Source organism: Procambarus clarkii, chromosome 72 (assembly GCF_040958095.1).
Source record: "Procambarus clarkii isolate CNS0578487 chromosome 72, FALCON_Pclarkii_2.0, whole genome shotgun sequence".
Lineage (NCBI taxonomy): Eukaryota > Metazoa > Arthropoda > Malacostraca > Decapoda > Cambaridae > Procambarus > Procambarus clarkii.
This window is the reverse complement of record NC_091221.1, coordinates 14,247,622-14,319,710: the sequence shown is the minus strand read 5'-3', so window position 1 is coordinate 14,319,710 and position 72,089 is coordinate 14,247,622.

Genomic DNA, 72,089 nt, shown 5'->3' with positions numbered 1-72,089 from the left:
GGCTACCTCGACCCTCCCTCCCTCCCTCCCTCCCTCCCTCCCTCCGCCGCCTCGAGTTAAACACCTTCACACCTACCTCTCTCACCACCATTCTCGCTCTTATTACGCTCCCCACGCCTGCTCAAGGTAAGGTGCACGTGTGTAGGTAGGTGTGTGTCACACGTGGAGAAGGTAAAGAGCCTCGGTTGAGGTAGCAGCAACGAGATAAGGAGTCAGGAAGAGGAGCGAGGCGGCGGGCAGCGATCAGCTGTTGATGTTGTTGCCACGTTGCTGGCCAGTGGGAGGTGTTGCGGGTGTTGGCAGGTGTTTTATGGCCACAGTGTGTCGGGACAAAGTGTCGCTAGTGGCACAGTGTTGTTGCATCTAGTGTCACTGAGGGTTAAGAAAGGGTTGGCAGTGGACATGGACGACGATGAGCCGTCCACTGTGGCACCACCGCACACACACACACACACACGAGGGCCGCCTCCCTCCAACAAACCTTCTTACACCTCTACCGTCCATTCACGCTCTTATTACCGCCTCCCACACCTGCTAATCGTAAGGTGCAGGTGTGTAGGTAGATGTGTGTCACACTTGGAGAAGGCAAAGAGGCTCTGTCGAGGTAGCAGTAACGAGATAAGAAGTCATGAGAGCCAAGAGATTGAGGTCCATCTAGCCAGCCAGCCACAATGTGGGAAGACTCACCAACAACAGAAAACGAGAATATTCAAACCCCCCCTCCACCCCCACCCAGACCCCACTCCACCACCAGACATTTTTCGCCACCTTACCCACACATTTCTCCCAACACCCGCCCACATTCCCCACAACCACGCCCTACCATCAAATGCACAATCAAAAACCCCACCCACTGCCACCACCAACCGCCGCCCACTCCCTACACACTGCCCACCACCACATAACAACCCACACATTGTGCATAAACCCCTCCCTCCCCTCTACTATAAAACAAAAATAACCCGCCATATACACCCTATCTCCAAAAATTCAACACCAATTCTTCCACCCAGCGACACCCGACAACCCCCCCCCCCCCCCCCCCACCCCACCCCACCACGCCATGCCATGCCATGCCGCCTCCATCCCACAACAGTTACCTCACCGCATTCATACATATGCCCATATAAGTATCATACATATACCCTTAATTATAACTACCATACATATGCCCTTATAAGTACCCATTCATATGCCAATATAGGTGGTATATGTGTGTGTGTGTTAGAGAGAAATAGATGTAGTAGATATAAAAAAAGGAAAAATACATATATTTGATAGGCGGGGTCCAAGAGCTAATAACTCGATTCTGCAGATACATATAGTAAATACAAGGAGAAAATAAATACACATACACACACACACACACACACACACACACACACATATTAATTGATAATGGACTGTTTTGTGTGCGTATCCATGTGTACTATTGTCAAGACCGACAGACACGTGAAGCTATGTGTGTGTATGTGTACCTGTAATTGAACTGACATGTGTACGGTAATTATCTGTATGTGTGTGTCCATTTTAAAGGTACACATTAGTGAATGTGTATTTATGTAAATTGATTGACATATGTACGTGTGCGTGCGTGCGTGCGTGCGTGCGTGCGTGCGTGCGTGCGTGCGCGCGATTAGTGTTACTGTAATTTATATGGTTAACATTTATACGTTTGAATGACATAGTTTCCCATTATAGTCACATTTTTTGTTACTATTTCGCTGTTCACTCTCACTCTCTCTGAATCCTGTGGACTAATTGTGCTGCTCACGTGTGTTTGTGTAGGGAAGGGGAACCATAAGCTTTTCAAACCATAATTTGCAACTGTTTGCTAAGAAACGTTTCAAATATCATTTTAGTTTCTAATAAGTACTCTTTTTCCTAACATACAAGTCAATCACACAGTACCTAACCTCAGTCAGAAACATTTTTTTACTATATCTCGCAACGTCTTTTGCATATATATCCTCTCTTAAATAATTAACAATTTTAATTCATAACTGCCAACCCCCCTCCCATCCAAAGCTTTCAAAGCCACCAAACACCATTCCTTTCCCTTAACCTCTCCCAAATTATCTTTTGCACCAATTCACAAACTAGGGGGCTTTATAGCTGAGTGGACGTCGCCCTCGACTCGTAATCGTAGCTCATTCGATCCCCCGGTGATGGAACAAACGGAAATCAGCAGAGTTTCTATCATTCTGATGCCCCTGTTACCTAGCAGTAAATATGTACCTGGACGTTAGACAGCTGTTACGGGCTGCTTCCTGTGTGTGTGTGTGTGTGTGGAATGTTTTTTATTAGTTAGTAATAATTGATTGATTGATTCATTGACAGTTGAGAGGCGGGCCGAAAGAGTAGAGCTCAACCCTCGCAAGCACAACTAGGTGAACACAACTAGATAAATACTAACCAACCACGATCTCGACAATCCATTACACACGCAACACCCCCCCCCCTCCCCCCCCCCCCAACTCCCCAAATCGTTCTACCTAAGTCAATAAAAAATTAAAACAAGTCAATTAATTCACCAAAAATACTAACTATAAATAAAGGAACCAAATTTGAGACATACAGCGACTCCAGCGTGGTCTAGTCGGAAGAGAACGTGTTCTCATCTGGATAGATTGCGATCGAGTCTGTCGGAACGGGTGTGTAACTGCAGGGCACAAATATTTGTGTGTCCCCTCCTGTAGCTGCCTCTGTTTCGACAGGTTCCCTGGATAGCTGGAATTGACCTGACCCTTGGAAAGTGGGGAAGGGTGAAATCCGTTGGGCCCACGGATGGATACCTTGGACCCATGGACCTAGAGCAGGTCTAATCACCTGGGATTCGAACCCACGGTGGGAATAAGGGAGGAGATATGGGAAGGGGGGGGGAAGGATGTTTCCCTGGAACCAAACCTCACATAAACCCGGACACTCACACACACACACAACCTCACCCGAACACTCACAGGGGCACTCACACTCACACACACTCATAGACTGTGATAAGGGAGACCATCTGAGGGGACACAGATGGCCTCCTGGACCCACAGGTATAACCGGACACACACGCACCCGGACACTCACAGAGACACTCACACTCACACACACTCGCCCGGACACTCACAGGGATATACACACTCACACACATCCATAGACACAAACTGTGATAAGGGAGACCATCTGAGGGGACACAGATGGCCTCCTGGACCCACAGGTATAACCGGACACACACGCACCCGGACACTCACAGAGACACTCACACTCACACACACTCGCCCGGACACTCACAGGGATATACACACTCACACTCACACACACTCGCCCGGACACTCACAGGGATATACACACTCACACACATCCATAGACACAAACTGTGATAAGGGAGACCATCTGAGGGACACAGATGGCCTCCTGGACCCACAGGTATAACCGGACACACACGCACCCGGACACTCACAGAGACACTCACACACACTCGCCCGGACACTCACAGGGATATACACACTCACACACATCCATAGACACAAACTGTGATAAGGGAGACCATCTGAGGGGACACAGATGGCCTCCTGGACCCACAGGTATATATCAATATTTAATTTATTATTTATTATTTAATTTTATTAAATAAGTAATCAAATTAATGTTTTTATAAATTATTATTTTATTAAATTATTAAATAATTATATTAATAAAACAAATTAATTAAATTTAATAATTAAATATTTATATATTTATTATTTAATTTACAAATATGACAGATTTTTTAAATGTATATATATATATATATATATATATATATATATAATATATATATATTATATATATTATATATATATATATATATATATATATACATGCGAACAAGCCTTAATGGTCCCCAGGACTATGTGCAACTGAAAACTCACATGCCAGAAGTGACTCGAATCCATACTGCCAGGAGCAATGCAACTGGTATGTACAGGACGCCTTAATCCGCTTGTGTCAATTTTAAAGGAATATATTAGTGAATATTTATTTATGTAAATTGATATATATATATATATATATATATATATATATATATAATATATATATATATATATATATATATATAAAGAGAATGTCTGTCTATGTAATGAGGCCACATGCTGGAGGCTGCAGCCATACACAGATTTATTTTAAAATTTATTTATTAATATATTATTAAGTCTTATTATTACTAAATTAATGTATTTGTAGAGGGAATAGTCTGGGGTAGGGAACGGGCATAGGTTGGTCAGTGTTGACTTTAGCTAAAGGATTTAGGAATAATTATTAATTATTCTTATCACTCCCCCCCCCCCCTACCAATTTAATTAAAGTTAATTGTAAAATAATGCTTGAGATGGCTGAAGACTTTTTCGTACTTAGAAAAAACCTAAATTAAACACATAAAGAAGTTTATTGGTCCTGATTTAAGTTAAAGGAAAAGGTGCAACGGTGGTGGTGGGGGGGGGGAGGATACGGGATTTAGAGGTGGAATGAAGAGAGGGAACAGGGGGAGTGGTGCAGGTGAAACAGGGAGGAAGAGGGGGGAACAGGGGGTGCTGTACAGGTGAAACAGGGATGGGGATGGGGGAACAGGGGGAGTGGTGCAGGTGAAACAGGGATGGGGGTGGGGGAACAGGGGGAGTGGTGCAGGTGAAACAGGGATGGGGATGGGGGAACAGGGGGAGTGGTGCAGGTGAAACAGGGATTAAAGGAAAATTTATATAAGTAGATAGATGGATGTTTACATTGATTGCTAAATATATACATTGACGGATAGACGGATGCATAGATGCATGCGTCTATCTGATGGATGGAAAGACATATGAGTAGATGGATGGATAGACAGAAGAGTTGATGGACGGATAAATGGAATATAAATGTATATAATGATAAATGGTTGGTTTATGGGAAGATAGATTGATGGATTGACAGATATAAGTAGATAGATAGATAGATAGATGGATCCATTTGTGCTTATCTCTTGAGGTTCTTCTTGAGATGATTTCGGGGCTTTAGTGTCCCGGCGGTCCGGTCCTCGACCAGGCCTCCACCCCCAGGAAGCAGCCCGTGACAGCTGACTAACACCCAGGTACCTGTTTTACTGCAAGGTAACAGGGGCACAGGGTGAAAGAAACTCTGCCCATTGTTTCTCGGCGGCGCCCGGAATCGAACTCGGGACCACAGGATCACAATTCCAGTGTCCAGTGTGCTGTCCGCTCGGCCGACTGACTCCCCGATCGGAGGGGAGCCGGTGAACAGGCGAATCAGGTTAAAGAATATCTGTCGATTTGCTATTGCATCAACTGAGATTCGATATGGGACCATTAGGATTATAACCAACGAACTCTCTCCGTTTAGACGGTAGGCCTCCAGTTTGTGTGTGTGTGTGTGTGTGTGTGTGTGTGTGTGTGTGTGTGTGTGTGTGTGTGTGTGTGTGTGTGTGTGTGTGTGTGTGTGTGTGTGTACTCACCTAGTTGTGGCTGGCTGGCTGGCTGGCTGGCTACCTCGACCCTCCCTCCCTCCCTCCCTCCCTCCCTCCCTCCGCCGCCTCGAGTTAAACACCTTCACACCTACCTCTCTCACCACCATTCTCGCTCTTATTACGCTCCCCACGCCTGCTCAAGGTAAGGTGCACGTGTGTAGGTAGGTGTGTGTCACACGTGGAGAAGGTAAAGAGCCTCGGTTGAGGTAGCAGCAACGAGATAAGGAGTCAGAAGAGCGAGGCGGTGGGCAGCGATCAGCTGTTGATGTTGTTGCCACGTTGCTGTCCAGTGGGAGGTGTTGCGGGTGTTGGCAGGTGTTTTATGGCCACAGTGTGTCGGGGAAAAGTGTCGCTAGTGGCACAGTGTTGTTGCATCTAGTGTCACTGAGGGTTAATAAAGGGTTGGCAGTGGACATGGACGACGATGAGCCGTCCACTGTGGCACCACCGCACACACACACACGAGGGCCGCCTCCCTCCACAAACCTTCTTACACCTCTACCGTCCATTCACGCTCCCCACACCTGCTAATCGTAAGGTGCAGGTGTGTAGGTAGGTGTGTGTCACACTTGGAGAAGGCAAAGAGGCTCTGTCGAGGTAGCAGTAACGAGATAAGAAGTCATGAGAGCCAAGAGATTGAGGGTCCATCTAGCCAGCCACAATGTGGGAAGACTCACCAACAACAGAAAACGAGAATATTCAACCAACCCCCCCCCCCCCTCCCAGACCCCACTCCACAACCAGACATTTTTCGCCACCTTTACCCACACATTTCTCCCACACCCGCCCACCTTCCCCACAACCACGCCTACCATCAAATGCACAATCAAAAACCCCACCCACTCCCACCCACCAACCGCCGCCCACTCCCTACACACTGCCCCACCACCACATAACAACCCACACATTGTGCATAAACCCCTCCCTCCCCTCTACTATAAAACAAAAATAACCCGCCTTATGTACCCTATCTCCACAAATTCAACACCAATTCTTCCAGCCAGCGACACCCGACAACCCCCCCCCCACCCCCCCACCACGCCATGCCGCCTCCATCCCACAACAGTTACCTCACCGCATACATATGCCCATATAACTATCATACATATACCCTTAATTATAACTACCATACATATGCCCTTATAAGTACCATAAATGCCCATATAAGTACCCTTTCATATGCCAATATAGGTGGTATATGTGTGTGTGTGTGTGTTAGAGAGAAATAGATGTAGTAGATATAAAAAAAGGAAAAATACATATATTTGATAGGCGGGGTCCAAGAGCTAATAACTCGATTCTGCAGATACATATAGTAAATACAAGGAGAAAATAAATACACACACACACACACACACACACACACACACACACATATTAATTGATAATGGACTGTTTTGTGTGCGTATCCATGTGTACTATTGTCAAGACCGACAGACACGTGAAGCTATGTGTGTGTGTGTGTGTGTGTGTGTGTATGTGTACCTGTAATTGAACTGACATGTGTACGGTAATTATCTGTATGTGTCCATTTTAAAGGTACACATTAGTGAATGTGTATTTATGTAAATTGATTGACATATGTACGTGTGCGTGCGCGCGATTAGTGTTACTCTAATTTATATGGTTAACATTTATACGTTTGAATGACATAGTAGTTTCCCCTCATTGTCACATTTTTTGTTACTATTTCGCTGTTCACTCTCACTCTCTCTGAATCCTGTGGACTAATTGTGCTGCTCACGTGTGTTTGTGTAGGGAAGGGGAACCATAAGCTTTTCAAACCATAATTTGCAACTGTTTGCTAAGAAACGTTTCAAAATATCATTTTAGTTTCTAATAAGTACTCTTTTTCCTAACATACAAGTCAATCACACAGTACCTAACCTCAGTCAGAAACATTTTTTTTACTATATCTCGCAACGTCTTTTGCATATATATCCTCTCTTAAATAATTAACAATTTTAATTCATAACTGCCAACCCCCCTCCCATCCAAAGCTTTTCAAAGCCACCAAACACCATTCCTTTCCCTTAACCTCTCCCAAATTATCTTTTGCACCAATTCACAAACTAGGGGGCTTTATAGCTGAGTGGACGTCGCCCTCGACTCGTAATCGTAGCTCATTCGATCCCCCGGTGATGGAACAAACGGAAATCAGCAGAGTTTCTATCATTCTGATGCCCCTGGTTACCTAGGCAGTAAATATGTACCTGGACGTTAGACAGCTGTTACGGGCTGCTTCCTGGTGTGTGTGTGTGTGTGTGGAATGTTTTTATTAGTTAGTAATAATTGATTGATTGATTCATTGACAGTTGAGAGGCGGCCGAAAGAGTAGAGCTCAACCCTCGCAAGCACAACTAGGTGAACACAACTAGATAAATACTAACCACCACGATCTCGACAATCCATTACACACGCAACCCCCCCCCCCCCTCCCCCCCCCCCCAACTCCCCAAATCGTTCTACCTAAGTCAATAAAAAATTAAAACAAGTCAATTAATTCACCAAAAATACTAACTATAAATAAAGGAACCAAATTTGAGACATACAGCGACTCCAGCGTGGTCTAGTCGGAAGAGAACGTGTTCTCATCTGGATAGATTGCGATCGAGTCTGTCGAACGTGGTGTGTAACTGCAGGGCACAAATATTTGTGTGTCCCCTCCTGTAGCTGCCTCTGTTTCGACAGGTTCCCTGGATAGCTGGAATTGACCTGACCCTTGGAAAGTGGGGAAGGGTGAAATCCGTTGGGCCCACGGATGGATACCTTGGACCCATGGACCTAGAGCAGGTCTAATCACCTGGGATTCGAACCCACGGTGGGAATAAGGGAGGAGATATGGGAAGGGGGGGGGGAAGGATGTTTCCCTGGAACCAAACCTCACATAAACCCGGACACTCACACACACACACAACCTCACCCGAACACTCCAGGGGCACTCACACTCACACACACTCATAGACTGTGATAAGGGAGACCATCTGAGGGGACACAGATGGCCTCCTGGACCCACAGGTATAACCGGACACACACGCACCCGGACACTCACAGAGACACTCACACTCACACACACTCGCCCGGACACTCACAGGGATATACACACTCACACACATCCATAGACACAAACTGTGATAAGGGAGACCATCTGAGGGGACACAGATGGCCTCCTGGACCCACAGGTATAACCGGACACACACGCACCCGGACACTCACAGAGACACTCACACTCACACACCTCACACACACTCGCCCGGACACTCACAGGGATATACACACTCACACACATCCATAGACACAAACTGTGATAAGGTAGACCATCTGAGGGGACACAGATGGCCTCCTGGACCCACAGGTATAACCGGACACCACAGCACCCGGACACTCACAGAGACACTCACACACACTCGCCCGGGACACTCACAGTGATATACACACTCACCACACATCCATAGACACAACTGTGATAAGGGAGACCATCTGAGGGGACACAGATGGCCTCCTGGACCCACAGGTATATATCAATATTTAATTTATTATTTATTATTTAATTTTATTAAATAAGTAATCAAATTAATGTTTTATAATAAATTATTATTTATTAAAATTATTAAATAATTATATTAATAAAACAAATTAAATTAAATTTAATAATTAAATATTTATATATTTATTATTTAATTTACAAATATGACAGATTTTTTAAATGTATATATATATATATATATATATAATATATATATATATATATAATATATATATATTATATATATATATATATATATATATATATATATATATACATGCGACACAAGCCTTAATGGTCCCCAGGACTATGTGCAACTGAAAACTCCACATGCCAGAAGTGACTCGAATCCATACTGCCAGGAGCAATGCAACTGTATGTACAGGACGCCTTAATCCGCTTGTGTCAATTTTAAAGGAATTATATAGTGAATATTTATTTATGTAAATTGATATATATATATATATATTATATATATATATATATAATATATATATATATATATATATATATATATATATATATATAATAAAGAGAATGTCTGTCTATGGTAATGAGGCCACATGCTGGAGGCTGCAGCCATACACAGATTTATTTTAAATTTATTTATTAAGTATATTATTAAGTCTTATTATTACTAAATTAATGTATTTGTAGAGGGAATAGTCTGGGGTAGGGAACGGGCATAGGTTGGTCAGTGTTGACTTTAGCTAAAGGATTTAGGAATAATTATTAATTATTCTTATCACTCCCCCCCCCCCCCTACCAATTTAATTAAAGTTAATTGTAAAATAATGCTTGAGATGGCTGAAGACTTTTTCGTACTTAGAAAAACCTAAATTAAACACATAAAGAAGTTTATTGGTCCTGATTTAAGTTAAAGGAAAAGGTGCAACGGTGGTGGTGGGGGGGGGGAGGATACGGGATTTAGAGGTGGAATGAAGAGAGGGAACAGGGGGAGTGGTGCAGGTGAAACAGGGAGGAAGAGGGGGGAACAGGGGGTGCTGTACAGGTGAAACAGGGATGGGGATGGGGGAACAGGGGAGTGGTGCAGGTGAAACAGGGATGGGGGTGGGGGAACAGGGGGAGTGGTGCAGGTGAAACAGGGATGGGGATGGGGGAACAGGGGGAGTGGTGCAGGTGAAACAGGGATTAAAGGAAAATTTATATAAGTAGATAGATGGATGTTTACATTGATTGCTAAATATATACATTGACGGATAGACGGATGCATAGATGCATGCGTCTATCTGATGGATGGAAAGACATATGAGTAGATGGATGGATAGACAGAAGAGTTGATGGACGGATAAATGGAATATAAATGTATATAATGATAAATGGTTGGTTTATGGGAATAGATTGATGGATTGACAGATATAAGTAGATAGATAGATAGATAGATGGATCCATTTGTGCTTATCTCTTGAGGTTCTTCTTGAGATGATTTCGGGGCTTTAGTGTCCCGGCGGTCCGGTCCTCGACCAGGCCTCCACCCCCAGGAAGCAGCCCGTGACAGCTGACTAACACCCAGGTACCTGTTTTACTGCAAGGTAACAGGGGCACAGGGTGAAAGAAACTCTGCCATTGTTTCTCGGCGGCGCCCGGAATCGAACTCGGGACCACAGGATCACAATTCCAGTGTCCAGTGTGCTGTCCGCTCGGCCGACTGACTCCCCGATCGGAGGGGAGCCGGTGAACAGGCGAATCAGGTTAAAGAATATCTGTCGATTTGCTATTGCATCAACTGAGATTCGATATGGGACCATTAGGATTATAACCAACGAACTCTCTCCGTTTAGACGGTAGGCCTCCAGTTTGTGTGTGTGTGTGTGTGTTGTGTTGTGTGTGTGTGTGTGTGTGTTGTGGTGTGTGTGTGTGTGTGTGTGTGTGTGTGTTTGTGTGTACTCACCTAGTTGTGGCTGGCTGGCTGGCTGGCTGGCTACCTCGACCCTCCCTCCCTCCCTCCCTCCCTCCCTCCCTCCGCCGCCTCGAGTTAAACACCTTCACACCTACCTCTCTCACCACCATTCTCGCTCTTATTACGCTCCCCACGCCTGCTCAAGGTAAGGTGCACGTGTGTAGGTAGGTGTGTGTCACACGTGGAGAAGGTAAAGAGCCTCGGTTGAGGTAGCAGCAACGAGATAAGGAGTCAGGAAGAGAGCGAGGCGGTGGCAGCGATCAGCTGTTGATGTTGTTGCCACGTTGCTGTCCAGTGGGAGGTGTTGCGGGTGTTGGCAGGTGTTTTATGGCCACAGTGTGTCGGGGAAAAGTGTCGCTAGTGGCACAGTGTTGTTGCATCTAGTGTCACTGAGGGTTAATAAAGGGTTGGCAGTGGACATGGACGACGATGAGCCGTCCACTGTGGCACCACCGCACACACACACACGAGGGCCGCCTCCCTCCACAAACCTTCTTACACCTCTACCGTCCATTCACGCTCCCCACACCTGCTAATCGTAAGGTGCAGGTGTGTAGGTAGGTGTGTGTCACACTTGGAGAAGGCAAAGAGGCTCTGTCGAGGTAGCAGTAACGAGATAAGAAGTCATGAGAGCCAAGAGATTGAGGGTCCATCTAGCCAGCCACAATGTGGGAAGACTCACCAACAACAGAAAACGAGAATATTCAACCAACCCCCCCCCCCCCCTCCCAGACCCCACTCCACAACCAGACATTTTTCGCCACCTTTACCCACACATTTCTCCCACACCCGCCCCCTTCCCCACAACCACGCCTACCATCAAATGCACAATCAAAAACCCCACCCACTCCCACCCACCAACCGCCGCCCACTCCCTACACACTGCCCCACCACCACATAACAACCCACACATTGTGCATAAACCCCTCCCTCCCCTCTACTATAAAACAAAAATAACCCGCCTTATGTACCCTATCTCCACAAATTCAACACCAATTCTTCCAGCCAGCGACACCCGACAACCCCCCCCCACCCCCCCACCACGCCATGCCGCCTCCATCCCACAACAGTTACCTCACCGCATACATATGCCCATATAACTATCATACATATACCCTTAATTATAACTACCATACATATGCCCTTATAAGTACCATAAATGCCCATATAAGTACCCTTTCATATGCCAATATAGGTGGTATATGTGTGTGTGTGTGTGTTAGAGAGAAATAGATGTAGTAGATATAAAAAAAGGAAAAATACATATATTTGATAGGCGGGGTCCAAGAGCTAATAACTCGATTCTGCAGATACATATAGTAAATACAAGGAGAAAATAAATACACACACACACACACACACACACACACACACACACACATATTAATTGATAATGGACTGTTTTGTGTGCGTATCCATGTGTACTATTGTCAAGACCGACAGACACGTGAAGCTATGTGTGTGTGTGTGTGTGTGTGTGTGTATGTGTACCTGTAATTGAACTGACATGTGTACGGTAATTATCTGTATGTGTCCATTTTAAAGGTACACATTAGTGAATGTGTATTTATGTAAATTGATTGACATATGTACGTGTGCGTGCGCGCGATTAGTGTTACTCTAATTTATATGGTTAACATTTATACGTTTGAATGACATAGTAGTTTCCCCTCATTGTCACATTTTTTGTTACTATTTCGCTGTTCACTCTCACTCTCTCTGAATCCTGTGGACTAATTGTGCTGCTCACGTGTGTTTGTGTAGGGAAGGGGAACCATAAGCTTTTCAAACCATAATTTGCAACTGTTTGCTAAGAAACGTTTCAAAATATCATTTTAGTTTCTAATAAGTACTCTTTTTCCTAACATACAAGTCAATCACACAGTACCTAACCTCAGTCAGAAACATTTTTTTTACTATATCTCGCAACGTCTTTTGCTATATATCCTCTCTTAAATAATTAGACAATTTTATTCATAACTGCCAACCCCCCTCCCATCCAAAGCTTTCAAAGCCACCAAACACCATTCCTTTCCCTTAACCTCTCCCAAATTATCTTTTGCACCAATTCACAAACTAGGGGGCTTTATAGCTGAGTGGACGTCGCCCTCGACTCGTAATCGTAGCTCATTCGATCCCCCGGTGATGGAACAAACGGAAATCAGCAGAGTTTCTATCATTCTGATGCCCCTGTTACCTAGCAGTAAATATGTACCTGGACGTTAGACAGCTGTTACGGGCTGCTTCCTGTGTGTGTGTGTGTGTGTGTGGAATGTTTTTTATTAGTTAGTAATAATTGATTGATTGATTCATTGACAGTTGAGAGGCGGGCCGAAAGAGTAGAGCTCAACCCTCGCAAGCACAACTAGGTGAACACAACTAGATAAATACTAACCAACCACGATCTCGACAATCCATTACACACGCAACACCCCCCCCCCTCCCCCCCCCCCCAACTCCCCAAATCGTTCTACCTAAGTCAATAAAAAATTAAAACAAGTCATTAATTCACCAAAAATACTAACTATAAATAAAGGAACCAAATTTGAGACATACAGCGACTCCAGCGTGGTCTAGTCGGAAGAGAACGTGTTCTCATCTGGATAGATTGCGATCGAGTCTGTCGGAACGGGTGTGTAACTGCAGGGCACAAATATTTGTGTGTCCCCTCCTGTAGCTGCCTCTGTTTCGACAGGTTCCCTGGATAGCTGGAATTGACCTGACCCTTGGAAAGTGGGGAAGGGTGAAATCCGTTGGGCCCACGGATGGATACCTTGGACCCATGGACCTAGAGCAGGTCTAATCACCTGGATTCGAACCCACGGTGGGAATAAGGAGGAGATATGGGAAGGGGGGGGGAAGGATGTTTCCCTGGAACCAAACCTCACATAAACCCGGACACTCACACACACACACAACCTCACCCGAACACTCACAGGGGCACTCACACTCACACACACTCATAGACTGTGATAAGGGAGACCATCTGAGGGGACACAGATGGCCTCCTGGACCCACAGGTATAACCGGACACACACGCACCCGGACACTCACAGAGACACTCACACTCACACACACTCGCCCGGACACTCACAGGGATATACACACTCACACACATCCATAGACACAAACTGTGATAAGGGAGACCATCTGAGGGGACACAGATGGCCTCCTGGACCCACAGGTATAACCGGACACACACGCACCCGGACACTCACAGAGACACTCACACTCACACAACACTCGCCCGGACACTCACAGGGATATACACACTCACACTCACACACACTCGCCCGGACACTCACAGGGATATACACACTCACACACATCATAGACACAAACTGTGATAAGGGAGACCATCTGAGGGGACACAGATGGCCTCCTGGACCCACAGGTATAACCGGACACACACGCACCCGGACACTCACAGAGACACTCACACACACTCGCCCGGACACTCACAGGGATATACACACTCACACACATCCATAGACACAAACTGTGATAAGGGAGACCATCTGAGGGGACACAGATGGCCTCCTGGACCCACAGGTATATATCAATATTTAATTTATTATTTATTATTTAATTTTATTAAATAAGTAATCAAATTAATGTTTTATAATAAATTATTATTTTATTAAATTATTAAATAATTATATTAATAAAACAAATTAAATTAAATTTAATAATTAAATATTTATATATTTATTATTTAATTTACAAATATGACAGATTTTTTAAATGTATATATATATATATATATATATATATATATATATATATATATATATATATATATATATATATATATATATATATATATATATATATATATATATACATGCGAACAAGCCTTAATGGTCCCCAGGACTATGTGCAACTGAAAACTCACATGCCAGAAGTGACTCGAATCCATACTGCCAGGAGCAATGCAACTGGTATGTACAGGACGCCTTAATCCGCTTGTGTCAATTTTAAAGGAATATATTAGTGAATATTTATTTATGTAAATTGATATATATATATATATATTATATATATATATATATATATATATATATATATATATATATATATATATATATATAAAGAGAATGTCTGTCTATGTAATGAGGCCACATGCTGGAGGCTGCAGCCATACACAGATTTATTTTAAAATTTATTTATTAATATATTATTAAGTCTTATTATTACTAAATTAATGTATTTGTAGAGGGAATAGTCTGGGGTAGGGAACGGGCATAGGTTGGTCAGTGTTGACTTTAGCTAAAGGATTTAGGAATAATTATTAATTATTCTTATCAACTCCCCCCCCCCCCCCTACCAATTTAATTAAAGTTAATTGTAAAATAATGCTTGAGATGGCTGAAGACTTTTTCGTACTTAGAAAAAAACCTAAATTAAACACATAAAGAAGTTTATTGGTCCTGATTTAAGTTAAAGGAAAAGGTGCAACGGTGGTGGTGGGGGGGGGGGGAGGATACGGGATTTAGAGGTGGAATGAAGAGAGGGAACAGGGGGAGTGGTGCAGGTGAAACAGGGAGGAAGAGGGGGGAACAGGGGGTGCTGTACAGGTGAAACAGGGATGGGGATGGGGGAACAGGGGGAGTGGTGCAGGTGAAACAGGGATGGGGGTGGGGGAACAGGGGGAGTGGTGCAGGTGAAACAGGGATGGGGATGGGGGAACAGGGGGAGTGGTGCAGGTGAAACAGGGATTAAAGGAAAATTTATATAAGTAGATAGATGGATGTTTACATTGATTGCTAAATATATACATTGACGGATAGACGGATGCATAGATGCATGCGTCTATCTGATGGATGGAAAGACATATGAGTAGATGGATGGATAGACAGAAGAGTTGATGGACGGATAAATGGAATATAAATGTATATAATGATAAATGGTTGGTTTATGGGAAGATAGATTGATGGATTGACAGATATAAGTAGATAGATAGATAGATAGATGGATCCATTTGTGCTTATCTCTTGAGGTTCTTCTTGAGATGATTTCGGGGCTTTAGTGTCCCGGCGGTCCGGTCCTCGACCAGGCCTCCACCCCCAGGAAGCAGCCCGTGACAGCTGACTAACACCCAGGTACCTGTTTTACTGCAAGGTAACAGGGGCACAGGGTGAAAGAAACTCTGCCCATTGTTTCTCGGCGGCGCCCGGAATCGAACTCGGGACCACAGGATCACAATTCCAGTGTCCAGTGTGCTGTCCGCTCGGCCGACTGACTCCCCGATCGGAGGGGAGCCGGTGAACAGGCGAATCAGGTTAAAGAATATCTGTCGATTTGCTATTGCATCAACTGAGATTCGATATGGGACCATTAGGATTATAACCAACGAACTCTCTCCGTTTAGACGGTAGGCCTCCAGTTTGTGTGTGTGTGTGTGTGTGTGTGTGTGTGTGTGTGTGTGTGTGTGTGTGTGTGTGTGTGTGTGTGTGTGTGTGTGTGTGTGTGTGTGTGTGTACTCACCTAGTTGTGGCTGGCTGGCTGGCTGGCTGGCTACCTCGACCCTCCCTCCCTCCCTCCCTCCCTCCCTCCTCCGCCGCCTCGAGTTAAACACCTTCACACCTACCTCTCTCACCACCATTCTCGCTCTTATTACGCTCCCCACGCCTGCTCAAGGTAAGGTGCAACGTGTGTAGGTAGGTGTGTGTCACACGTGGAGAAGGTAAAGAGCCTCGGTTGAGGTAGCAGCAACGAGATAAGGAGTCAGGAAGAGAGCGAGGCGGTGGGCAGCGATCAGCTGTTGATGTTGTTGCCACGTTGCTGTCCAGTGGGAGGTGTTGCGGGTGTTGGCAGGTGTTTTATGGCCACAGTGTGTCGGGGAAAAGTGTCGCTAGTGGCACAGTGTTGTTGCATCTAGTGTCACTGAGGGTTAATAAAGGGTTGGCAGTGGACATGGACGACGATGAGCCGTCCACTGTGGCACCACCGCACACACACACACGAGGGCCGCCTCCCTCCACAAACCTTCTTACACCTCTACCGTCCATTCACGCTCCCCACACCTGCTAATCGTAAGGTGCAGGTGTGTAGGTAGGTGTGTGTCACACTTGGAGAAGGCAAAGAGGCTCTGTCGAGGTAGCAGTAACGAGATAAGAAGTCATGAGAGCCAAGAGATTGAGGGTCCATCTAGCCAGCCACAATGTGGGAAGACTCACCAACAACAGAAAACGAGAATATTCAACCAACCCCCCCCCCCCCCTCCCAGACCCCACTCCACAACCAGACATTTTTCGCCACCTTTACCCACACATTTCTCCCACACCCGCCCACCTTCCCCACAACCACGCCTACCATCAAATGCACAATCAAAAACCCCACCCACTCCCACCCACCAACCGCCGCCCACTCCCTACACACTGCCCCACCACCACATAACAACCCACACATTGTGCATAAACCCCTCCCTCCCCTCTACTATAAAACAAAAATAACCCGCCTTATGTACCCTATCTCCACAAATTCAACACCAATTCTTCCAGCCAGCGACACCCGACAACCCCCCCCCCACCCCCCCACCACGCCATGCCGCCTCCATCCCACAACAGTTACCTCACCGCATACATATGCCCATATAACTATCATACATATACCCTTAATTATAACTACCATACATATGCCCTTATAAGTACCATAAATGCCCATATAAGTACCCTTTCATATGCCAATATAGGTGGTATATGTGTGTGTGTGTGTGTTAGAGAGAAATAGATGTAGTAGATATAAAAAAAGGAAAAATACATATATTTGATAGGCGGGGTCCAAGAGCTAATAACTCGATTCTGCAGATACATATAGTAAATACAAGGAGAAAATAAATACACACACACACACACACACACACACACACACACACACATATTAATTGATAATGGACTGTTTTGTGTGCGTATCCATGTGTACTATTGTCAAGACCGACAGACACGTGAAGCTATGTGTGTGTGTGTGTGTGTGTGTGTGTATGTGTACCTGTAATTGAACTGACATGTGTACGGTAATTATCTGTATGTGTCCATTTTAAAGGTACACATTAGTGAATGTGTATTTATGTAAATTGATTGACATATGTACGTGTGCGTGCGCGCGATTAGTGTTACTCTAATTTATATGGTTAACATTTATACGTTTGAATGACATAGTAGTTTCCCCTCATTGTCACATTTTTTGTTACTATTTCGCTGTTCACTCTCACTCTCTCTGAATCCTGTGGACTAATTGTGCTGCTCACGTGTGTTTGTGTAGGGAAGGGGAACCATAAGCTTTTCAAACCATAATTTGCAACTGTTTGCTAAGAAACGTTTCAAAATATCATTTTAGTTTCTAATAAGTACTCTTTTTCCTAACATACAAGTCAATCACACAGTACCTAACCTCAGTCAGAAACATTTTTTTTACTATATCTCGCAACGTCTTTTGCATATATATCCTCTCTTAAATAATTAACAATTTTAATTCATAACTGCCAACCCCCCTCCCATCCAAAGCTTTCAAAGCCACCAAACACCATTCCTTTCCCTTAACCTCTCCCAAATTATCTTTGCACCAATTCACAAACTAGGGGGCTTTATAGCTGAGTGGACGTCGCCCTCGACTCGTAATCGTAGCTCATTCGATCCCCCGGTGATGGAACAAACGGAAATCAGCAGAGTTTCTATCATTCTGATGCCCCTGTTACCTAGCAGTAAATATGTACCTGGACGTTAGACAGCTGTTACGGGCTGCTTCCTGTGTGTGTGTGTGTGTGTGTGGAATGTTTTTTATTAGTTAGTAATAATTGATTGATTGATTCATTGACAGTTGAGAGGCGGGCCGAAAGAGTAGAGCTCAACCCTCGCAAGCACAACTAGGTGAACACAACTAGATAAATACTAACCAACCACGATCTCGACAATCCATTACACACGCAACACCCCCCCCCCCTCCCCCCCCCCCCCCAACTCCCCAAATCGTTCTACCTAAGTCAATAAAAAATTAAAACAAGTCAATTAATTCACCAAAAATACTAACTATAAATAAAGGAACCAAATTTGAGACATACAGCGACTCCAGCGTGGTCTAGTCGGAAGAGAACGTGTTCTCATCTGGATAGATTGCGATCGAGTCTGTCGGAACGGGTGTGTAACTGCAGGGCACAAATATTTGTGTGTCCCCTCCTGTAGCTGCCTCTGTTTCGACAGGTTCCCTGGATAGCTGGAATTGACCTGACCCTTGGAAAGTGGGGAAGGGTGAAATCCGTTGGGCCCACGGATGGATACCTTGGACCCATGGACCTAGAGCAGGTCTAATCACCTGGGATTCGAACCCACGGTGGGAATAAGGGAGGAGATATGGGAAGGGGGGGGGAAGGATGTTTCCCTGGAACCAAACCTCACATAAACCCGGACACTCACACACACACACAACCTCACCCGAACACTCACAGGGGCACTCACACTCACACACACTCATAGACTGTGATAAGGGAGACCATCTGAGGGGACACAGATGGCCTCCTGGACCCACAGGTATAACCGGACACACACGCACCCGGACACTCACAGAGACACTCACACTCACACACACTCGCCCGGACACTCACAGGGATATACACACTCACACACATCCATAGACACAAACTGTGATAAGGGAGACCATCTGAGGGGACACAGATGGCCTCCTGGACCCACAGGTATAACCGGACACACACGCACCCGGACACTCACAGAGACACTCACACTCACACACACTCGCCCGGACACTCACAGGGATATACACACTCACACTCACACACACTCGCCCGGACACTCACAGGGATATACACACTCACACACATCCATAGACACAAACTGTGATAAGGGAGACCATCTGAGGGGACACAGATGGCCTCCTGGACCCACAGGTATAACCGGACACACACGCACCCGGACACTCACAGAGACACTCACACACACTCGCCCGGACACTCACAGGGATATACACACTCACACACATCCATAGACACAAACTGTGATAAGGGAGACCATCTGAGGGGACACAGATGGCCTCCTGGACCCACAGGTATATATCAATATTTAATTTATTATTTATTATTTAATTTTATTAAATAAGTAATCAAATTAATGTTTTATAATAAATTATTATTTTATTAAATTATTAAATAATTATATTAATAAAACAAATTAAATTAAATTTAATAATTAAATATTTATATATTTATTATTTAATTTACAAATATGACAGATTTTTTAAATGTATATATATATATATATATATATATATATATATATATATATATATATATATATATATATATATTATATATATATATATATATATATATATACATGCGAACAAGCCTTAATGGTCCCCAGGACTATGTGCAACTGAAAACTCACATGCCAGAAGTGACTCGAATCCATACTGCCAGGAGCAATGCAACTGGTATGTACAGGACGCCTTAATCCGCTTGTGTCAATTTTAAAGGAATATATTAGTGAATATTTATTTATGTAAATTGATATATATATATATATATATATATATATATATATATATATATATATATATATATATATATATATATATATATATAAAGAGAATGTCTGTCTATGTAATGAGGCCACATGCTGGAGGCTGCAGCCATACACAGATTTATTTTAAAATTTATTTATTAATATATTATTAAGTCTTATTATTACTAAATTAATGTATTTGTAGAGGGAATAGTCTGGGGTAGGGAACGGGCATAGGTTGGTCAGTGTTGACTTTAGCTAAAGGATTTAGGAATAATTATTAATTATTCTTATCACTCCCCCCCCCCCCCCCTACCAATTTAATTAAAGTTAATTGTAAAATAATGCTTGAGATGGCTGAAGACTTTTTCGTACTTAGAAAAAACCTAAATTAAACACATAAAGAAGTTTATTGGTCCTGATTTAAGTTAAAGGAAAAGGTGCAACGGTGGTGGTGGGGGGGGGGGAGGATACGGGATTTAGAGGTGGAATGAAGAGAGGGAACAGGGGGAGTGGTGCAGGTGAAACAGGGAGGAAGAGGGGGGAACAGGGGGTGCTGTACAGGTGAAACAGGGATGGGGATGGGGGAACAGGGGGAGTGGTGCAGGTGAAACAGGGATGGGGGTGGGGGAACAGGGGGAGTGGTGCAGGTGAAACAGGGATGGGGATGGGGGAACAGGGGGAGTGGTGCAGGTGAAACAGGGATTAAAGGAAAATTTATATAAGTAGATAGATGGATGTTTACATTGATTGCTAAATATATACATTGACGGATAGACGGATGCATAGATGCATGCGTCTATCTGATGGATGGAAAGACATATGAGTAGATGGATGGATAGACAGAAGAGTTGATGGACGGATAAATGGAATATAAATGTATATAATGATAAATGGTTGGTTTATGGGAAGATAGATTGATGGATTGACAGATATAAGTAGATAGATAGATAGATAGATGGATCCATTTGTGCTTATCTCTTGAGGTTCTTCTTGAGATGATTTCGGGGCTTTAGTGTCCCGGCGGTCCGGTCCTCGACCAGGCCTCCACCCCCAGGAAGCAGCCCGTGACAGCTGACTAACACCCAGGTACCTGTTTTACTGCAAGGTAACAGGGGCACAGGGTGAAAGAAACTCTGCCCATTGTTTCTCGGCGGCGCCCGGAATCGAACTCGGGACCACAGGATCACAATTCCAGTGTCCAGTGTGCTGTCCGCTCGGCCGACTGACTCCCCGATCGGAGGGGAGCCGGTGAACAGGCGAATCAGGTTAAAGAATATCTGTCGATTTGCTATTGCATCAACTGAGATTCGATATGGGACCATTAGGATTATAACCAACGAACTCTCTCCGTTTAGACGGTAGGCCTCCAGTTTGTGTGTGTGTGTGTGTGTGTGTGTGTGTGTGTGTGTGTGTGTGTGTGTGTGTGTGTGTGTGTGTGTGTGTGTGTGTGTGTGTGTGTGTGTACTCACCTAGTTGTGGCTGGCTGGCTGGCTGGCTGGCTACCTCGACCCTCCCTCCCTCCCTCCCTCCCTCCCTCCCTCCGCCGCCTCGAGTTAAACACCTTCACACCTACCTCTCTCACCACCATTCTCGCTCTTATTACGCTCCCCACGCCTGCTCAAGGTAAGGTGCACGTGTGTAGGTAGGTGTGTGTCACACGTGGAGAAGGTAAAGAGCCTCGGTTGAGGTAGCAGCAACGAGATAAGGAGTCAGGAAGAGAGCGAGGCGGTGGGCAGCGATCAGCTGTTGATGTTGTTGCCACGTTGCTGTCCAGTGGGAGGTGTTGCGGGTGTTGGCAGGTGTTTTATGGCCACAGTGTGTCGGGGAAAAGTGTCGCTAGTGGCACAGTGTTGTTGCATCTAGTGTCACTGAGGGTTAATAAAGGGTTGGCAGTGGACATGGACGACGATGAGCCGTCCACTGTGGCACCACCGCACACACACACACGAGGGCCGCCTCCCTCCACAAACCTTCTTACACCTCTACCGTCCATTCACGCTCCCCACACCTGCTAATCGTAAGGTGCAGGTGTGTAGGTAGGTGTGTGTCACACTTGGAGAAGGCAAAGAGGCTCTGTCGAGGTAGCAGTAACGAGATAAGAAGTCATGAGAGCCAAGAGATTGAGGGTCCATCTAGCCAGCCACAATGTGGGAAGACTCACCAACAACAGAAAACGAGAATATTCAACCAACCCCCCCCCCCCCCTCCCAGACCCCACTCCACAACCAGACATTTTTCGCCACCTTTACCCACACATTTCTCCCACACCCGCCCACCTTCCCCACAACCACGCCTACCATCAAATGCACAATCAAAAACCCCACCCACTCCCACCCACCAACCGCCGCCCACTCCCTACACACTGCCCCACCACCACATAACAACCCACACATTGTGCATAAACCCCTCCCTCCCCTCTACTATAAAACAAAAATAACCCGCCTTATGTACCCTATCTCCACAAATTCAACACCAATTCTTCCAGCCAGCGACACCCGACAACCCCCCCCCCACCCCCCCACCACGCCATGCCGCCTCCATCCCACAACAGTTACCTCACCGCATACATATGCCCATATAACTATCATACATATACCCTTAATTATAACTACCATACATATGCCCTTATAAGTACCATAAATGCCCATATAAGTACCCTTTCATATGCCAATATAGGTGGTATATGTGTGTGTGTGTGTGTTAGAGAGAAATAGATGTAGTAGATATAAAAAAAGGAAAAATACATATATTTGATAGGCGGGGTCCAAGAGCTAATAACTCGATTCTGCAGATACATATAGTAAATACAAGGAGAAAATAAATACACACACACACACACACACACACACACACACACACACATATTAATTGATAATGGACTGTTTTGTGTGCGTATCCATGTGTACTATTGTCAAGACCGACAGACACGTGAAGCTATGTGTGTGTGTGTGTGTGTGTGTGTGTATGTGTACCTGTAATTGAACTGACATGTGTACGGTAATTATCTGTATGTGTCCATTTTAAAGGTACACATTAGTGAATGTGTATTTATGTAAATTGATTGACATATGTACGTGTGCGTGCGCGCGATTAGTGTTACTCTAATTTATATGGTTAACATTTATACGTTTGAATGACATAGTAGTTTCCCCTCATTGTCACATTTTTTGTTACTATTTCGCTGTTCACTCTCACTCTCTCTGAATCCTGTGGACTAATTGTGCTGCTCACGTGTGTTTGTGTAGGGAAGGGGAACCATAAGCTTTTCAAACCATAATTTGCAACTGTTTGCTAAGAAACGTTTCAAAATATCATTTTAGTTTCTAATAAGTACTCTTTTTCCTAACATACAAGTCAATCACACAGTACCTAACCTCAGTCAGAAACATTTTTTTACTATATCTCGCAACGTCTTTTGCATATATATCCTCTCTTAAATAATTAACAATTTTAATTCATAACTGCCAACCCCCCTCCCATCCAAAGCTTTCAAAGCCACCAAACACCATTCCTTTCCCTTAACCTCTCCCAAATTATCTTTTGCACCAATTCACAAACTAGGGGGCTTTATAGCTGAGTGGACGTCGCCCTCGACTCGTAATCGTAGCTCATTCGATCCCCCGGTGATGGAACAAACGGAAATCAGCAGAGTTTCTATCATTCTGATGCCCCTGTTACCTAGCAGTAAATATGTACCTGGACGTTAGACAGCTGTTACGGGCTGCTTCCTGTGTGTGTGTGTGTGTGTGTGGAATGTTTTTTATTAGTTAGTAATAATTGATTGATTGATTCATTGACAGTTGAGAGGCGGGCCGAAAGAGTAGAGCTCAACCCTCGCAAGCACAACTAGGTGAACACAACTAGATAAATACTAACCAACCACGATCTCGACAATCCATTACACACGCAACACCCCCCCCCCCTCCCCCCCCCCCCCCCCCCAACTCCCCAAATCGTTCTACCTAAGTCAATAAAAAATTAAAACAAGTCAATTAATTCACCAAAAATACTAACTATAAATAAAGGAACCAAATTTGAGACATACAGCGACTCCAGCGTGGTCTAGTCGGAAGAGAACGTGTTCTCATCTGGATAGATTGCGATCGAGTCTGTCGGAACGGGTGTGTAACTGCAGGGCACAAATATTTGTGTGTCCCCTCCTGTAGCTGCCTCTGTTTCGACAGGTTCCCTGGATAGCTGGAATTGACCTGACCCTTGGAAAGTGGGGAAGGGTGAAATCCGTTGGGCCCACGGATGGATACCTTGGACCCATGGACCTAGAGCAGGTCTAATCACCTGGGATTCGAACCCACGGTGGGAATAAGGGAGGAGATATGGGAAGGGGGGGGGAAGGATGTTTCCCTGGAACCAAACCTCACATAAACCCGGACACTCACACACACACACAACCTCACCCGAACACTCACAGGGGCACTCACACTCACACACACTCATAGACTGTGATAAGGGAGACCATCTGAGGGGACACAGATGGCCTCCTGGACCCACAGGTATAACCGGACACACACGCACCCGGACACTCACAGAGACACTCACACTCACACACACTCGCCCGGACACTCACAGGGATATACACACTCACACACATCCATAGACACAAACTGTGATAAGGGAGACCATCTGAGGGGACACAGATGGCCTCCTGGACCCACAGGTATAACCGGACACACACGCACCCGGACACTCACAGAGACACTCACACTCACACACACTCGCCCGGACACTCACAGGGATATACACACTCACACTCACACACACTCGCCCGGACACTCACAGGGATATACACACTCACACACATCCATAGACACAAACTGTGATAAGGGAGACCATCTGAGGGGACACAGATGGCCTCCTGGACCCACAGGTATAACCGGACACACACGCACCCGGACACTCACAGAGACACTCACACACACTCGCCCGGACACTCACAGGGATATACACACTCACACACATCCATAGACACAAACTGTGATAAGGGAGACCATCTGAGGGGACACAGATGGCCTCCTGGACCCACAGGTATATATCAATATTTAATTTATTATTTATTATTTAATTTTATTAAATAAGTAATCAAATTAATGTTTTATAATAAATTATTATTTTATTAAATTATTAAATAATTATATTAATAAAACAAATTAAATTAAATTTAATAATTAAATATTTATATATTTATTATTTAATTTACAAATATGACAGATTTTTTAAATGTATATATATATATATATATATATATATATATATATATATATATATATATATATATATATATATATATATATATATATATATATATATATATATACATGCGAACAAGCCTTAATGGTCCCCAGGACTATGTGCAACTGAAAACTCACATGCCAGAAGTGACTCGAATCCATACTGCCAGGAGCAATGCAACTGGTATGTACAGGACGCCTTAATCCGCTTGTGTCAATTTTAAAGGAATATATTAGTGAATATTTATTTATGTAAATTGATATATATATATATATATATATATATATATATATATATATATATATATATATATATATATATATATATATATATATATAAAGAGAATGTCTGTCTATGTAATGAGGCCACATGCTGGAGGCTGCAGCCATACACAGATTTATTTTAAAATTTATTTATTAATATATTATTAAGTCTTATTATTACTAAATTAATGTATTTGTAGAGGGAATAGTCTGGGGTAGGGAACGGGCATAGGTTGGTCAGTGTTGACTTTAGCTAAAGGATTTAGGAATAATTATTAATTATTCTTATCACTCCCCCCCCCCCCCCCTACCAATTTAATTAAAGTTAATTGTAAAATAATGCTTGAGATGGCTGAAGACTTTTTCGTACTTAGAAAAAACCTAAATTAAACACATAAAGAAGTTTATTGGTCCTGATTTAAGTTAAAGGAAAAGGTGCAACGGTGGTGGTGGGGGGGGGGGGAGGATACGGGATTTAGAGGTGGAATGAAGAGAGGGAACAGGGGGAGTGGTGCAGGTGAAACAGGGAGGAAGAGGGGGGAACAGGGGGTGCTGTACAGGTGAAACAGGGATGGGGATGGGGGAACAGGGGGAGTGGTGCAGGTGAAACAGGGATGGGGGTGGGGGAACAGGGGGAGTGGTGCAGGTGAAACAGGGATGGGGATGGGGGAACAGGGGGAGTGGTGCAGGTGAAACAGGGATTAAAGGAAAATTTATATAAGTAGATAGATGGATGTTTACATTGATTGCTAAATATATACATTGACGGATAGACGGATGCATAGATGCATGCGTCTATCTGATGGATGGAAAGACATATGAGTAGATGGATGGATAGACAGAAGAGTTGATGGACGGATAAATGGAATATAAATGTATATAATGATAAATGGTTGGTTTATGGGAAGATAGATTGATGGATTGACAGATATAAGTAGATAGATAGATAGATAGATGGATCCATTTGTGCTTATCTCTTGAGGTTCTTCTTGAGATGATTTCGGGGCTTTAGTGTCCCGGCGGTCCGGTCCTCGACCAGGCCTCCACCCCCAGGAAGCAGCCCGTGACAGCTGACTAACACCCAGGTACCTGTTTTACTGCAAGGTAACAGGGGCACAGGGTGAAAGAAACTCTGCCCATTGTTTCTCGGCGGCGCCCGGAATCGAACTCGGGACCACAGGATCACAATTCCAGTGTCCAGTGTGCTGTCCGCTCGGCCGACTGACTCCCCGATCGGAGGGGAGCCGGTGAACAGGCGAATCAGGTTAAAGAATATCTGTCGATTTGCTATTGCATCAACTGAGATTCGATATGGGACCATTAGGATTATAACCAACGAACTCTCTCCGTTTAGACGGTAGGCCTCCAGTTTGTGTGTGTGTGTGTGTGTGTGTGTGTGTGTGTGTGTGTGTGTGTGTGTGTGTGTGTGTGTGTGTGTGTGTGTGTGTGTGTGTGTGTGTGTGTACTCACCTAGTTGTGGCTGGCTGGCTGGCTGGCTGGCTACCTCGACCCTCCCTCCCTCCCTCCCTCCCTCCCTCCCTCCGCCGCCTCGAGTTAAACACCTTCACACCTACCTCTCTCACCACCATTCTCGCTCTTATTACGCTCCCCACGCCTGCTCAAGGTAAGGTGCACGTGTGTAGGTAGGTGTGTGTCACACGTGGAGAAGGTAAAGAGCCTCGGTTGAGGTAGCAGCAACGAGATAAGGAGTCAGGAAGAGAGCGAGGCGGTGGGCAGCGATCAGCTGTTGATGTTGTTGCCACGTTGCTGTCCAGTGGGAGGTGTTGCGGGTGTTGGCAGGTGTTTTATGGCCACAGTGTGTCGGGGAAAAGTGTCGCTAGTGGCACAGTGTTGTTGCATCTAGTGTCACTGAGGGTTAATAAAGGGTTGGCAGTGGACATGGACGACGATGAGCCGTCCACTGTGGCACCACCGCACACACACACACGAGGGCCGCCTCCCTCCACAAACCTTCTTACACCTCTACCGTCCATTCACGCTCCCCACACCTGCTAATCGTAAGGTGCAGGTGTGTAGGTAGGTGTGTGTCACACTTGGAGAAGGCAAAGAGGCTCTGTCGAGGTAGCAGTAACGAGATAAGAAGTCATGAGAGCCAAGAGATTGAGGGTCCATCTAGCCAGCCACAATGTGGGAAGACTCACCAACAACAGAAAACGAGAATATTCAACCAACCCCCCCCCCCCCCCTCCCAGACCCCACTCCACAACCAGACATTTTTCGCCACCTTTACCCACACATTTCTCCCACACCCGCCCACCTTCCCCACAACCACGCCTACCATCAAATGCACAATCAAAAACCCCACCCACTCCCACCCACCAACCGCCGCCCACTCCCTACACACTGCCCCACCACCACATAACAACCCACACATTGTGCATAAACCCCTCCCTCCCCTCTACTATAAAACAAAAATAACCCGCCTTATGTACCCTATCTCCACAAATTCAACACCAATTCTTCCAGCCAGCGACACCCGACAACCCCCCCCCCACCCCCCCACCACGCCATGCCGCCTCCATCCCACAACAGTTACCTCACCGCATACATATGCCCATATAACTATCATACATATACCCTTAATTATAACTACCATACATATGCCCTTATAAGTACCATAAATGCCCATATAAGTACCCTTTCATATGCCAATATAGGTGGTATATGTGTGTGTGTGTGTGTTAGAGAGAAATAGATGTAGTAGATATAAAAAAAGGAAAAATACATATATTTGATAGGCGGGGTCCAAGAGCTAATAACTCGATTCTGCAGATACATATAGTAAATACAAGGAGAAAATAAATACACACACACACACACACACACACACACACACACACATATTAATTGATAATGGACTGTTTTGTGTGCGTATCCATGTGTACTATTGTCAAGACCGACAGACACGTGAAGCTATGTGTGTGTGTGTGTGTGTGTGTGTGTATGTGTACCTGTAATTGAACTGACATGTGTACGGTAATTATCTGTATGTGTCCATTTTAAAGGTACACATTAGTGAATGTGTATTTATGTAAATTGATTGACATATGTACGTGTGCGTGCGCGCGATTAGTGTTACTCTAATTTATATGGTTAACATTTATACGTTTGAATGACATAGTAGTTTCCCCTCATTGTCACATTTTTTGTTACTATTTCGCTGTTCACTCTCACTCTCTCTGAATCCTGTGGACTAATTGTGCTGCTCACGTGTGTTTGTGTAGGGAAGGGGAACCATAAGCTTTTCAAACCATAATTTGCAACTGTTTGCTAAGAAACGTTTCAAAATATCATTTTAGTTTCTAATAAGTACTCTTTTTCCTAACATACAAGTCAATCACACAGTACCTAACCTCAGTCAGAAACATTTTTTTTACTATATCTCGCAACGTCTTTTGCATATATATCCTCTCTTAAATAATTAACAATTTTAATTCATAACTGCCAACCCCCCTCCCATCCAAAGCTTTCAAAGCCACCAAACACCATTCCTTTCCCTTAACCTCTCCCAAATTATCTTTTGCACCAATTCACAAACTAGGGGGCTTTATAGCTGAGTGGACGTCGCCCTCGACTCGTAATCGTAGCTCATTCGATCCCCCGGTGATGGAACAAACGGAAATCAGCAGAGTTTCTATCATTCTGATGCCCCTGTTACCTAGCAGTAAATATGTACCTGGACGTTAGACAGCTGTTACGGGCTGCTTCCTGGGTGTGTGTGTGTGTGTGTGTGGAATGTTTTTTATTAGTTAGTAATAATTGATTGATTGATTCATTGACAGTTGAGAGGCGGGCCGAAAGAGTAGAGCTCAACCCTCGCAAGCACAACTAGGTGAACACAACTAGATAAATACTAACCAACCACGATCTCGACAATCCATTACACACGCAACACCCCCCCCCCTCCCCCCCCCCCCCAACTCCCCAAATCGTTCTACCTAAGTCAATAAAAAATTAAAACAAGTCAATTAATTCACCAAAAATACTAACTATAAATAAAGGAACCAAATTTGAGACATACAGCGACTCCAGCGTGGTCTAGTCGGAAGAGAACGTGTTCTCATCTGGATAGATTGCGATCGAGTCTGTCGGAACGGGTGTGTAACTGCAGGGCACAAATATTTGTGTGTCCCCTCCTGTAGCTGCCTCTGTTTCGACAGGTTCCCTGGATAGCTGGAATTGACCTGACCCTTGGAAAGTGGGGAAGGGTGAAATCCGTTGGGCCCACGGATGGATACCTTGGACCCATGGACCTAGAGCAGGTCTAATCACCTGGGATTCGAACCCACGGTGGGAATAAGGGAGGAGATATGGGAAGGGGGGGGGAAGGATGTTTCCCTGGAACCAAACCTCACATAAACCCGGACACTCACACACACACACAACCTCACCCGAACACTCACAGGGGCACTCACACTCACACACACTCATAGACTGTGATAAGGGAGACCATCTGAGGGGACACAGATGGCCTCCTGGACCCACAGGTATAACCGGACACACACGCACCCGGACACTCACAGAGACACTCACACTCACACACACTCGCCCGGACACTCACAGGGATATACACACTCACACACATCCATAGACACAAACTGTGATAAGGGAGACCATCTGAGGGGACACAGATGGCCTCCTGGACCCACAGGTATAACCGGACACACACGCACCCGGACACTCACAGAGACACTCACACTCACACACACTCGCCCGGACACTCACAGGGATATACACACTCACACACATCCATAGACACAAACTGTGATAAGGGAGACCATCTGAGGGGACACAGATGGCCTCCTGGACCCACAGGTATAACCGGACACACACGCACCCGGACACTCACAGAGACACTCACACTCACACACACTCGCCCGGACACTCACAGGGATATACACACTCACACACATCCATAGACACAAACTGTGATAAGGGAGACCATCTGAGGGGACACAGATGGCCTCCTGGACCCACAGCTATAACCGGACACACACGCACCCGGACACTCACACACACTCGCCCGGACACTCACAGGGATATACACACTCACACACACATCCATAGACACAAACTGTGATAAGGGAGACCATCTGAGGGGACACAGATGGCCTCCTGGACCCACAGGTATATATCAATATTTAATTTATTATTTATTATTTAATTTTATTAAATAAGTAATCAAATTAATGTTTTATAATAAATTATTATTTTATTAATTATTAAATAATTATATTAATAAAACAAATTAAATTAAATTTAATAATTAAATATTTATATATTTATTATTTAATTTACAAATATGACAGATTTTTTAAATGTATATATATATATATATATATATATATATATATATATATATATATATATATATATATATATATATATATATATATATACATGCGAACAAGCCTTAATGGTCCCCAGGACTATGTGCAACTGAAAACTCACATGCCAGAAGTGACTCGAATCCATACTGCCAGGAGCAATGCAACTGGTATGTACAGGACGCCTTAATCCGCTTGTGTCAATTTTAAAGGAATATATTAGTGAATATTTATTTATGTAAATTGATATATATATATATATATATATATATATATATATATATATATATATATATATATATATATATATATATATATATATAAAGAGAATGTCTGTCTATGTAATGAGGCCACATGCTGGAGGCTGCAGCCATACACAGATTTATTTTAAAATTTATTTATTAATATATTATTAAGTCTTATTATTACTAAATTAATGTATTTGTAGAGGGAATAGTCTGGGGTAGGGAACGGGCATAGGTTGGTCAGTGTTGACTTTAGCTAAAGGATTTAGGAATAATTATTAATTATTCTTATCACTCCCCCCCCCCCCCTACCAATTTAATTAAAGTTAATTGTAAAATAATGCTTGAGATGGCTGAAGACTTTTTCGTACTTAGAAAAAACCTAAATTAAACACATAAAGAAGTTTATTGGTCCTGATTTAAGTTAAAGGAAAAAGGTGCAACGGTGGTGGTGGGGGGGGGGGAGGATACGGGATTTAGAGGTGGAATGAAGAGAGGGAACAGGGGGAGTGGTGCAGGTGAAACAGGGAGGAAGAGGGGGGAACAGGGGGTGCTGTACAGGTGAAACAGGGATGGGGATGGGGGAACAGGGGGAGTGGTGCAGGTGAAACAGGGATGGGGGTGGGGGAACAGGGGGAGTGGTGCAGGTGAAACAGGGATGGGGATGGGGGAACAGGGGGAGTGGTGCAGGTGAAACAGGGATTAAAGGAAAATTTATATAAGTAGATAGATGGATGTTTACATTGATTGCTAAATATATACATTGACGGATAGACGGATGCATAGATGCATGCGTCTATCTGATGGATGGAAAGACATATGAGTAGATGGATGGATAGACAGAAGAGTTGATGGACGGATAAATGGAATATAAATGTATATAATGATAAATGGTTGGTTTATGGGAAGATAGATTGATGGATTGACAGATATAAGTAGATAGATAGATAGATAGATGGATCCATTTGTGCTTATCTCTTGAGGTTCTTCTTGAGATGATTTCGGGGCTTTAGTGTCCCGGCGGTCCGGTCCTCGACCAGGCCTCCACCCCCAGGAAGCAGCCCGTGACAGCTGACTAACACCCAGGTACCTGTTTTACTGCAAGGTAACAGGGGCACAGGGTGAAAGAAACTCTGCCCATTGTTTCTCGGCGGCGCCCGGAATCGAACTCGGGACCACAGGATCACAATTCCAGTGTCCAGTGTGCTGTCCGCTCGGCCGACTGACTCCCCGATCGGAGGGGAGCCGGTGAACAGGCGAATCAGGTTAAAGAATATCTGTCGATTTGCTATTGCATCAACTGAGATTCGATATGGGACCATTAGGATTATAACCAACGAACTCTCTCCGTTTAGACGGTAGGCCTCCAGTTTGTGTGTGTGTGTGTGTGTGTGTGTGTGTGTGTGTGTGTGTGTGTGTGTGTGTGTGTGTGTGTGTGTGTGTGTGTGTGTGTGTGTGTGTACTCACCTAGTTGTGGCTGGCTGGCTGGCTGGCTGGCTACCTCGACCCTCCCTCCCTCCCTCCCTCCCTCCCTCCCTCCGCCGCCTCGAGTTAAACACCTTCACACCTACCTCTCTCACCACCATTCTCGCTCTTATTACGCTCCCCACGCCTGCTCAAGGTAAGGTGCACGTGTGTAGGTAGGTGTGTGTCACACGTGGAGAAGGTAAAGAGCCTCGGTTGAGGTAGCAGCAACGAGATAAGGAGTCAGGAAGAGAGCGAGGCGGTGGGCAGCGATCAGCTGTTGATGTTGTTGCCACGTTGCTGTCCAGTGGGAGGTGTTGCGGGTGTTGGCAGGTGTTTTATGGCCACAGTGTGTCGGGGAAAAGTGTCGCTAGTGGCACAGTGTTGTTGCATCTAGTGTCACTGAGGGTTAATAAAGGGTTGGCAGTGGACATGGACGACGATGAGCCGTCCACTGTGGCACCACCGCACACACACACACGAGGGCCGCCTCCCTCCACAAACCTTCTTACACCTCTACCGTCCATTCACGCTCCCCACACCTGCTAATCGTAAGGTGCAGGTGTGTAGGTAGGTGTGTGTCACACTTGGAGAAGGCAAAGAGGCTCTGTCGAGGTAGCAGTAACGAGATAAGAAGTCATGAGAGCCAAGAGATTGAGGGTCCATCTAGCCAGCCACAATGTGGGAAGACTCACCAACAACAGAAAACGAGAATATTCAACCAACCCCCCCCCCCCCCTCCCAGACCCCACTCCACAACCAGACATTTTTCGCCACCTTTACCCACACATTTCTCCCACACCCGCCCACCTTCCCCACAACCACGCCTACCATCAAATGCACAATCAAAAACCCCACCCACTCCCACCCACCAACCGCCGCCCACTCCCTACACACTGCCCCACCACCACATAACAACCCACACATTGTGCATAAACCCCTCCCTCCCCTCTACTATAAAACAAAAATAACCCGCCTTATGTACCCTATCTCCACAAATTCAACACCAATTCTTCCAGCCAGCGACACCCGACAACCCCCCCCCCACCCCCCCACCACGCCATGCCGCCTCCATCCCACAACAGTTACCTCACCGCATACATATGCCCATATAACTATCATACATATACCCTTAATTATAACTACCATACATATGCCCTTATAAGTACCATAAATGCCCATATAAGTACCCTTTCATATGCCAATATAGGTGGTATATGTGTGTGTGTGTGTGTTAGAGAGAAATAGATGTAGTAGATATAAAAAAAGGAAAAATACATATATTTGATAGGCGGGGTCCAAGAGCTAATAACTCGATTCTGCAGATACATATAGTAAATACAAGGAGAAAATAAATACACACACACACACACACACACACACACACACACACACATATTAATTGATAATGGACTGTTTTGTGTGCGTATCCATGTGTACTATTGTCAAGACCGACAGACACGTGAAGCTATGTGTGTGTGTGTGTGTGTGTGTGTGTATGTGTACCTGTAATTGAACTGACATGTGTACGGTAATTATCTGTATGTGTCCATTTTAAAGGTACACATTAGTGAATGTGTATTTATGTAAATTGATTGACATATGTACGTGTGCGTGCGCGCGATTAGTGTTACTCTAATTTATATGGTTAACATTTATACGTTTGAATGACATAGTAGTTTCCCCTCATTGTCACATTTTTTGTTACTATTTCGCTGTTCACTCTCACTCTCTCTGAATCCTGTGGACTAATTGTGCTGCTCACGTGTGTTTGTGTAGGGAAGGGGAACCATAAGCTTTTCAAACCATAATTTGCAACTGTTTGCTAAGAAACGTTTCAAAATATCATTTTAGTTTCTAATAAGTACTCTTTTTCCTAACATACAAGTCAATCACACAGTACCTAACCTCAGTCAGAAACATTTTTTTTACTATATCTCGCAACGTCTTTTGCATATATATCCTCTCTTAAATAATTAACAATTTTAATTCATAACTGCCAACCCCCCTCCCATCCAAAGCTTTCAAAGCCACCAAACACCATTCCTTTCCCTTAACCTCTCCCAAATTATCTTTTGCACCAATTCACAAACTAGGGGGCTTTATAGCTGAGTGGACGTCGCCCTCGACTCGTAATCGTAGCTCATTCGATCCCCCGGTGATGGAACAAACGGAAATCAGCAGAGTTTCTATCATTCTGATGCCCCTGTTACCTAGCAGTAAATATGTACCTGGACGTTAGACAGCTGTTACGGGCTGCTTCCTGGTGTGTGTGTGTGTGTGTGTGTGGAATGTTTTTTATTAGTTAGTAATAATTGATTGATTGATTCATTGACAGTTGAGAGGCGGGCCGAAAGAGTAGAGCTCAACCCTCGCAAGCACAACTAGGTGAACACAACTAGATAAATACTAACCAACCACGATCTCGACAATCCATTACACACGCAACACCCCCCCCCCTCCCCCCCCCCCCCAACTCCCCAAATCGTTCTACCTAAGTCAATAAAAAATTAAAACAAGTCAATTAATTCACCAAAAATACTAACTATAAATAAAGGAACCAAATTTGAGACATACAGCGACTCCAGCGTGGTCTAGTCGGAAGAGAACGTGTTCTCATCTGGATAGATTGCGATCGAGTCTGTCGGAACGGGTGTGTAACTGCAGGGCACAAATATTTGTGTGTCCCCTCCTGTAGCTGCCTCTGTTTCGACAGGTTCCCTGGATAGCTGGAATTGACCTGACCCTTGGAAAGTGGGGAAGGGTGAAATCCGTTGGGCCCACGGATGGATACCTTGGACCCATGGACCTAGAGCAGGTCTAATCACCTGGGATTCGAACCCACGGTGGGAATAAGGGAGGAGATATGGGAAGGGGGGGGGGAAGGATGTTTCCCTGGAACCAAACCTCACATAAACCCGGACACTCACACACACACACAACCTCACCCGAACACTCACAGGGGCACTCACACTCACACACACTCATAGACTGTGATAAGGGAGACCATCTGAGGGGACACAGATGGCCTCCTGGACCCACAGGTATAACCGGACACACACGCACCCGGACACTCACAGAGACACTCACACTCACACACACTCGCCCGGACACTCACAGGGATATACACACTCACACACATCCATAGACACAAACTGTGATAAGGGAGACCATCTGAGGGGACACAGATGGCCTCCTGGACCCACAGGTATAACCGGACACACACGCACCCGGACACTCACAGAGACACTCACACTCACACACACTCGCCCGGACACTCACAGGGATATACACACTCACACACATCCATAGACACAAACTGTGATAAGGGAGACCATCTGAGGGGACACAGATGGCCTCCTGGACCCACAGGTATAACCGGACACACACGCACCCGGACACTCACAGAGACACTCACACACACTCGCCCGGACACTCACAGGGATATACACACTCACACACATCCATAGACACAAACTGTGATAAGGGAGACCATCTGAGGGGACACAGATGGCCTCCTGGACCCACAGGTATAACCGGACACACACTCGCCCGGACACTCACAGAGACACTCACACTCACACACACTCGCCCGGACACTCACAGGGATATACACACTCACACACATCCATAGACACAAACTGTGATAAGGGAGACCATCTGAGGGGACACAGATGGCCTCCTGGACCCACAGCTATAACCGGACACACACGCACCCGGACACTCACACACACTCGCCCGGACACTCACAGGGATATACACACTCACACACACATCCATAGACACAAACTGTGATAAGGGAGACCATCTGAGGGGACACAGATGGCCTCCTGGACCCACAGGTATATATCAATATTTAATTTATTATTTATTATTTAATTTTATTAAATAAGTAATCAAATTAATGTTTTATAATAAATTATTATTTTATTAAATTATTAAATAATTATATTAATAAAACAAATTAAATTAAATTTAATAATTAAATATTTATATATTTATTATTTAATTTACAAATATGACAGATTTTTTAAATGTATATATATATATATATATATATATATATATATATATATATATATATATATATATATATATATATATATATATATATATATATATATATACATGCGAACAAGCCTTAATGGTCCCCAGGACTATGTGCAACTGAAAACTCACATGCCAGAAGTGACTCGAATCCATACTGCCAGGAGCAATGCAACTGGTATGTACAGGACGCCTTAATCCGCTTGTGTCAATTTTAAAGGAATATATTAGTGAATATTTATTTATGTAAATTGATATATATATATATATATATATATATATATATATATATATATATATATATATATATATATATATATATATATATATAAAGAGAATGTCTGTCTATGTAATGAGGCCACATGCTGGAGGCTGCAGCCATACACAGATTTATTTTAAAATTTATTTATTAATATATTATTAAGTCTTATTATTACTAAATTAATGTATTTGTAGAGGGAATAGTCTGGGGTAGGGAACGGGCATAGGTTGGTCAGTGTTGACTTTAGCTAAAGGATTTAGGAATAATTATTAATTATTCTTATCACTCCCCCCCCCCCCCCTACCAATTTAATTAAAGTTAATTGTAAAATAATGCTTGAGATGGCTGAAGACTTTTTCGTACTTAGAAAAAACCTAAATTAAACACATAAAGAAGTTTATTGGTCCTGATTTAAGTTAAAGGAAAAGGTGCAACGGTGGTGGTGGGGGGGGGGGAGGATACGGGATTTAGAGGTGGAATGAAGAGAGGGAACAGGGGGAGTGGTGCAGGTGAAACAGGGAGGAAGAGGGGGGAACAGGGGGTGCTGTACAGGTGAAACAGGGATGGGGATGGGGGAACAGGGGGAGTGGTGCAGGTGAAACAGGGATGGGGGTGGGGGAACAGGGGGAGTGGTGCAGGTGAAACAGGGATGGGGATGGGGGAACAGGGGGAGTGGTGCAGGTGAAACAGGGATTAAAGGAAAATTTATATAAGTAGATAGATGGATGTTTACATTGATTGCTAAATATATACATTGACGGATAGACGGATGCATAGATGCATGCGTCTATCTGATGGATGGAAAGACATATGAGTAGATGGATGGATAGACAGAAGAGTTGATGGACGGATAAATGGAATATAAATGTATATAATGATAAATGGTTGGTTTATGGGAAGATAGATTGATGGATTGACAGATATAAGTAGATAGATAGATAGATAGATGGATCCATTTGTGCTTATCTCTTGAGGTTCTTCTTGAGATGATTTCGGGGCTTTAGTGTCCCGGCGGTCCGGTCCTCGACCAGGCCTCCACCCCCAGGAAGCAGCCCGTGACAGCTGACTAACACCCAGGTACCTGTTTTACTGCAAGGTAACAGGGGCACAGGGTGAAAGAAACTCTGCCCATTGTTTCTCGGCGGCGCCCGGAATCGAACTCGGGACCACAGGATCACAATTCCAGTGTCCAGTGTGCTGTCCGCTCGGCCGACTGACTCCCCGATCGGAGGGGAGCCGGTGAACAGGCGAATCAGGTTAAAGAATATCTGTCGATTTGCTATTGCATCAACTGAGATTCGATATGGGACCATTAGGATTATAACCAACGAACTCTCTCCGTTTAGACGGTAGGCCTCCAGTTTGTGTGTGTGTGTGTGTGTGTGTGTGTGTGTGTGTGTGTGTGTGTGTGTGTGTGTGTGTGTGTGTGTGTGTGTGTGTGTGTGTGTGTGTGTACTCACCTAGTTGTGGCTGGCTGGCTGGCTGGCTGGCTACCTCGACCCTCCCTCCCTCCCTCCCTCCCTCCCTCCCTCCGCCGCCTCGAGTTAAACACCTTCACACCTACCTCTCTCACCACCATTCTCGCTCTTATTACGCTCCCCACGCCTGCTCAAGGTAAGGTGCACGTGTGTAGGTAGGTGTGTGTCACACGTGGAGAAGGTAAAGAGCCTCGGTTGAGGTAGCAGCAACGAGATAAGGAGTCAGGAAGAGAGCGAGGCGGTGGGCAGCGATCAGCTGTTGATGTTGTTGCCACGTTGCTGTCCAGTGGGAGGTGTTGCGGGTGTTGGCAGGTGTTTTATGGCCACAGTGTGTCGGGGAAAAGTGTCGCTAGTGGCACAGTGTTGTTGCATCTAGTGTCACTGAGGGTTAATAAAGGGTTGGCAGTGGACATGGACGACGATGAGCCGTCCACTGTGGCACCACCGCACACACACACACACGAGGGCCGCCTCCCTCCACAAACCTTCTTACACCTCTACCGTCCATTCACGCTCCCCACACCTGCTAATCGTAAGGTGCAGGTGTGTAGGTAGGATGTGTGTCACACTTGGAGAAGGCAAAGAGGCTCTGTCGAGGTAGCAGTAACGAGATAAGAAGTCATGAGAGCCAAGAGATTGAGGGTCCATCTAGCCAGCCACAATGTGGGAAGACTCACCAACAACAGAAAACGAGAATATTCAACCAACCCCCCCCCCCCCCTCCCAGACCCCACTCCACAACCAGACATTTTTCGCCACCTTTACCCACACATTTCTCCCACACCCGCCCACCTTCCCCACAACCACGCCTACCATCAAATGCACAATCAAAAACCCCACCCACTCCCACCCACCAACCGCCGCCCACTCCCTACACACTGCCCCACCACCACATAACAACCCACACATTGTGCATAAACCCCTCCCTCCCCTCTACTATAAAACAAAAATAACCCGCCTTATGTACCCTATCTCCACAAATTCAACACCAATTCTTCCAGCCAGCGACACCCGACAACCCCCCCCCCACCCCCCCACCACGCCATGCCGCCTCCATCCCACAACAGTTACCTCACCGCATACATATGCCCATATAACTATCATACATATACCCTTAATTATAACTACCATACATATGCCCTTATAAGTACCATAAATGCCCATATAAGTACCCTTTCATATGCCAATATAGGTGGTATATGTGTGTGTGTGTGTGTTAGAGAGAAATAGATGTAGTAGATATAAAAAAAAGGAAAAATACATATATTTGATAGGCGGGGTCCAAGAGCTAATAACTCGATTCTGCAGATACATATAGTAAATACAAGGAGAAAATAAATACACACACACACACACACACACACACACACACACACACACATATTAATTGATAATGGACTGTTTTGTGTGCGTATCCATGTGTACTATTGTCAAGACCGACAGACACGTGAAGCTATGTGTGTGTGTGTGTGTGTGTGTGTGTATGTGTACCTGTAATTGAACTGACATGTGTACGGTAATTATCTGTATGTGTCCATTTTAAAGGTACACATTAGTGAATGTGTATTTATGTAAATTGATTGACATATGTACGTGTGCGTGCGCGCGATTAGTGTTACTCTAATTTATATGGTTAACATTTATACGTTTGAATGACATAGTAGTTTCCCCTCATTGTCACATTTTTTGTTACTATTTCGCTGTTCACTCTCACTCTCTCTGAATCCTGTGGACTAATTGTGCTGCTCACGTGTGTTTGTGTAGGGAAGGGGAACCATAAGCTTTTCAAACCATAATTTGCAACTGTTTGCTAAGAAACGTTTCAAAATATCATTTTAGTTTCTAATAAGTACTCTTTTTCCTAACATACAAGTCAATCACACAGTACCTAACCTCAGTCAGAAACATTTTTTTTACTATATCTCGCAACGTCTTTTGCATATATATCCTCTCTTAAATAATTAACAATTTTAATTCATAACTGCCAACCCCCCTCCCATCCAAAGCTTTCAAAGCCACCAACACCATTCCTTTCCCTTAACCTCTCCCAAATTATCTTTTGCACCAATTCACAAACTAGGGGGCTTTATAGCTGAGTGGACGTCGCCCTCGACTCGTAATCGTAGCTCATTCGATCCCCCGGTGATGGAACAAACGGAAATCAGCAGAGTTTCTATCATTCTGATGCCCCTGTTACCTAGCAGTAAATATGTACCTGGACGTTAGACAGCTGTTACGGGCTGCTTCCTGTGTGTGTGTGTGTGTGTGTGGAATGTTTTTTATTAGTTAGTAATAATTGATTGATTGATTCATTGACAGTTGAGAGGCGGGCCGAAAGAGTAGAGCTCAACCCTCGCAAGCACAACTAGGTGAACACAACTAGATAAATACTAACCAACCACGATCTCGACAATCCATTACACACGCAACCCCCCCCCCCTCCCCTCCCCCCCCCCCCCCCCCCCCAACTCCCAAATCGTTCTACCTAAGTCAATAAAAAATTAAAACAAGTCAATTAATTCACCAAAAATACTAACTATAAATAAAGGAACCAAATTTGAGACATACAGCGACTCCAGCGTGGTCTAGTCGGAAGAGAACGTGTTCTCATCTGGATAGATTGCGATCGAGTCTGTCGGAACGGGTGTGTAACTGCAGGGCACAAATATTTGTGTGTCCCCTCCTGTAGCTGCCTCTGTTTCGACAGGTTCCCTGGATAGCTGGAATTGACCTGACCCTTGGAAAGTGGGGAAGGGTGAAATCCGTTGGGCCCACGGATGGATACCTTGGACCCATGGACCTAGAGCAGGTCTAATCACCTGGGATTCGAACCCACGGTGGGAATAAGGGAGGAGATATGGGAAGGGGGGGGGGAAGGATGTTTCCCTGGAACCAAACCTCACATAAACCCGGACACTCACACACACACACAACCTCACCCGAACACTCACAGGGGCACTCACACTCACACACACTCATAGACTGTGATAAGGGAGACCATCTGAGGGGACACAGATGGCCTCCTGGACCCACAGGTATAACCGGACACACACGCACCCGGACACTCACAGAGACACTCACACTCACACACACTCGCCCGGACACTCACAGGGATATACACACTCACACACATCCATAGACACAAAACTGTGATAAGGGAGACCATCTGAGGGGACACAGATGGCCTCCTGGACCCACAGGTATAACCGGACACACACGCACCCGGACACTCACAGAGACACTCACACTCACACACACTCGCCCGGACACTCACAGGGATATACACACTCACACACATCCATAGACACAAACTGTGATAAGGGAGACCATCTGAGGGGACACAGATGGCCTCCTGGACCCACAGGTATAACCGGACACACACGCACCCGGACACTCACAGAGACACTCACACACACTCGCCCGGACACTCACAGGGATATACACACTCACACACACATCCATAGACACAAACTGTGATAAGGGAGACCATCTGAGGGACACAGATGGCCTCCTGGACCCACAGGTAGGGGACCTCCTGGGACCCACAGGTATATATCAATATTAATTATTATTTATTATTTAATTTTATTAAATAAGTAATCAAATTAATGTTTTATAATAAATTATTATTTTATTAAATTATTAAATAATTATATTAATAAAACAAATTAAATTAAATTTAATAATTAAATATTTATATATTTATTATTTAATTTACAAATATGACAGATTTTTTAAATGTATATATATATATATATATATATATATATAGTATATATATATATATATATATATATATATATATATATATATATATATATATATATATATACATGCGAACAAGCCTTAATGGTCCCCAGGACTATGTGCAACTGAAAACTCACATGCCAGAAGTGACTCGAATCCATACTGCCAGGAGCAATGCACTGGTATGTACAGGACGCCTTAATCCGCTTGTGTCAATTTTAAAGGAATATATTAGTGAATATTTATTTATGTAAATTGATATATATATATATATATATATATATATATATATATATATATATATATATATATATATATATATATATATATATATATAAAGAGAATGTCTGTCTATGTAATGAGGCCACATGCTGGAGGCTGCAGCCATACACAGATTTATTTTAAAATTTATTTATTAATATATTATTAAGTCTTATTATTACTAAATTAATGTATTTGTAGAGGGAATAGTCTGGGGTAGGGAACGGGCATAGGTTGGTCAGTGTTGACTTTAGCTAAAGGATTTAGGAATAATTATTAATTATTCTTATCACTCCCCCCCCCCCCCTACCAATTTAATTAAAGTTAATTGTAAAATAATGCTTGAGATGGCTGAAGACTTTTTCGTACTTAGAAAAAAACCTAAATTAAACACATAAAGAAGTTTATTGGTCCTGATTTAAGTTAAAGGAAAAGGTGCAACGGTGGTGGTGGGGGGGGGGGGAGGATACGGGATTTAGAGGTGGAATGAAGAGAGGGAACAGGGGGAGTGGTGCAGGTGAAACAGGGAGGAAGAGGGGGGAACAGGGGGTGCTGTACAGGTGAAAACAGGGATGGGGATGGGGGAACAGGGGGAGTGGTGCAGGTGAAACAGGGATGGGGGTGGGGGAACAGGGGAGTGGTGCAGGTGAAACAGGGATGGGGATGGGGGAACAGGGGGAGTGGTGCAGGTGAAACAGGGATTAAAGGAAAATTTATATAAGTAGATAGATGGATGTTTACATTGATTGCTAAATATATACATTGACGGATAGACGGATGCATAGATGCATGCGTCTATCTGATGGATGGAAAGACATATGAGTAGATGGATGGATAGACAGAAGAGTTGATGGACGGATAAATGGAATATAAATGTATATAATGATAAATGGTTGGTTTATGGGAAGATAGATTGATGGATTGACAGATATAAGTAGATAGATAGATAGATAGATGGATCCATTTGTGCTTATCTCTTGAGGTTCTTCTTGAGATGATTTCGGGGCTTTAGTGTCCGGCGGTCCGGTCCTCGACCAGGCCTCCACCCCCAGGAAGCAGCCCGTGACAGCTGACTAACACCCAGGTACCTGTTTTACTGCAAGGTAACAGGGGCACAGGGTGAAAGAAACTCTGCCCATTGTTTCTCGGCGGCGCCCCGGAATCGAACTCGGGACCACAGGATCACAATTCCAGTGTCCAGTGTGCTGTCCGCTCGGCCGACTGACTCCCCGATCGGAGGGGAGCCGGTGAACAGGCGAATCAGGTTAAAGAATATCTGTCGATTTGCTATTGCATCAACTGAGATTCGATATGGGACCATTAGGATTATAACCAACGAACTCTCTCCGTTTAGACGGTAGGCCTCCAGTTTGTGTGTGTGTGTGTGTGTGTGTGTGTGTGGTGTGTGTGTGTGTGTGTGTGTGTGTGTGTGTGTGTGTGTGGTGTGTGTGTGTGTGTGTGTGTACTCACCTAGTTGTGGCTGGCTGGCTGGCTGGCTGGCTACCTCGACCCTCCCTCCCTCCCTCCCTCCCTCCCTCCCTCCGCCGCCTCGAGTTAAACACCTTCACACCTACCTCTCTCACCACCATTCTCGCTCTTATTACGCTCCCCACGCCTGCTCAAGGTAAGGTGCACGTGTGTAGGTAGGTGTGTGTCACACGTGGAGAAGGTAAAGAGCCTCGGTTGAGGTAGCAGCAACGAGATAAGGAGTCAGGAAGAGAGCGAGGCGGTGGGCAGCGATCAGCTGTTGATGTTGTTGCCACGTTGCTGTCCAGTGGGAGGTGTTGCGGGTGTTGGCAGGTGTTTTATGGCCACAGTGTGTCGGGGAAAAGTGTCGCTAGTGGCACAGTGTTGTTGCATCTAGTGTCACTGAGGGTTAATAAAGGGTTGGCAGTGGACATGGACGACGATGAGCCGTCCACTGTGGCACCACCGCACACACACACACGAGGGCCGCCTCCCTCCACAAACCTTCTTACACCTCTACCGTCCATTCACGCTCCCCACACCTGCTAATCGTAAGGTGCAGGTGTGTAGGTAGGTGTGTGTCACACTTGGAGAAGGCAAAGAGGCTCTGTCGAGGTAGCAGTAACGAGATAAGAAGTCATGAGAGCCAAGAGATTGAGGGTCCATCTAGCCAGCCACAATGTGGGAAGACTCACCAACAACAGAAAACGAGAATATTCAACCAACCCCCCCCCCCCCCCCTCCCAGACCCCACTCCACAACCAGACATTTTTCGCCACCTTTACCCACACATTTCTCCCACACCCGCCCACCTTCCCCACAACCACGCCTACCATCAAATGCACAATCAAAAAACCCCACCCACTCCCACCCACCAACCGCCGCCCACTCCCTACACACTGCCCCACCACCACATAACAACCCACACATTGTGCATAAACCCCTCCCTCCCCTCTACTATAAAACAAAAATAACCCGCCTTATGTACCCTATCTCCACAAATTCAACACCAATTCTTCCAGCCAGCGACACCCGACAACCCCCCCCCCACCCCCCCACCACGCCATGCCGCCTCCATCCCACAACAGTTACCTCACCGCATACATATGCCCATATAACTATCATACATATACCCTTAATTATAACTACCATACATATGCCCTTATAAGTACCATAAATGCCCATATAAGTACCCTTTCATATGCCAATATAGGTGGTATATGTGTGTGTGTGTGTGTTAGAGAGAAATAGATGTAGTAGATATAAAAAAAGGAAAAATACATATATTTGATAGGCGGGGTCCAAGAGCTAATAACTCGATTCTGCAGATACATATAGTAAATACAAGGAGAAAATAAATACACACACACACACACACACACACACACACACACACACATATTAATTGATAATGGACTGTTTTGTGTGCGTATCCATGTGTACTATTGTCAAGACCGACAGACACGTGAAGCTATGTGTGTGTGTGTGTGTGTGTGTGTGTATGTGTACCTGTAATTGAACTGACATGTGTACGGTAATTATCTGTATGTGTCCATTTTAAAGGTACACATTAGTGAATGTGTATTTATGTAAATTGATTGACATATGTACGTGTGCGTGCGCGCGATTAGTGTTACTCTAATTTATATGGTTAACATTTATACGTTTGAATGACATAGTAGTTTCCCCTCATTGTCACATTTTTTGTTACTATTTCGCTGTTCACTCTCACTCTCTCTGAATCCTGTGGACTAATTGTGCTGCTCACGTGTGTTTGTGTAGGGAAGGGGAACCATAAGCTTTTCAAACCATAATTTGCAACTGTTTGCTAAGAAACGTTTCAAAATATCATTTTAGTTTCTAATAAGTACTCTTTTTCCTAACATACAAGTCAATCACACAGTACCTAACCTCAGTCAGAAACATTTTTTTTACTATATCTCGCAACGTCTTTTGCATATATATCCTCTCTTAAATAATTAACAATTTTAATTCATAACTGCCAACCCCCCTCCCATCCAAAGCTTTCAAAGCCACCAAACACCATTCCTTTCCCTTAACCTCTCCCAAATTATCTTTTGCACCAATTCACAAACTAGGGGGCTTTATAGCTGAGTGGACGTCGCCCTCGACTCGTAATCGTAGCTCATTCGATCCCCCGGTGATGGAACAAAACGGAAATCAGCAGAGTTTCTATCATTCTGATGCCCCTGTTACCTAGCAGTAAATATGTACCTGGACGTTAGACAGCTGTTACGGGCTGCTTCCTGGGTGTGTGTGTGTGTGTGTGTGGAATGTTTTTTATTAGTTAGTAATAATTGATTGATTGATTCATTGACAGTTGAGAGGCGGGCCGAAAGAGTAGAGCTCAACCCTCGCAAGCACAACTAGGTGAACACAACTAGATAAATACTAACCAACCACGATCTCGACAATCCATTACACACGCAACACCCCCCCCCCTCCCCCCCCCCCCCCAACTCCCCAAATCGTTCTACCTAAGTCAATAAAAAAATTAAAACAAGTCAATTAATTCACCAAAAATACTAACTATAAATAAAGGAACCAAATTTGAGACATACAGCGACTCCAGCGTGGTCTAGTCGGAAGAGAACGTGTTCTCATCTGGATAGATTGCGATCGAGTCTGTCGGAACGGGTGTGTAACTGCAGGGCACAAATATTTGTGTGTCCCCTCCTGTAGCTGCCTCTGTTTCGACAGGTTCCCTGGATAGCTGGAATTGACCTGACCCTTGGAAAGTGGGGAAGGGTGAAATCCGTTGGGCCCACGGATGGATACCTTGGACCCATGGACCTAGAGCAGGTCTAATCACCTGGGATTCGAACCCACGGTGGGAATAAGGGAGGAGATATGGGAAGGGGGGGGGAAGGATGTTTCCCTGGAACCAAACCTCACATAAACCCGGACACTCACACACACACACAACCTCACCCGAACACTCACAGGGGCACTCACACTCACACACACTCATAGACTGTGATAAGGGAGACCATCTGAGGGGACACAGATGGCCTCCTGGACCCACAGGTATAACCGGACACACACGCACCCGGACACTCACAGAGACACTCACACTCACACACACTCGCCCGGACACTCACAGGGATATACACACTCACACACATCCATAGACACAAACTGTGATAAGGGAGACCATCTGAGGGGACACAGATGGCCTCCTGGACCCACAGGTATAACCGGACACACACGCACCCGGACACTCACAGAGACACTCACACTCACACACACTCGCCCGGACACTCACAGGGATATACACACTCACACACATCCATAGACACAAACTGTGATAAGGGAGACCATCTGAGGGGACACAGATGGCCTCCTGGACCCACAGGTATAACCGGACACACACGCACCCGGACACTCACAGAGACACTCACACTCACACTCGCCCGGACACTCACAGGGATATACACACTCACACACATCCATAGACACAAACTGTGATAAGGGAGACCATCTGAGGGGACACAGATGGCCTCCTGGACCCACAGCTATAACCGGACACACACGCACCTGGACACTCACACACACTCGCCCGGACACTCACAGGGATATACACACTCACACACACATCCATAGACACAAACTGTGATAAGGGAGGACCATCTGAGGGGACACAGATGGCCTCCTGGACCCACAGGTATATATCAATATTTAATTTATTATTTATTATTTAATTTTATTAAATAAGTAATCAAATTAATGTTTTATAATAATTATTATTTTATTAAATTATTAAATAATTATATTAATAAAACAAATTAAAATTAATGTAATAATTAAAATATTTATATATTTATTATTTAATTTACAAAATATGACAGATTTTTTAAATGTATATATATATATATATATATATATATATATATATATATATATATATATATATATATATATATATATATATATATATATATATATATATATATACATGCGAACAAGCCTTAATGGTCCCCAGGACTATGTGCAACTGAAAACTCACATGCCAGAAGTGACTCGAATCCATACTGCCAGGAGCAATGCAACTGGTATGTACAGGACGCCTTAATCCGCTTGTGTCAATTTTAAAGGAATATATTAGTGAATATTTATTTATGTAAATTGATATATATATATATATATATATATATATATATATATATATATATATATATATATATATATATATATATATATATATATATATAAAGAGAATGTCTGTCTATGTAATGAGGCCACATGCTGGAGGCTGCAGCCATACACAGATTTATTTTAAAATTTATTTATTAATATATTATTAAGTCTTATTATTACTAAATTAATGTATTTGTAGAGGGAATAGTCTGGGGTAGGGAACGGGCATAGGTTGGTCAGTGTTGACTTTAGCTAAAGGATTTAGGAATAATTATTAATTATTCTTATCACTCCCCCCCCCCCCCCTACCAATTTAATTAAAGTTAATTGTAAAATAATGCTTGAGATGGCTGAAGACTTTTTCGTACTTAGAAAAAACCTAAATTAAACACATAAAGAAGTTTATTGGTCCTGATTTAAGTTAAAGGAAAAGGTGCAACGGTGGTGGTGGGGGGGGGGGGAGGATACGGGATTTAGAGGTGGAATGAAGAGAGGAACAGGGGGAGTGGTGCAGGTGAAACAGGGAGGAAGAGGGGGGAACAGGGGGTGCTGTACAGGTGAAACAGGGATGGGGATGGGGGAACAGGGGGAGTGGTGCAGGTGAAACAGGGATGGGGGTGGGGGAACAGGGGGAGTGGTGCAGGTGAAACAGGGATGGGGATGGGGGAACAGGGGGAGTGGTGCAGGTGAAACAGGGATTAAAGGAAAATTTATATAAGTAGATAGATGGATGTTTACATTGATTGCTAAATATATACATTGACGGATAGACGGATGCATAGATGCATGCGTCTATCTGATGGATGGAAAGACATATGAGTAGATGGATGGATAGACAGAAGAGTTGATGGACGGATAAATGGAATATAAATGTATATAATGATAAATGGTTGGTTTATGGGAAGATAGATTGATGGATTGACAGATATAAGTAGATAGATAGATAGATAGATGGATCCATTTGTGCTTATCTCTTGAGGTTCTTCTTGAGATGATTTCGGGGCTTTAGTGTCCCGGCGGTCCGGTCCTCGACCAGGCCTCCACCCCCAGGAAGCAGCCCGTGACAGCTGACTAACACCCAGGTACCTGTTTTACTGCAAGGTAACAGGGGCACAGGGTGAAAGAAACTCTGCCCATTGTTTCTCGGCGGCGCCCGGAATCGAACTCGGGACCACAGGATCACAATTCCAGTGTCCAGTGTGCTGTCCGCTCGGCCGACTGACTCCCCGATCGGAGGGGAGCCGGTGAACAGGCGAATCAGGTTAAAGAATATCTGTCGATTTGCTATTGCATCAACTGAGATTCGATATGGGACCATTAGGATTATAACCAACGAACTCTCTCCGTTTAGACGGTAGGCCTCCAGTTTGTGTGTGTGTGTGTGTGTGTGTGTGTGTGTGTGTGTGTGTGTGTGTGTGTGTGTGTGTGTGTGTGTGTGTGTGTGTGTGTGTGTGTGTGTGTGTACTCACCTAGTTGTGGCTGGCTGGCTGGCTGGCTGGCTACCTCGACCCTCCCTCCCTCCCTCCCTCCCTCCCTCCCTCCGCCGCCTCGAGTTAAACACCTTCACACCTACCTCTCTCACCACCATTCTCGCTCTTATTACGCTCCCCACGCCTGCTCAAGGTAAGGTGCACGTGTGTAGGTAGGTGTGTGTCACACGTGGAGAAGGTAAAGAGCCTCGGTTGAGGTAGCAGCAACGAGATAAGGAGTCAGGAAGAGAGCGAGGCGGTGGGCAGCGATCAGCTGTTGATGTTGTTGCCACGTTGCTGTCCAGTGGGAGGTGTTGCGGGTGTTGGCAGGTGTTTTATGGCCACAGTGTGTCGGGGAAAAGTGTCGCTAGTGGCACAGTGTTGTTGCATCTAGTGTCACTGAGGGTTAATAAAGGGTTGGCAGTGGACATGGACGACGATGAGCCGTCCACTGTGGCACCACCGCACACACACACACGAGGGCCGCCTCCCTCCACAAACCTTCTTACACCTCTACCGTCCATTCACGCTCCCCACACCTGCTAATCGTAAGGTGCAGGTGTGTAGGTAGGTGTGTGTCACACTTGGAGAAGGCAAAGAGGCTCTGTCGAGGTAGCAGTAACGAGATAAGAAGTCATGAGAGCCAAGAGATTGAGGGTCCATCTAGCCAGCCACAATGTGGGAAGACTCACCAACAACAGAAAACGAGAATATTCAACCAACCCCCCCCCCCCCCCTCCCAGACCCCACTCCACAACCAGACATTTTTCGCCACCTTTACCCACACATTTCTCCCACACCCGCCCACCTTCCCCACAACCACGCCTACCATCAAATGCACAATCAAAAACCCCACCCACTCCCACCCACCAACCGCCGCCCACTCCCTACACACTGCCCCACCACCACATAACAACCCACACATTGTGCATAAACCCCTCCCTCCCCTCTACTATAAAACAAAAATAACCCGCCTTATGTACCCTATCTCCACAAATTCAACACCAATTCTTCCAGCCAGCGACACCCGACAACCCCCCCCCCACCCCCCCACCACGCCATGCCGCCTCCATCCCACAACAGTTACCTCACCGCATACATATGCCCATATAACTATCATACATATACCCTTAATTATAACTACCATACATATGCCCTTATAAGTACCATAAATGCCCATATAAGTACCCTTTCATATGCCAATATAGGTGGTATATGTGTGTGTGTGTGTGTTAGAGAGAAATAGATGTAGTAGATATAAAAAAAGGAAAAATACATATATTTGATAGGCGGGGTCCAAGAGCTAATAACTCGATTCTGCAGATACATATAGTAAATACAAGGAGAAAATAAATACACACACACACACACACACACACACACACACACACACATATTAATTGATAATGGACTGTTTTGTGTGCGTATCCATGTGTACTATTGTCAAGACCGACAGACACGTGAAGCTATGTGTGTGTGTGTGTGTGTGTGTGTGTATGTGTACCTGTAATTGAACTGACATGTGTACGGTAATTATCTGTATGTGTCCATTTTAAAGGTACACATTAGTGAATGTGTATTTATGTAAATTGATTGACATATGTACGTGTGCGTGCGCGCGATTAGTGTTACTCTAATTTATATGGTTAACATTTATACGTTTGAATGACATAGTAGTTTCCCCTCATTGTCACATTTTTTGTTACTATTTCGCTGTTCACTCTCACTCTCTCTGAATCCTGTGGACTAATTGTGCTGCTCACGTGTGTTTGTGTAGGGAAGGGGAACCATAAGCTTTTCAAACCATAATTTGCAACTGTTTGCTAAGAAACGTTTCAAAATATCATTTTAGTTTCTAATAAGTACTCTTTTTCCTAACATACAAGTCAATCACACAGTACCTAACCTCAGTCAGAAACATTTTTTTTACTATATCTCGCAACGTCTTTTGCATATATATCCTCTCTTAAATAATTAACAATTTTAATTCATAACTGCCAACCCCCCTCCCATCCAAAGCTTTCAAAGCCACCAAACACCATTCCTTTCCCTTAACCTCTCCCAAATTATCTTTTGCACCAATTCACAAACTAGGGGGCTTTATAGCTGAGTGGACGTCGCCCTCGACTCGTAATCGTAGCTCATTCGATCCCCCGGTGATGGAACAAACGGAAATCAGCAGAGTTTCTATCATTCTGATGCCCCTGTTACCTAGCAGTAAATATGTACCTGGACGTTAGACAGCTGTTACGGGCTGCTTCCTGTGTGTGTGTGTGTGGTGTGTGGAATGTTTTTTATTAGTTAGTAATAATTGATTGATTGATTCATTGACAGTTGAGAGGCGGGCCGAAAGAGTAGAGCTCAACCCTCGCAAGCACAACTAGGTGAACACAACTAGATAAATACTAGCCAACCACGATCTCGACAATCCATTACACACGCAACACCCCCCCCCCCCTCCCCCCCCCCCCCCCCCCCCCCAACTCCCCAAATCGTTCTACCTAAGTCAATAAAAAATTAAAACAAGTCAATTAATTCACCAAAAATACTAACTATAAATAAAGGAACCAAATTTGAGACATACAGCGACTCCAGCGTGGTCTAGTCGGAAGAGAACGTGTTCTCATCTGGATAGATTGCGATCGAGTCTGTCGGAACGGGTGTGTAACTGCAGGGCACAAATATTTGTGTGTCCCCTCCTGTAGCTGCCTCTGTTTCGACAGGTTCCCTGGATAGCTGGAATTGACCTGACCCTTGGAAAGTGGGGAAGGGTGAAATCCGTTGGGCCCACGGATGGATACCTTGGACCCATGGACCTAGAGCAGGTCTAATTCACCTGGGATTCGAACCCACGGTGGGAATAAGGGAGGAGATATGGGAAGGGGGGGGGAAGGATGTTTCCCTGGAACCAAACCTCACATAAACCCGGACACTCACACACACACACAACCTCACCCGAACACTCACAGGGGCACTCACACTCACACACACTCATAGACTGTGATAAGGGAGACCATCTGAGGGGACACAGATGGCCTCCTGGACCCACAGGTATAACCGGACACACACGCACCCGGACACTCACAGAGACACTCACACTCACACACACTCGCCCGGACACTCACAGGGATATACACACTCACACACATCCATAGACACAAACTGTGATAAGGGAGACCATCTGAGGGGACACAGATGGCCTCCTGGACCCACAGGTATAACCGGACACACACGCACCCGGACACTCACAGAGACACTCACACTCACACACACTCGCCCGGACACTCACAGGGATATACACACTCACACACATCCATAGACACAAACTGTGATAAGGGAGACCATCTGAGGGGACACAGATGGCCTCCTGGACCCACAGGTATAACCGGACACCACACGCACCCGGACACTCACAGAGACACTCACACACACTCGCCCGGACACTCACAGGGATATACACACTCACACACATCCATAGACACAAACTGTGATAAAGGGAGACCCATCTGAGGGGACACAGATGGCCTCCTGGACCCACAGGTATAAACCGGACACACACTCGCCCGGCCACTCACAGAGGACACTCACACTCACACACACTCGCCCGGACACTCACAGGGAATATACACACTCACACACATCCATAGACACAAACTGTGATAAGGGAGACCATCTGAGGGGACACAGATGGCCTCCTGGACCCACAGGTATATATCAATATTTAATTTATTATTATTATTTAATTTTATTAAATAAGTAATTCAAATTAATGTTTTATAATAAATTATTATTTTATTAAATTATTAAATAATTATATTAATAAAACAAATTAAATAAATTTAATAATTAAATATTATATATATTTATTATTTAATTTACAAATATGACAGATTTTTTAAATGTATATATATATATATATATATATATATATATATAATATATATATATATACTATATATATAATATATATATATATATATAATATATATATATATTACATGCGAACAAGCCGTAATGGTCCCCAGGACTATGTGCAACTGAAAACTCACATGCCAGAAGTGACTCGAATTCCATACTGCCAGGAGCAATGCAACTGGTATGTACAGGACGCCTTAATCCGCTTGTGTCAATTTTAAAGGAATATATTAGTGAATATTTATTTATGTAAAATTGATATATATATATATATATTATATATAATATATATATATATATATATATATATATATATATATATATATATATATATATAAAGAGAATGTCTGTCTATGTAATGAGGCCACATGCTGGAGGCTGCAGCCATACACAGATTTATTTTAAAATTTATTTATTAATATATTATTAAGTCTTATTATTACTAAATTAAGTATTTGTAGAGGGAATAGTCTGGGGTAGGGAACGGGCATAGGTTGGTCATGTTGACTTTAGCTAAAGGATTTAGGAATAATTATAATTATTCTTATCACTCCCCCCCCCCCCCTACCAATTAATTAAAGTTAATTGTAAAATAATGCTTGAGATGGCTGAAGACTTTTTCGTACTTAGAAAAAACCTAAATTAAACACATAAAGAAGTTTATTGGTCCTGATTTAAGTTAAAGGAAAAGGTGCAACGGTGGTGGTGGGGGGGGGGTAGGATACGGGATTTAGAGGTGGAATGAAGAGAGGGAACAGGGGGAGTGGTGCAGGTGAAACAGGGAGGAAAGAGGGGGGAACAGGGGTGCTGTACAGGTGAAACAGGGATGGGGATGGGGGAACAGGGGGAGTGGTGCAGGTGAAACAGGGATGGGGTGGGGGAACAGGGGGAGTGTGCAGGTGAAACAGGGGATGGGGATGGGGGAACAGGGGAGTGGTGCAGGTGAAAACAGGGATTAAAGGAAAATTTATATAAGTAGATAGATGGATTGTTTACATTGATTGCTAAATATATACATTGACGGATAGGACGGATGCATAGATGCATGCGTCTATCTGATGGATGGAAAGACATATGAGTAGATGGATGGATAGACAGAAGAGTTGATGGACGGATAAATGGAATATAAATGTATATAATGATAAATGGTTGGTTTATGGAAGATAGATTGATGGATTGACAGATATAAGTAGATAGATAGATAGATAGATGGATCCATTTGTGCTTATCTCTTGAGGTTCTCTTGAGATGATTTTCGGGGCTTTAGTGTCCCGGCGGTCCGGTCCTCGACCAGGCCTCCACCCCCAGGAAGCAGCCCGTGACAGCTGACTAACACCCAGGTACCTGTTTTACTGCAAGGTAACAGGGGCACAGGGTGAAAGAAACTCTGCCCATTGTTTCTCGGCGGCGCCCGGGAATCGAACTCGGGACCACAGGATCACAATTCCAGTGTCCAGTGTGCTGTCCGCTCGGCCGACTGACTCCCCGATCGGAGGGGAGCCGGTGAACAGGCGAATCAGGTTAAAGAATATCTGTCGATTTGCTATTGCATCAACTGAGATTCGATATGGGACCATTAGGATTATAACCAACGAACTCTCTCCGTTTAGGACGGTAGGCCTCCAGTTTGTGTGTGTGTGTGTGTGTGTGTGTGTGTGTGTGTGGTGTGTGTGTGTGTGTGTGTGTGTGTGTGGTGTGTGTGTGTGTGTGTGTACTCACCTAGTTGTGGCTGGCTGGCTGGCTGGCTGGCTACCTCGACCCTCCCTCCCTCCCTCCCTCCCTCCCTCCCTCCGCCGCCTCGAGTTAAACACCTTCACACCTACCTCTCTCACCACCATTCTCGCTCTTATTACGCTCCCCACGCCTGCTCAAGGTAAGGTGCACGTGTGTAGGTAGGTGTGTGTCACACGTGGAGAAGGTAAAGAGCCTCGGTTGAGGTAGCAGCAACGAGATAAGGAGTCAGGAAGAGAGCGAGGCGGCGGGCAGCGATCAGCTGTTGATGTTGTTGCCACGTTGCTGGCCAGTGGGAGGTGTTGCGGGTGTTGGCAGGTGTTTTATGGCCACAGTGTGTCGGGAAAAAGTGTCGCTAGTGGCACAGTGTTGTTGCATCTAGTGTCACTGAGGGTTAATAAAGGGTTGGCAGTGGACATGGACGACGATGAGCCGTCCACTGTGGCACCACCGCACACACACACACACGAGGGCCGCCTCCCTCCACAAACCTTCTTACACCTCTACCGTCCATTCACGCTCTTATTACGCTCCCACACCTGCTAAATCGTAAGGTGCAGGTGTGTAGGTAGTGTGTGTCACACTTGGAGAAGGCAAAGAGGCTCTGTCGAGGTAGCAGTAACGAGATAAGAAGTCATGAGAGCCAAGAGATTGAGGGTCCATCTAGCCAGCCACAATGTGGGAAGACTCACCAACAACAGAAAACGAGAATATTCAACCAACCCCCCCCCCCCCCTCCCAGACCCCACTCCACCACCAGACATTTTTCGCCACCTTTACCCACACATTTCTCCCACACCCGCCCACCTTCCCCACAACCACGCCTACCATCAAATGCACAATCAAAAACCCCACCCACTCCCACCCACCAACCGCCGCCCACTCCCTACACACTGCCCCACCACCACATAACAACCCACACATTGTGCATAAACCCCTCCTCCCCCTCTACTATAAAACAAAAATAACCCGCCTTATGTACCCTATCTCCACAAATTCAACACCAATTCTTCCAGCCAGCGACACCCGACAACCCCCCCCCCACCCCCCCCCACCACGCCATGCCGCCTCCATCCCACAACAGTTACCTCACCGCATACATATGCCCATATAACTATCATACATATACCCTTAATTATAACTACCATACATATGCCCTTATAAGTACCATAAATGCCCATATAAGTACCCTTTCATATGCCAATATAGGTGGTATATGTGTGTGTGTGTGTTAGAGAGAAATAGATGTAGTAGATATAAAAAAAGGAAAAATACATATATTTGATAGGCGGGGTCCAAGAGCTAATAACTCGATTCTGCAGATACATATAGTAAATACAAGGAGAAAATAAATACACACACACACACACACACACACACACACACACACACATATTAATTGATAATGGACTGTTTTGTGTGCGTATCCATGTGTACTATTGTCAAGACCGACAGACACGTGAAGCTATGTGTGTGTGTGTGTGTGTGTGTGTGTATGTGTACCTGTAATTGAACTGACATGTGTACGGTAATTATCTGTATGTGTTCCATTTTAAAGGTACACATTAGTGAATGTGTATTTATGTAAATTGATTGACATATGTACGTGTGCGTGCGCGCGATTAGTGTTACTCTAATTTATATGGTTAACATTTATACGTTTGAATGACATAGTAGTTTCCCCTCATTGTCACATTTTTTGTTACTATTTCGCTGTTCACTCTCACTCTCTCTGAATCCTGTGGACTAATTGTGCTGCTCACGTGTGTTTGTGTAGGGAAGGGGAACCATAAGCTTTTCAAACCATAATTTGCAACTGTTTGCTAAGAAACGTTTCAAAATATCATTTTAGTTTCTAATAAGTACTCTTTTTCCTAACATACAAGTCAATCACACAGTACTAACCTCAGTCAGAAACATTTTTTTTACTATATCTCGCAACGTCTTTTGCATATATATCCTCTCTTAAATAATTAACAATTTTAATTCATAACTGCCAACCCCCCTCCCATCCAAAGCTTTCAAAGCCACCAAACACCATTCCTTTCCCTTAACCTCTCCCAAATTATCTTTTGCACCAATTCACAAACTAGGGGGCTTTATAGCTGAGTGGACGTCGCCCTCGACTCGTAATCGTAGCTCATTCCGATCCCCCGGTGATGGAACAAACGGAAATCAGCAGAGTTTCTATCATTCTGATGCCCCTGTTACCTAGCAGTAAATATGTACCTGGACGTTAGACAGCTGTTACGGGCTGCTTCCTGTGTGTGTGTGTGTGTGTGTGGAATGTTTTTTATTAGTTAGTAATAATTGATTGATTGATTCATTGACAGTTGAGAGGCGGGCCGAAAGAGTAGAGCTCAACCCTCGCAAGCACAACTAGGTGAACACAACTAGATAAATACTAACCAACCACGATCTCGACAATCCATTACCACGCAACACCCCCCCCCCTCCCCCCCCCCCCCAACTCCCCAAAATCGTTCTACCTAAGTCAATAAAAAATTAAAACAAGTCAATTAATTCACCAAAAATACTAACTATAAATAAAGGAACCAAATTTGAGACATACAGCGACTCCAGCGTGGTCTAGTCGGAAGAGAACGTGTTCTCATCTGGATAGATTGCGATCGAGTCTGTCGGAACGGGTGTGTAACTGCAGGGCAACAAATATTTGTGTGTCCCCTCCTGTAGCTGCCTCTGTTTCGACAGGTTCCCTGGATAGCTGGAATTGACCTGACCCTTGGAAAGTGGGGAAGGGGTGAAATCCGTTGGGCCCACGGATGGATACCTTGGACCCATGGACCTAGAGCAGGTCTAATCACCTGGGATTCGAACCCACGGTGGGAATAAGGGAGGAGATATGGGAAGGGGGGGGAAGGATGTTTCCCTGGAACCAAACCTCACATAAACCCGGACACTCACACACACACACAACCTCACCCGAACACTCACAGGGGCACTCACACTCACACACACTCATAGACTGTGATAAGGGAGACCATCTGAGGGGACACAGATGGCCTCCTGGACCCACAGGTATAACCGGACACACACGCACCCGGACACTCACAGAGACACTCACACTCACACACACTCGCCCGGACACTCACAGGGATATACACACTCACACACATCCATAGACACAAACTGTGATAAGGGAGACCATCTGAGGGGACACAGATGGCCTCCTGGACCCACAGGTATAACCGGACACACACGCACCCGGACACTCACAGAGACACTCACACTCACACACACTCGCCCGGACACTCACAGGGATATACACACTCACACTCACACACACTCGCCCGGACACTCACAGGATATACACACTCACACACATCCATAGACACAAACTGTGATAAGGGAGACCATCTGAGGGGACACAGATGGCCTCCTGGACCCACAGGTATAACCGGACACACACGCACCCGGACACTCACAGAGACACTCACACACACTCGCCCGGACACTCACAGGGATATACACACCTCACCACACATCCATAGACACAAACTGTGATAAGGGAGACCATCTGAGGGGACACAGATGGCCTCCTGGACCCACAGGTATATATCAATATTTAATTTATTATTTATTATTTAATTTTATTAAATAAGTAATCAAATTAATGTTTTATAATAAATTATTATTTTATTAAATTATTAAATAATGATATTAATAAACAAAATTAAATTAAATTTAATAATTAAATATTTATATATTTATTATTTAATTTACAAATATGGACAGATTTTTGAAATGTATATATATATATATATAATATATATATATATATATATATATATATTATATATATATATATATATATATATATATATATATATATATATATATATATATACATGCGAACAAGCCTTAATGGTCCCCAGGACTATGTGCAACTGAAAACTCACATGCCAGAAAGTGACTCGAATCCATACTGCCAGGAGCAATGCAACTGGTATGTACAGGACGCCTTAATCCGCTTGTGTCAATTTTAAAGGAATATATTAGTGAATATTTATTTATGTAAATTGATATATATATATATATATATATATATATATATATATATATATATATATATATATATATATATATATATATATATAAAGAGAATGTCTGTCTATGTAATGAGGCCACATGCTGGAGGCTGCAGCCATACCACAGATTTATTTTAAATTTATTTATTAATATATTATTAAGTCTTATTATTACTAAATTAATGTATTTGTAGAGGGAATAGTCTGGGGTAGGGAACGGGCATAGGTTGGTCAGTGTTGACTTTAGCTAAAGGATTTAGGAATAATTATTAATTATTCTTATCACTCCCCCCCCCCCCCCCCCCCCCTACCAATTTAATTAAAGTTAATTGTAAAATAATGCTTGGAGATGGCTGAAGACTTTTCGTACTTAGAAAAAACCTAAATTAAACACATAAAGAAGTTTATTGGTCCTGATTTAAGTTAAAGGAAAAGGTGCAACGGTGGTGGTGGGGGGGGGGGGAGGGATACGGGATTTAGAGGTGGAATGAAGAGAGGGAACAGGGGAGTGGTTGCAGGTGAAACAGGGAGGAAGAGGGGGAACAGGGGGTGCTGTACAGGTGAAACAGGGATGGGGATGGGGGAACAGGGGGAGTGGTGCAGGTTGAAACAGGGATGGGGGTGGGGGAACAGGGGGAGTGGTGCAGGTGAAACAGGGATGGGGATGGGGGAACAGGGGGGAAGTGGTGCAGGTGAAACAGGGATTTAAAGGGAAAATTTATATAAGTAGATAGATGGATGTTTACATTGATTGCTAAATATATACATTGACGGATAGACGGATGCATAGATGCATGCGTCTATCTGATGGATGGAAAGACATATGAGTAGATGGATGGATAGACAGAAGAGTTGATGGACGGAGATAAATGGAATATAAATGTATATAATGATAAATGGTTGGTTTATGGGAAGATAGATTGATGGATTGACAGATATAAGTAGATAGATAGATAGATAGATGGATCCATTTTGTGCTTATCTCTTGAGGTTCTTCTTGAGATGATTTCGGGGCTTTAGTGTCCCGGCGGTCCGGTCCTCGACCAGGCCTCCACCCCCAGGAAGCAGCCCGTGACAGCTGACTAACACCCAGGTACCTGTTTTACTGCAAGGTAACAGGGGCACAGGGTGAAAGAAACTCTGCCCATTGTTTCTCGGCGGCGCCCGGAATCGAACTCGGGACCACAGGATCACAATTCCAGTGTCCAGTGTGCTGTCCGCTCGGCCGACTGACTCCCCGATCGGAGGGGAGCCGGTGACAGGCGAATCAGGTTTTAAAGAATATCTGTCGATTTGCTATTGCATCAACTGAGATTCGATATGGGACCATTAGGATTATAACCAACGAACTCTCTCCGTTTAGACGGTAGGCCTCCAGTTTGTGTGTGTGTGTTGTGTGTGTGTGTGTGTGTGTGTGTGTGTGTGTGTGTGTGTGTGTGTGTGTGTGTGTGTGTGTGTGTGTGTGTGTACTCACCTAGTTGTGGCTGGCTGGCTGGCTGGCTGGCTACCTCGACCCTCCCTCCCTCCCTCCCTCCCTCCCTCCCTCCGCCGCCTCGAGTTAAACACCTTCACACCTACCTCTCTCACCACCATTCTCGCTCTTATTACGCTCCCCACGCCTGCTCAAGGTAAGGTGCACGTGTGTAGGTAGGTGTGTGTCACACGTGGAGAAGGTAAAGAGCCTCGGTTGAGGTAGCAGCAACGAGATAAGGAGTCAGGAAGAGAGCGAGGCGGTGGGCAGCGATCAGCTGTTGATGTTGTTGCCACGTTGCTGTCCAGTGGGAGGTGTTGCGGGTGTTGGCAGGTGTTTTATGGCCACAGTGTGTCGGGGAAAAGTGTCGCTAGTGGCACAGTGTTGTTGCATCTAGTGTCACTGAGGGTTAATAAAGGGTTTGGCAGTGGACATGGACGACGATGAGCCGTCCACTGTGGCACCACCGCACACACACACACGAGGGCCGCCTCCCTCCACAAACCTTCTTACACCTCTACGTCCATTCACGCTCCCCACACCTGCTAATCGTAAGGTGCAGGGTGTGTAGGTAGGTGTGTGTCACACTTGGAGAAGGCAAAGAGGCTCTGTCGAGGTAGCAGTAACGAGATAAGAAGTCATGAGAGCCAAGAGATTGAGGGTCCATCTAGCCAGCCACAATGTGGGAAGACTCACCAACAACAGAAAACGAGAATATTCAACCAACCCCCCCCCCCCCCCTCCCAGACCCCACTCCACAACCAGACATTTTTCGCCACCTTTACCCACACATTTCTCCCACACCCGCCCACCTTCCCCACAACCCACGCCTACCATCAAATGCACAATCAAAAACCCCACCCACTCCCACCACCAACCGCCGCCCACTCCCTACACACTGCCCCCACCACCACATAACAACCCACACATTGTGCATAAACCCCTCCCTCCCCTCTACTATAAAACAAAAATAACCCGCCTATATACCCTATCTCCAAAAATTCAACACCAATTCTTCCAGCCCAGCGACACCCGACAACCCCCCCCCCCCCCCCCACCCCACCCCACCACGCCATGCCATGCCGCCTCCATCCCACAACAGTTACCTCACCGCATACATATGCCCATATAAGTATCATACATATACCCTTAATTATAACTACCATACATATGCCCTTATAAGTACCCATTCATATGCCAATATAGGTGGTATATGTGTGTGTGTGTGTGTGTGTTAGAGAGAAATAGATGTAGTAGATATAAAAAAAGGAAAAATACATATATTTGATAGGCGGGGTCCAAGAGCTAATAACTCGATTCTGCAGATACATATAGTAAATACAAGGAGAAAATAAATACACACACACACACACACACACACACACACACACACACACATATTAATTGATAATGGACTGTTTTGTGTGCGTATCCATGTGTACTATTGTCAAGACCGACAGACACGTGAAGCTGTGTGTGTGTGTGTGTGTGTGTGTGTGTGTGTATGTGTACCTGTAATTGAACTGACATGTGTACGGTAATTATCTGTATGTGTCCATTTTAAAGGTACACATTAGTGAATGTGTATTTATGTAAATTGATTGACATATGTACGTGTGCGTGCGCGCGATTAGTGTTACTCTAATTTATATGGTTAACATTTATACGTTTGAATGACATAGTAGTTTCCCCTCATTGTCACATTTTTTGTTACTATTTCGCTGTTCACTCTCACTCTCTCTGAATCCTGTGGACTAATTGTGCTGCTCACGTGTGTTTTGTGTAGGGAAGGGGAACCATAAGCTTTTTCAAACCATAATTTGCAACTGTTTGCCTAAGAAACGTTTCAAAATATCATTTTAGTTTCTAATAAGTACTCTTTTTCCTAACATACAAGTCAATCACACAGTACCTAACCTCAGTCAGAAACAATTTTTTTTACTATATCTCGCAACGTCTTTTGCATATATATCCTCTCTTAAATAATTAACAATTTTAATTCATAACTGCCAACCCCCTCCCATCCAAAGCTTTCAAAGCCACCAAACACCATTCCTTTTCCTTAACCCTCTCCCAATTATCTTTTGCACCAATTCACAAACTAGGGGGCTTTATAGCGTGAGTGGACGTCGCCCTCGACTCGTAATCGTAGCTCATTCGATCCCCCGGTGATGGAACAAACGGAAATCAGCAGAGTTTCTATCATTCTGATGCCCCTGTTATCCTAGCAGTAATATGTACCTGGACGTTAGACAGCTGTTTACGGGCTGCTTCCTGGGTGTGTGTGTGTTGTGTGTGGTGGAATGTTTTTTTATTAGTTTAGTAATAATTGATTGATTGATTCATTGACAGTTTGAGAGCGGGCCGAAAGCGTAGAGCTCAACCTCGCAAGCACAACTAGGTGAACACAACTAGATAAATACTAACCAACCACGATCTCGACAATCCATTACACACGCAACACCCCCCCCCCTCCCCCTCCCCCCCCCCCCCCCAACTCCCAAATCGTTTCTACCTAAGTCAATAAAAAATTAAAACTAAGTCAATTAATTCACCAAAAATACTAACTATAAATAAAGGAAACCAAATTTGAGACATACAGCGACTCCAGCGTGGTCCTAGTCGGAAGGAACGTGTTCTCATCTGGATAGATTGCGATCGAGTCTGTCGGAACGGGTGTGTAACTGCAGGGCACAAATATTTTGTGTGTCCCCCTCCTGTAGCTGCCTCTGTTTCGACAGGTTCCCTGGATAGCTGGAATTGACCTGACCCTTGAAAGTGGGGAAGGGTGAAATCCGTTGGGCCCACGGATGGATACCTTGGACCATGGACCTAGAGCAGGTCTAATCACCTGGGATTCGAACCCCACGGTGGGAATAAGGGAGGAGATATGGGAAGGGGGGGGAAGGATGTTTCCCCTGGAACCAAACCTCACATAACCCGGACACTCACACACACACACAAACCTCACCCGAACACTCACAGGGGCACTCACACTCACACACACTCATAGACTGTGATAAGGGAGACCATCTGAGGGGACACAGATGGCCTCCTGGACCCACAGGTATAACCGGACACACACGCACCCCGGACACTCACAGAGGACACTCACACTCACACACACTCGCCCGGACACTCACAGGGATATACACACTCACACACATCCATAGACACAAACTGTGATAAGGGAGACCATCTGAGGGGACACAGATGGCCTCCTGGACCCACAGGTATAACCGGACACCACACGCACCCGGACACTCACAGAGACACTCACACTCACACACACTCGCCCGGACACTCACAGGGATATACACACTCACACACATCCATAGACACAAACTGTGATAAGGGAGACCATCTGAGGGGACACAGATGGCCTCCTGGACCCACAGGTATAACCGGACACACACGCACCCGGACACTCACAGAGGACACTCACACTCACACACACTCGCCCGGACACTCACAGGGATATACACACTCACACACTCCATAGACACCAAACTGTGATAAGGGAGACCATCTGAGGGGACACAGCATGGCTCCTGGACCCACAGCTAAACCGGACACACACGCACCCGGACACTCACACACACTCGCCCGGACACTCACAGGGATATACACACTCACACACACATCCATAGACACAAACTGTGATAAGGGAGACCATCTGAGGGGACACAGATGGCCTCCTGGACCCCACAGGTATATATCAATATTTAATTTATTATTTATTATTTAATTTTATTAAATAAGTAATCAAATTAATGTTTTATAATAAATTATTATTTTATTAAATTATTAATATAATTATATTAATAAAACAAATTAAATTAAATTTAATAATTAAATATTTATATATTATTATTTAATTTACAAATATGACAGATTTTTTTAAAATGTATATATATATATATATTATATATATATATATATATATATTATATATATATATATATATATATTATATATATATATATATATATACATGCGAACAAGCCTTAATGGTCCCCAGGACTATGTGCAACTGAAAACTCACATGCCAGAAGTGACTCGAATCCATACTGCCAGGAGCAATGCAACTGGTATGTACAGGACGCCTTAATCCGCTTGTGTCAATTTTAAAGGAATATATTAGTGAATATTTATTTATGTAAATTGATATATATATATATATATATATATATATATATATATATATATATATATATATATATCTATATCTATATATATATATAAGAGAATGTCTGTCTATGTAATGAGGCCACATGCTGGAGGCTGCAGCCATACACAGATTTATTTTAAAATTTATTTATTAATATATTATTAAGTCTTATTATTACTAAATTAATGTTATTTGTAGAGGGAATAGTCTGGGGTAGGGAAACGGGCATAGGTTGGTCAGTGTTGACTTTAGCTAAAGGATTTAGGAATAATTATTAATTATTCTTATCACTCCCCCCCCCCCCCCCTACCAATTTAATTAAAGTTAATTGTAAAATAATGCTTGAGATGGCTGAAGACTTTTTCGTACTTAGAAAAAACCTAAATTAAACACATAAAGAAGTTTATTGGTCCTGATTTAAGTTAAAGGAAAAGGTGCAACGGTGGTGGTGGGGGGGGGGGGAGGATACGGGATTTAGAGGTGGAATGAAGAGAGGGAACAGGGGGAGTGGTGCAGGTGAAACAGGGAGGAAGAGGGGGGAACAGGGGGTGCTGTACAGGTGAAACAGGGATGGGGATGGGGGAACAGGGGGAGTGGTGCAGGTGAAACAGGGATGGGGGTGGGGGAACAGGGGGAGTGGTGCAGGTGAAACAGGGATGGGGATGGGGGAACAGGGGGAGTGGTGCAGGTGAAACAGGGATTAAAGGAAAATTTATATAAGTAGATAGATGGATGTTTACATTGATTGCTAAATATATACATTGACGGATAGACGGATTGCATAGATGCATGCGTCTATCTGATGGATGGAAAGACATATGAGTAGATGGATGGATAGACAGAAGAGTTGATGGACGGATAAATGGAATTAAATGTATATAATGATAAATGGTTGGTTTATGGGAAGATAGATTGATGGATTGACAGATATAAGTAGATAGATAGAATAGATAGATGGATCCATTTGTGCTTATCTCTTGAGGTTCTTCTTGAGATGATTTCGGGGCTTTAGTGTCCCGGCGGTCCGGTCCTCGACCAGGCCTCCACCCCCAGGAAGCAGCCCTGTGACAGCTGACTAACACCCAGGTACCTGTTTTACTGCAAGGTAACAGGGGCACAGGGTGAAAGAAACTCTGCCCATTGTTTCTCGGCGGCGCCCGGAATCGAACTCGGGACCACAGGATCACAATTCCAGTGTCCCAGTGTGCTGTCCGCTCGGCCGACTGACTCCCCGATCGGAGGGGAGCCGGTGAACAGGCGAATCAGGTTAAAGAATATCTGTCGATTTGCTATTGCATCAACTGAGATTCGATATGGGACCATTAGGATTATAACCAACGAACTCTCTCCGTTTAGACGGTAGGCCTCCAGTTTGTGTGTGTTGTGTGTGTGTGTGTGTGTGTGTGTGTGTGTGTGTGTGTGTGTGTGTGTGTGTGTGTGTGTGTGTGTGTGTGTGTGTGTACTCACCTAGTTGTGGCTGGCTGGCTGGCTGGCTGGCTACCTCGACCCTCCCTCCCTCCCTCCCTCCCTCCCTCCCTCCGCCGCCTCGAGTTAAACACCTTCACACCTACCTCTCTCACCACCATTCTCGCTCTTATTACGCTCCCCACGCCTGCTCAAGGTAAGGTGCACGTGTGTAGGTAGGTGTGTGTCACACGTGGAGAAGGTAAAGAGCCTCGGTTGAGGTAGCAGCAACGAGATAAGGAGTCAGGAAGAGAGCGAGGCGGCGGGCAGCGATCAGCTGTTGATGTTGTTGCCACGTTGCTGTCCAGTGGGAGGTGTTGCGGGTGTTGGCAGGTGTTTTATGGCCACAGTGTGTCGGGAAAAAGTGTCGCTAGTGGCACAGTGTTGTTGCATCTAGTGTCACTGAGGGTTAAGAAAGGGTTGGCAGTGGACATGGACGACGATGAGCCGTCCACTGTGGCACCACCGCACACACACACACACACGAGGGCCGCCTCCCTCCACAAACCTTCTTACACCTCTACCGTCCATTCACGCTCTTATTACGCTCCCACACCTGCTAATCGTAAGGTGCAGGTGTGTAGGTAGATGTGTGTCACACTTGGAGAAGGCAAAGAGGCTCTGTCGAGGTAGCAGTAACGAGATAAGAAGTCATGAGAGCCAAGAGATTGAGGGTCCATCTAGCCAGCCAGCCACAATGTGGGAAGACTCACCAACAACAGAAAACGAGAATATTCAAACCCCCCCTCCACCCCCACCCAGACCCCACTCCACCACCAGACATTTTTCGCCACCTTTACCCACACATTTCTCCCACACCCGCCCACCTTCCCCACAACCACGCCTACCATCAAATGCACAATCAAAAACCCCACCCACTGCCACCCACCAACCGCCGCCCACTCCCTACACACTGCCCCACCACCACATAACAACCCACACATTGTGCATAAACCCCTCCCTCCCCTCTACTATAAAACAAAAATAACCCGCCATATACACCCTATCTCCAAAAATTCAACACCAATTCTTCCACCCAGCGACACCCGACAACCCCCCCCCCCCCCCCCCCCACCCCACCCCACCACGCCATGCCATGCCATGCCGCCTCCATCCCACAACAGTTACCTCACCGCATTCATACATATGCCCATATAAGTATCATACATATACCCTTAATTATAACTACCATACATATGCCCTTATAAGTACCCATTCATATGCCAATATAGGTGGTATATGTGTGTGTGTGTTAGAGAGAAATAGATGTAGTAGATATAAAAAAAGGAAAAATACATATATTTGATAGGCGGGGTCCAAGAGCTAATAACTCGATTCTGCAGATACATATAGTAAATACAAGGAGAAAATAAATACACATACACACACACACACACACACACACACACACACACATATTAATTGATAATGGACTGTTTTGTGTGCGTATCCATGTGTACTATTGTCAAGACCGACAGACACGTGAAGCTATGTGTGTGTATGTGTACCTGTAATTGAACTGACATGTGTACGGTAATTATCTGTATGTGTGTGTCCATTTTAAAGGTACACATTAGTGAATGTGTATTTATGTAAATTGATTGACATATGTACGTGTGCGTGCGTGCGATTAGTGTTACTCTAATTTATATGGTTAACATTTATACGTTTGAATGACATAGTAGTTTCCCCTCATTGTCACATTTTTTGTTACTATTTCGCTGTTCACTCTCACTCTCTCTGAATCCTGTGGACTAATTGTGCTGCTCACGTGTGTTTGTGTAGGGAAGGGGAACCATAAGCTTTTCAAACCATAATTTGCAACTGTTTGCTAAGAAACGTTTCAAAATATCATTTTAGTTTCTAATAAGTACTCTTTTTCCTAACATACAAGTCAATCACACAGTACCTAACCTCAGTCAGAAACATTTTTTTTACTATATCTCGCAACGTCTTTTGCATATATATCCTCTCTTAAATATTAACAATTTTAATTCATAACTGCCAACCCCCCTCCCATCCAAAGCTTTCAAAGCCACCAAACACCATTCCTTTCCCTTAACCTCTCCCAAATTATCTTTTGCACCAATTCACAACTAGGGGGCTTTATAGCTGAGTGGACGTCGCCCTCGACTCGTAATCGTAGCTCATTCGATCCCCCGGTGATGGAACAAACGGAAATCAGCAGAGTTTCTATCATTCTGATGCCCCTGTTACCTAGCAGTAAATATGTACCTGGACGTTAGACAGCTGTTACGGGCTGCTTCCTGTGTGTGTGTGTGTGTGTGTGTGTGTGGAATGTTTTTTATTAGTTAGTAATAATTGATTGATTGATTCATTGACAGTTGAGAGGCGGGCCGAAAGAGTAGAGCTCAACCCTCGCAAGCACAACTAGGTGAACACAACTAGATAAAATACTAACCAACCACGATCTCGACAATCCATTACACACGCAACACCCCCCCCCCTCCCCCCCCCCCCAACTCCCCAAATCGTTCTACCTAAGTCAATAAAAAATTAAAACAAGTCAATTAATTCACCAAAAATACTAACTATAAATAAAGGAACCAAATTTGAGACATACAGCGACTCCAGCGTGGTCTAGTCGGAAGAGAACGTGTTCTCATCTGGATAGATTGCGATCGAGTCTGTCGGAACGGGTGTGTAACTGCAGGGCACAAATATTTGTGTGTCCCCTCCTGTAGCTGCCTCTGTTTCGACAGGTTCCCTGGATAGCTGGAATTGACCTGACCCTTGGAAAGTGGGGAAGGGTGAAATCCGTTGGGCCCACGGATGGATACCTTGGACCCATGGACCTAGAGCAGGTCTAATCACCTGGGATTCGAACCCACGGTGGGAATAAGGGAGGAGATATGGGAAGGGGGGGGGAAGGATGTTTCCCTGGAACCAAACCTCACATAAACCCGGACACTCACACACACACACAACCTCACCCGAACACTCACAGGGGCACTCACACTCACACACACTCATAGACTGTGATAAGGGAGACCATCTGAGGGACACAGATGGCCTCCTGGACCCACAGGTATAACCGGACACACACGCACCCGGACACTCACAGAGACACTCACACTCACACACACTCGCCCGGACACTCACAGGGATATACACACTCACACAACATCCATAGACACAAACTGTGATAAGGGAGACCATCTGAGGGACACAGATGGCCTCCTGGACCCACAGGTATAACCGGACACACACGCACCCGGACACTCACAGAGACACTCACACTCACACACACTCGCCCGGACACTCACAGGGATATACACACTCACACTCACACACACTCGCCCGGACACTCACAGGGATATACACACTCACACACATCCATAGACACAAACTGTGATAAGGGAGACCATCTGAGGGGACACAGATGGCCTCCTGGACCCACAGGTATAACCGGACACACACGCACCCGGACACTCACAGAGACACTCACACACACTCGCCCGGACACTCACAGGGATATACACACTCACACACACATCCATAGACACAAACTGTGATAAGGGAGACCATCTGAGGGGACACAGATGGCCTCCTGGACCCACAGGTATAACCGGACACACACGCACCCGGACACTCACAGGGACACTCACACTCACACACACTCGCCCGGACACTCACAGAGACACTCACACACACTCGCCCGGACACTCACAGGGATATACACACTCACACACATCCATAGACACAAACTGTGATAAGGGAGACCATCTGAGGGGACACAGATGGCCTCCTGGACCCACAGGTATAACCGGACACACACGCACCCGGACACTCACAGGGACACTCACACTCACACACACTCGCCCGGACACTCACAGGGATATACACACTCACACACACATCCATAGACACAAACTGTGATAAGGGAGACCATCTGAGGGGACACAGATGGCCTCCTGGACCCACAGGTATATATCAATATTTAATTTATTATTTATTATTTAATTTTATTAAATAAGTAATCAAATTAATGTTTTATAATAAATTATTATTTTATTAAATTATTAAATAATTATATTAATAAAACAAATTAAATTAAATTTAATAATTAAATATTTATATATTTATTATTTAATTTACAAATATGACAGATTTTTTAAATGTATATATATATATATATATATATATATATATATATATATATATATATATATATATATATATATATATATATATATATATATATATATATATATATATACATGCGAACAAGCCTTAATGGTCCCCAGGACTATGTGCAACTGAAAACTCACATGCCAGAAGTGACTCGAAATCCATACTGCCAGGAGCAATGCAACTGGTATGTACAGGACGCCTTAATCCGCTTGTGTCAATTTTAAAGGAATATATTAGTGAATATTTATTTATGTAAATTGATATATATATATATATATATATATATATATATATTATATATATATATATATATATATATATATATATATATAAAGAGAATGTCTGTCTATGTAATGAGGCCACATGCTGGAGGCTGCAGCCATACACAGATTTATTTTAAAAATTTATTTATTAATATATTATTAAGTCTTATTATTACTAAATTAATGTATTTGTAGAGGGAATAGTCTGGGGTAGGGAACGGGCATAGGTTGGTCAGTGTTGACTTTAGCTAAAGGATTTAGGAATAATTATTAATTATTCTTATCACTCCCCCCCCCCCCTACCAATTTAATTAAAGTTAATTGTAAAATAATGCTTGAGATGGCTGAAGACTTTTTCGTACTTAGAAAAAACCTAAATTAAACACATAAAGAAGTTTATTGGTCCTGATTTAAGTTAAAGGAAAAGGTGCAACGGTGGTGGTGGGGGGGGGGGAGGATACGGGATTTAGAGGTGGAATGAAGAGAGGGAACAGGGGGAGTGGTGCAGGTGAAACAGGGAGGAAGAGGGGGGAACAGGGGGTGCTGTACAGGTGAAACAGGGATGGGGATGGGGGAACAGGGGGAGTGGTGCAGGTGAAACAGGGATGGGGGTGGGGGAACAGGGGGAGTGGTGCAGGTGAAACAGGGATGGGGATGGGGGAACAGGGGGAGTGGTGCAGGTGAAACAGGGATTAAAGGAAAATTTATATAAGTAGATAGATGGATGTTTACATTGATTGCTAAATATATACATTGACGGATAGACGGATGCATAGATGCATGCGTCTATCTGATGGATGGAAAGACATATGAGTAGATGGATGGATAGACAGAAGAGTTGATGGACGGATAAATGGAATATAAATGTATATAATGATAAATGGTTGGTTTATGGGAAGATAGATTGATGGATTGACAGATATAAGTAGATAGATAGATAGATAGATGGATCCATTTGTGCTTA